This window comes from Argiope bruennichi, chromosome 5 (genome assembly GCF_947563725.1).
Source record: "Argiope bruennichi chromosome 5, qqArgBrue1.1, whole genome shotgun sequence".
Taxonomy (NCBI): domain Eukaryota; kingdom Metazoa; phylum Arthropoda; class Arachnida; order Araneae; family Araneidae; genus Argiope; species Argiope bruennichi.
In genome coordinates, this window is record NC_079155.1 from 37062022 (window position 1) to 37134110 (window position 72089).

General features: G+C 26.8%; 1 protein-coding gene across 2 annotated transcripts; it reads right to left on the bottom strand.

Moving 5' to 3' along the window:
- Positions 1 to 286: 286 nt before the first annotated feature.
- Positions 287 to 33593, bottom strand: LOC129969460 (general transcription factor 3C polypeptide 3-like). Of its 2 annotated transcripts, XM_056084037.1 has the most exons (28): positions 33481 to 33593; positions 33166 to 33287; positions 32994 to 33083; positions 32184 to 32325; positions 27845 to 27940; positions 26926 to 26990; positions 25748 to 25874; positions 24648 to 24724; positions 24440 to 24554; positions 23120 to 23289; positions 22211 to 22298; positions 22055 to 22113; positions 18733 to 18839; positions 17421 to 17508; positions 15833 to 15979; positions 13825 to 14005; positions 12812 to 12843; positions 11815 to 11944; positions 11112 to 11174; positions 8906 to 8976; positions 8693 to 8797; positions 6677 to 6763; positions 6477 to 6575; positions 4953 to 5028; positions 4194 to 4318; positions 1422 to 1509; positions 779 to 852; positions 287 to 454 (listed from the first exon to the last, which is right to left on the bottom strand). In XM_056084037.1, exons 2-28 carry the CDS (start codon positions 33280 to 33282, stop codon positions 344 to 346), a joined length of 2730 nt encoding a protein of 909 aa, XP_055940012.1. In that variant the 5' UTR covers positions 33283 to 33287; positions 33481 to 33593; the 3' UTR covers positions 287 to 343. The 2 variants fall into 2 exon arrangements, with proteins under 2 accessions (XP_055940012.1, XP_055940011.1); XM_056084036.1 differs by having other exon boundaries at positions 33166 to 33586.
- Positions 33594 to 72089: the final 38496 nt, after the last annotated feature.

Below are 72089 nucleotides of genomic sequence, written 5' to 3' on the forward strand. Positions count from 1 at the left end.
TAGTATATTTATTTATTAAAAAACAACAAAAAATATAATGCTTTACAGCATTTTTCCAGATGGAAATAGATATCTATTCCAAATCATTTACAAGATGGATTATTGCTAAAAGTTTTTTTTTAAATTCTGGAATAAACTGTTCCAAAACTATTTTAGATAAGCTTGGAAAATAAATGAAACCTAAAGGTGTAGAAAAGATATACTTTTTTAGAGATAGACAAGAATAAACTATAATGTAAATGTAGCAAGATATGTATTTATATTTGAAATATTTTATTGGAGGAAATACGTAAAAAAATGGATTTATTTACAAAAATGAATACATATGATGAAGGTTTTTCTTTTATACAACAATGTATTTTCGAGAGTACATAGATACCAGATCCATTGCACCTGAAGCTTGGTAAATTACACAGAGATTGTATGCTATCTCACGCCGTAAATCAAAAATATCCTGAAAAGATAATATATTTGTTATTAAAAATAAATAAAGTTGTATATTTTCAAAAAAATCATATCATAGTTAGATTTAAATTAAGATTGTGCTTGATTAAGGGATATCTAATATGACAAACATAATGTAAAAAATATTTCACATTGGGGCAGATTACTGCATAAATTTTCAGTAATATTTCACTACATATAAATAATCACCGACTAATATAAAAAATTCAACTGATATTTAGACTCAACATTAAAATACAAGTTTCCCTTTTTTTTATTTATAAAAAAGTAGCTATGAAAATAAATTGACTAAATGATGAAATTCATTTCTTACTTGTTCTGGTCCAGTAATAAGTGGAGGACAATTCAGAGCTTTTTTGTAATAATGAATGGCAGCATCTTTTATTCCTATTAAAATTATAAAAAGTAAAATTTGTTTAAATAATGTTTTGCATTTACATTATTTATATTCTTAATTTAGTGTATGTAGTACAGCATACAATACAGAAATTAACAAATTGAATTTTTAAATGGTATAAAGCAGACAACTCGCATTTTAAAATCTTTTTTAGAGATAATTCAAATACATTACTTAATTTTTAAAAAATGCAATCAAAATAAAAGTAAATTTCTTTTTCACAGTAGTTTGTCATTTTATTTATTTTTCTTTAGCAAATAATAAGAAAAATTTTGTTTATTTAAATATATTCATATAAAGACATATTTTGACTTAAATAAAGGAATGTTAGCATGCATTATTTTATTGAAATTAAAAAGTATATATTCACTAGAAAAAAAAAAAAAGATTTCGATAAAATTTGAATATACAGAAATCAAAATGTGAATTCAAAGAATGATTTTTAAAGCATGCAAAAATTTGCATTAATATTTAAGTCTGATTTTTATAATACAGCAAATTTCTAAGCTTAAAATATCACAATAAACACAAATGGACTGCAATATGTTTTTTTAATTACCACATTGATGCAAAGCTCTTCCAATGTTATAAAATGTTTCTTGGTTTTCTCCTTTCATTTTTGCATATCTAACCAGAAATTCAAAACCCTAAGATAAAAATAAATGAAAATTTTTATAGTTAAATTAAATTCAGCAAAGAAAGAAAAAAAAAAAAAATTCACATGCATAATTTCATAATAGAAAATATTACAGTACATACTTACAACAAAATAGTAGTGTCTCATAAACCATGTAAACAGTTTTTAATTTCTAATTGTATAGAAATATATTGTTCTCACAGTTTAAAGATTAAAATTTCATGTGTTTGGATTGCACTAGTTGGTAACTTTTCTTTTCATCAATGGATGACAATAACCAATGTAAAAAAGCAAGATGAATGCTAAGATAAATCATATTTAATAATACTTAAAGATTAACCACTTAATTTTGTACAGATTTTATGAAATTTATTTTAACCACAGAATTCAGATTTTTTTTTGTTTCATTTTTAAAACTTCATAATAGAAGTACAGTATTTGCTGAATTTTTATCACTATCTAAATCTTAGCAAATTTCTTGCTTCTTGTTATAGGCTACTTGACATCCAATGGTGATACGAAGAGGACCAATAAGTAGATTTCAACCAAATAGAATTTTAATATAAGAATTTTTGCATTGTGATCAATGATACATTACAAATTTATGATTTGGAATACAAAAGTATGCCCAAAAAAGCCCCCCCCCCTTCAATTTATACTATTTATTTATTAAATCAAAATGAAAGAAACATGCACACAATTTTTCTTATGCCAATTAAATGTTTACTTACAGTTATATATAAGAAGTCTTATGCTAAAATTAATTAATAGTGCATACTTTAATACTGAATTATTAAATATTTTATTAGTGAAATTCTTTAATAGTTATGTATATATTGTTTGAAGTGTAAAATATATTTGTCTCTTTTTGGCTATATATTAAATGTTAAAAAATAACTAAGTTATTACAATGGAATCTAACTTAACAAGCATAATTATCCACCTAATTTTACTTGTAATATGAAACAATTGTTAAAAAGAACAATTGTTTCCCATAAGATTAATGCAAAATGGGATAATATATTTCATTATAAAAAAATATAATAATGTAATTAATTCATTATTTTCAATACATTTTTTTTTTTTTGCAAAAAGTTGTTCCAAAACATTTGTATTTGCTAATGCTTCAAAATTTGAATAAAATAGAACACTACATTATCTTTCAATAAATTTGTTTCACACATAATTCCTGCCTTATCGGAGCAATTCTCAACAGATGAATGCAGCAATTTCATACACTTTCAGAATCTTCCTTTCTTCACCCTCCTGATGAAATCTCCTTCACAATTTTTAGTTGTATCAGAAATGCAGAACACAATGGTTATTCTTGTATTTGTGCTATGTTATTAAATATTTCATCACTAAGGCACCATGATATTTAAAACAAGTGTTTCACTTTTTTTTTTCACAATTCACTTAACTATCTATTTTATGTAATTTCTTCTAATTAAAATAGAAATAAACAATTACCAAACAGATTGATAATTAAGAGATACAGGCAGGATTCTACATGACAAATAATTATGTCTCCTTAAGACTCATTTAGCAAAACATTGTTCATTAAGTCATTCACTTGCTCATTATGCAAAGCACTCATTAAATAAAGCTTGACTGTATTCATTCTAATCTTATAAATGTCGAATTTTTATTTTGATTTGCTATTACTTATTTATCAATCACCCTTTTAGAATCTTTAAAAACCAATACTAATTATAATAATATAATTCTATTCTCTCAGTAAATTAATAATAGAATAGAAATTAATCTAGTTATTTTTAATTAATGCAGCAATTAACTTTACATTCTTCAAATTAATAAAATAATAATAATTGCATTAAGTAATATTATTGCTGTAAAAATTTTGCATTACATTATTAGAGAGATGAAATTTCTATACTTATTACAAATATATATCAAAATGAGAAAAGGATTTAAAATTGCATTTATGTAATCAAGACTTTCACATGCTTATTTTTGTCCTAATCACGATTTTATATTGAATTTTGCTTAAAAATTATTTATGGCAAAAAGAAATGATAACTATTACATGAATTAATGTCCTTTAACACTTAAAAAGTAACACTAGTCATCTCAATGAAGAAAGAGAAGGAATTATATATATATATATTGGAGCCGATAATGAATATGATAATATGTGTGTGTTTTTCACATCTAGTATTAGAAAAAAATTACAGGTGAGTTTCAGTTGGAAGAGGAAAAAAAAAAAAAAAAATGTTATTTGTTATTTATTGCAAAATATTCAATGACTTTTTTCCTCTTTTAAAATTTGAAAAATTGAGGATAGGAAGTGTTGCTCTCTAAGCAATGATTTATTAATTATATCTTTTCGACTTACCTTTTATCAAATCCACCAACATTTTAAAAATACTAATTTTAAAATGTCTTACTGATGAAGTAATCAAATTTTACTGCATAAGCCAGTAATATTCCACAGGCCATTTTTAATCTTAGTAAAATTATTTTTAAAGGATGCAGAGAATTTTAAAAATATTAATATTTAATTTTATTCTAAATTATTTTAACTAACAAATCCTACCAAGCAATAAATAAAATGCATTTTGTTTGCATTATCAATAACCAAACTGTTAACATAATGGTTGATGCTATTCAATAGCAACAAAGAAAAATTAATTTAAGATAATTTATTTACACACAATTCATATATAAATTTACCTGTATTGTTAGGAAATGTCGTTTAGTTGCAAATTTTTGACATGCCATATGAATAAAAGTAATACCAACACAAAATACAGCAAATGGATCATTAGGATGTTCTTTCAGAATGCACATATATTCACCTGAAAGAATGAGACAGTCTTACATATTTACATAAAACTGTAAGAAATAATACAAGTATTTTTCCCTCTGTTTTAGTCATCAGCTATTTCAAAACTTTCTAAAATTCACTACAACAATTTTTTTTAAAAACATCTTTGAAAGTTTTAATTATAATCATAAATTTATGCAAAATTCTTGCCAGATTTAATTCTAAAGAAGCAAAGCCAGTCTTTCAAAAATATCCAATGTAATTAATTTTTATTCCCCTACTCATCTACATGTTTTTTAAAGCTGAATTCAGATAATTATATAGCCTTTTTATTATTATTATAATTCATTTTTCAAATCTTAACAAATTTTCCTCTTAGAAGAAAATTATTTTAAATGAAGCTGCACAGATGAAGCAATGAAAATATCATCTGAGATAAAAATTTTAGAAGCTTAAAAAGACAAAAAGAGAAATGCAAAGGTGAGAAATTAGAACATAACTAAGTAAAAGTAATAACATACCGAACAAAGTGATTTTTTTTAAAGATTTGTATTATTAGCTTTTTTTTTCTTTCAATACAAACAGAAACCCACAGAACACCTTCTTATATATAATACAATTATACACAACAAACATGCAGTAATAGCTATAATAATAAAACTCACCTAGTGCATGTTTATATGTACCAGATATCATAGCATTGTGCCCATTTAAATATCCTAATGCCAAATGATCTTGATGCTAAAATATCATAATGAATAGGGAATTATGATTAAAATATATGCAATGATTAATAAATCAGTGTGCATCCATGAATTCAAGTACATATCTATTAAGTGCTTGCATGTGTTTTAATCAGAAACACCTATTGGTAAACATGCGAAGTATCTATGTAAACTACAATGTTTTTCAATTTTACCAATTTATTGTTACTTTATTGTTATCATTTTGAAAGTTTTACATTTATAATTATTGAATTATTCAGTATATAAAGACCCTAATCATGGAATGGTCCAAATTGCATTTATGACATTCATTGCTTTTTTGTTTGATTTGAAGAAATCTGCTGTCAGAGCCCAAAAGACACTTTTAGAAACTTATGATCATGCTGCTCTGCCGTACCTCAATAGTCGGTTTTGGTTTCAATGATTTAAGAGTGGTGATTTTGATATCAGTGGCAAAGAATGGCTGACAGGACCAAAAAAAATTCGAAAACAATCAGTTGCAAGACTTATTAGACAGGAAAAAGTTGTAGAAAATAATGGGAAATATTTTGATTGATATAGATAGTACAAATTTTTCTCAATAAATGCCCTTTTAAAGTGATCAAAATCATGCAAGCACCTAATATAAACAAATATACAGTGGGAAAAGAAAACAAACAAACATTGAAGTTGTATAAAACTATAATTAGGAAATAGTCTTAAAATGCAACTATGAAATAAGTTTTGCAGAATATTTCATTCATGTACAACATTTTTTCAGAAAAAATATTTGATATCTTCATTTAATTATTAATAATGTTGAGAAATATTATTTTTCAATTTTTGAAAGATAAACAGATCAGAAGCTAATCAATGCTTAAGTAATTTTTTATTTATTTAATAACTACAATTCAAAAGCTGTATTTTAGTAAAATATAGCACATTATTTGTCATGTAATTGAAAATTAATTTCATGGGTATGAAATGAAATATCTTCTTCATTTCTACACCATAAAAATAAAAAAAATAAATTAAAAAATGATGTTTTAAGATTTTGACTGCAATCAAAGTATTCTTATCTATTTATGTATACCATTAGCAAAAAGACTGATATGCAAATAAATTTTGTAAAAAAATTGGCAAGTTTAAGTATCTTAAAAACATATACAAAAATATATAAAATTATTTATTCATAATTATGTTTTTAATAACACATCAATGTTTCCAAATTAACTATAAAGAGCTTCAATGGTAAATTAAATTTAAAAAAAATTCTACCTTTACATTTTTATAATTTTAAAAATAAATAAATGTAGGTTCTACAACTTAGGAAATTAAATTTCAAAAAGCACTGAACTTACACTATTTAGAATAGCAAAAATATTACTTCTCAATTGGTAAATAGAATAAGAATTTTTTTAAATAATTAGCATTATAACAGATATTAGTGCAAATAACACATAATATTTCAGTATTGCTGCTTACCTTCATCATTAACCGAATACAGAAACGATTATGTCGATTTTCCTGACTACATGTTACAATGAGGCAAAACAAATTCCATGCTTTATTACTGTGTAAATACTAAAAAAAGAAAAAGAAAAAAAAATTAAATCATATGACTTACTGTCTTTTTAAAATTCATAGGAAATTTTATTCATTCATTGACATGAAATTGATATTACCTTTAAAACAAGATCTCTGACTAGCAGATATGTATACTGATGACTTCCATTATAATAACAACTGAGTAAAGCTTGGAATTCCAAATCCTGAAAAATGGGGAAAAAAAAGAAAATGAAAAGCATTTTAAACAGTATATTTGTATGAAGTTTTACCTAATTTGCATACAAATCAAATAGCCTACTATTAATAAAAGATAAAATGGTAATATAAATGAAAGTAAATACATTAAATTCAATATTACAAAGTAGAAAATTATGTTAAAAGAAATAAATAAACTTCCCATTTTGAGAAAAATTAATTCATAGCTTTATTTATGTTTCCAATGACTGTATATACAATCAACAGATCATAAATATCATTTCTCATTCTGTTTTGGAATGGATAACTACAATATTTTTTTTTTTATTTCACTGCATTTTGCATTATACTAGATTGAAAATTAAGAATTGACTTTTAGTTAACAAAATATTGTTGCCTTTATAGTGACTTCATATTTTATTATAAGATATTTCCTATAAGATTCAAACTAGAAATGCCAATAAGTCACAGTTGAAATAAGAAAACAGAGAATGGGTAACAGTAATAAATACACTCATGTGTAATTTTCTACAAATGAATATAAAAGAATAATTTCAGATAGAACATTTTTTTCCCCTATACAACTTGCTAAAAATTTAGATATATTTCTAAACCTGACACTTTTAAAATAAAATGAAAAAAAAAAAAAAAAAAAAAGCCCTTTATTTAAGCTATTTATTCTACATTGGAGAATTTTCCTGTCCTTTTAAAGTATTCATATTAGGATTATTCACATTTTTCTAAATATTCAAAAAAAATTACTAATTTATTTATTTTTTGCCACATTACACTCTTTTTTAAAACAATCCATCTTGAATAACTTCAATGTTATCAATCTTGACAAATATAAAATATTAATGTTTCTAATTGATTATGGAAAGAAAATGTCTGAAACATTTAAGTCCTATCAAATACATTCCTAATGTTTACTGACTTAACAACATTTTCACATTTTATTTATTATTTTACAATGTAAGCATTTCAATTATATTATCTACTATTGTAGCTATGAAGTGCAAATTAAAATACAATAGAAACCAGTAGAAAACCAGAAATCATTCTGAAAATATATTTCTGACAATTTAAAAAGTAATGTAACAAGCAAGAAATAAAAAAAAATTACAAATTTTCTTCAATAATTTACAAATTTCATGTAAACTTAATTGAAAATTATCATTTTTTATTCTTCAAAACTTTTGTGTTAAAAACGATCAATCGGCAGAAAAAGAAACATCATTAAATCTGATATATTCATATTAAATCAATAAATTATTTTTTAGATAAAATTCAAATTGTTGGAAATTGATGCTGTTCATAAATTTTTTTTGAGAAAATATAAATAAAAACACACAAAATACATTAACATTCTCTTAACTCATATAAACAAAAAAAAAAAAAAAAAAATGCTTTCCTATAAAGATCTAACAGTTTTTTTTTTTTTTTGTTTTAATCTTTCTGAACTTTGTTTCATATGCTGGCAAAAATTCATAAATATTAAAGAGACATTTATTTTATTCCTAAAACGAAATAAGACAATTTCCACATTCTGAAATATACTGTAAAAAAAAATTTATAATTTAAAAGCAAAAATCCTTCTGAAAATTCTAGGCGGTAAATCTTTTCTCATTTTTCATTTATTTGATTGAGAAACCAAATTTTAGCAAAACAGTTACATAATTAACAAATATTTTCTTAATGCGAGTTTTTCCAATTCTTAAGAATTATTTATTACTATGTATTCTTAAAATTACATGGCCAAAACAATTGATTACAAAAATTTGATAGCACGTCAAAAAGTAACATTCATGTTAAGAAGCCATTTACAAGAGCTGAAAATTAATACATCAAAATAATTAATTACTTGGAAAGTTAATAATAGATATTGAAATTTGAAAACAATATTTAACAACACAAAAGTAAAATTTAAAAAGTCTTACTTTAGCAAAAGCTGGATTTTTCATAAATGATGCCGAAGATAAACATGCAAGTGATAAATTTTGCAATTCTTCATAGCGCCTTCGCTGCATAAGTAGCATACACACCTAAAGATATATCCCTGTATTAAGTTAGGCAATCAAAGACCTGATTTCAAAAAATTTATACTTTTAATCATACCTACAACTTCTGGCTATACATTTTTAGAAACATACCTTTTTAAAAATATTCCACATTTCAGTGACAGGAATAGCTTGTCCAATAAACTGAGGAGTAGATTTTTTATCTAAAAAAATAATAAAAATTGAAAAAAAAGTAATTATATTGCACACTGCAACAACAGAAGTAAATGGCAAACAAACTATTTAAACTGCAGGAGTGGTCTCCCGAAACTTTCTTGCATACTGTCTAATAAACTTGTTACGTCAAAAGATGCCTTGCATGACATTGGCCTGCAATAGATACAAAATATTAACTTTTGGCCTGAATTTAGCATTTTTATTGAATCTATCATTAAATCCTGGTAAGTTTTTAGGGCATTTATGTCTGACTTGCATTAACTAGTACCCAAAAATAGAATTTGAGTTTTAAACATGTTTTTCTCAACCGACTGAAAAAAAATTTGGCACAAAAATGCACTTGTAGTCACGAAATGCTATACTAAATTTGACACCTTAAAGTCACTGCATTTTTTAATTACCGCATTTACGTGTTTCTGAAAGTACAGGCCAACAGATTATTGCATTTGGCTCAAAACTTGACAGGTATCTAAAACATAGATGCTAAATCTGTGTACCAAATTTTATCTATCTAGCTTTCTAAGTTTTGTAGTTATTATGTTAAATTATATCTGACAGACGTACTTTCTCTGAACAGATTTCAATCGAAATTTGACAGAAATCTGCAAATTTGGTGTTAAGGCCATATACCAAATTTCAGCCATCTAGCTGAAAGAGTTTTTGAGTTATCTTTGTCACAGACAGACAGACGAACATTTTCCAAAAATATGTTTTTTAAACTCAGGGATATCTAAACCATGTAGATTCACCAAAATCTCAACTTCGAATTTTTTCATGATTATTATACTATGTATACAAGAAAATAATTAGAGAACATGATTTAACCTTTTCTAGGGCCATGGGAAGTATGCTTCCCACTAAATTTATCAATCTTTGTATGAAATTATGTAGGTTAGCATAAGTTCTGACACATTTTTTTAGTAAGTCAGAAACTTAGATGCTTCAATTCTTTATCTCAGACAAAATGATGTGTCTTGATTTGTTACTTAATTATTAATTAACCAAATTAATAAATTAATCAAATTAAATTTATCTAATAAGCTAAATGAATCCCTTTTCTTATTCTAATTTCAAGCCTAAGAATATTTTAACATAATATGACTAGAAAAAAATGGCCCTTTAAAGGGTTAAAATAACTGCTGGTACAATAATCAGGTTACAATCATTTAGTTCAAATTAATTTGTTAAAAATATAATTCAAATGAATAGTTTGTTTGATATATATTTTGAGAATGGATTTCTTAAAAATTTTTATTTGCAGGTAAAGTTAAAATTTTAATCATTTTTTAAAATAAAAGTTATCGGAAAAAAAGAGTCTAAACAGGATGAAAACATAGTTAAGAAATTACTGATATTTGATTACAGCAAAGATAAAATACAATTTATATCTGAAATAATTTCAATAAATTTGATTTCTTCAAAATCTAAGAAAATGCATTCTTATTAATTACAATTATATGTAATCAGGCAACCAGGAAATAATTTACATTTTATGGATTCTGATTTCATTATTATAAATTTCTTTCGCTGTGTACAGTTTGCTACTTAAACAGAACTGAGAATGCAACTATAGATTTTTTTTTCTGTAATATTTTGCAAAATCAGGCATATTCCGAAATGCATGCTTTTGAATAATGGTTTTTTAGTTGCATAATTGCATTTAATTAATCATTGGTTTAACAAGATTGAGAAAATATGGATGTAAAAATACAGAATGAAATTTTTTCTTTGAAAAAATAACTAAAAAAATGTAACAGTCAATTAAAAATCACAGATTTTAAGTTTTTAAATTTATGCCATTATTTATCTATTTAATTTTGCACTTTACGTGTCAATTAAAGCAGATAAATTTATTAAAATCATATTTAAACATTAAAAAAGATTAATTCTCTGTTTACAGCAACAAAAGCTGACTAATTAAGAATCATCCTCTGCCACTGAATTTGCAGAAAAATAATTAGAAAAAAGAATTTTATTTTTTATAACAGAACCAGATTTTAGCTTTGACATCCTTGCATAAAAGATAATTTATAAAAGAAGACACATTATTATGAATTGAAACAAATAAAGACGAAAAGAAAAAGGATAAGAAATATATATATATATAAATTTAAAAACTTACTTTGATTTTTTAAATCTCTTAAGGCCTCTACTCTTCTTTTACAGGTTTGATTAGTAATAACAGCTATAAGGGTAGAAAATTTTAAACAAAATTAGCATTTGATTTTTAAATTTGTTATTCATTGCTATTGTAAAATTGAAACAGATCAGAGTGCACATTCAATGCATAAAATTAGGCATTGAATAATACATGTGGAACCATTTCATTTACACTAATCTTTAATAAAAATGCTGCTTTCTGCTCTCTCATTGCTCTCTGCTCTAAAAAATCCAGAAGTTTTTCAAAAGAAAACTAAACTAATAGGAGTTCTATCTGTCTGTAAGTAACGTCAGCCAGACATCACAATAGCTAATTATTCTATTCACTTCTAAAATTGACCGATTATTTGTTATATATTATTCCTGAAATCTTATGATTGTTAAATATATAATTTAAATTTAATAACTTTGACTGTATCCATGAATACAAATTAAAGAAAATAAATGCATAAAAAATTAACTAATTTAAAATATATTTTTTTATCATGTAAATTAATAGAAATAAAAAGCAAAAATAAGTAAATATTTAGTAACTATATTCTTTCATTTAAACTTCATAGAATTTAATTTTGATTTTCTGCAACTGCAAGCTATTACAATGCAAATTAATGTTTTATAATTTATAAAACAATCATTACTGCAAATAAAACTTTATTATAACTAACCACTGAATTCTTCTTCTGTTTCTAGGTGATAGCAGTGGCTGTACTGAAGTAAAGTAGCAGCAGCTATATATTGATCCCAACATCCCTCAGCTTCCAACAACTTACATCGTTGATATAAAGCATCAATACCCTAAAGAAAGAAATAAAACAATCATGATAAAGTAATTTTTATAGATAGTTATATCTTTAGTTCAAATACCAAAAAAAAAAAAAAAAAAAAAAAAAAGACCCCCCCCCCCCTTCAGTTTTAGAAGAAAATAATCACTAAGAGGAATAAAACATTTTTACCAATAGTGAAAAAATGGTATCAATTTACAGAAACATTGTTTTTCCATATATGATTAAAAATTTTACAACAATTTAAAAAGTTTTAAATAAAATGTTTCTCCAAATTATTAAAAAAAAAAAAAAGCATCTATAATGAGAGAACTTTTTTCAAAAACATTTACGTCCAAACAATATAAAAAAAAAGGATATTTAAAATAAAAAATTTTTAAAGTCATAAAACTATCATCAGAAGTGAAACATTTAAATGATATGAACAAAATTCACAAGAAAACTTTAAAGACGAGGTCATTTCCTAATATTTTTTTTTATGAAACTATGGTTTTCAATGTACTTGTATCTTCAACATTTATTTTTAAATTATAAAGACAAATGTAAATATTAAAGCAACAATTCCTCCTCCTAAAGTAAAGTACATTATGTTTTAATGATTTTAATCAATAATAAATGTTAAATATTTAAACATTAGAAAATTCATTAATTTTAAAATTCGCATCACATTAACAGATAAATTTAAAATAAAAATATTTACACACAAATTTATAATTATAATAGCTTTTATATGCATGCAATATTTATATTTTATTTATTATAACCATGAAAAAAAAAAATACTACATAAAAACTGTTTTGCTATTATTCCTCAAAAATTACAAATAATATATTATAAAAATTAGAAATGCATTTAAAAATGAATTTAAATGATTACACACCACAACAACTCCTTCTTCACCATCTTCATAATCTGAAGTGAAGATAAAAACAATGATCAATGAAAAATTATTTTTTTAAAAAAGACAGAAAAATATTTTTATAAGATTTGTAACACAGGTAAACCATGAAATAATTCAACATAATATGTATAAAATTTTAATTTTAGATCAATTTTTTTGCATATTAATTTCCGTTAAAATATTTTCATTTAGGTTTTAAAGAATATTTAACTTTTTTTAATTTCACAAGAATAATTCAGCATGAGATATCAGTAATAAGCATATATATATATATATATATATATATATATATATATATATATATATATATATATATATATATATATATACAAAGCTTGATGAAATGAAAAAAAAACTTATTAAATAAAAATTTTGAAAAAAAACTAGATGTTAAGATAGAAAAAAAAAAAAAAAAATAAAGCTATTAAAAAAGAATTTTCAATATTTCATAAATTATATGAAAAACTTTTAGGTTATCTAATCATGAAGGACATTACAAAAAATTAATTTAATTTCTGCATAATTTTCACCTTTTCTTACATAATTCACACAAAAAAAATCATTACTGTTATGTTGTGCAGAATTGTTGGATAATATTTTAATATTTTGCTTTGGTTTTTAATAAAATATTAATAACTTAATACCAATGATACTAAATATGTCTTATCATCATATATTCTAATCATAATAATTAGAACAGAGTAAAGTACAAACTAACAACACCCTTAGACATTTCAATGCAAATAATTTGAAATAATGATTAAGAATTTCAAAATAATTTTACCAGTAAAAAATTCAATATAATATTTTATCACAAAATCTAAAAAGAATTAAAGTAGCATAATTGATGCATAGGCATAGTCCAAAAGTTGAGGGGATAAAAAAAAATTATGAAACTGATATTCATAAGAATATTTAAACAGACAAGAAAAATTATGTATAAGCTTTAAAATAAAATGACAAACTAAGAACCTAATACAATTTATGCATACCCTGTCTCAGGATATTTGTAGCATCTTCAACTTTCCCCATTTTCAGGTATATTTTAGATAATGCCAAACGAGCATCTTGATATGCTGGAGCCATCTCAATAACTTTCAGATATGCTTGAATAGCTTCTGGAATATTAGACAGTCCATACCAACAATCAGCATATTTCATCCAGACAGCAGGCTAAATAATAAATCACAGCTGTCATGATTTTATTTTACTGAATATTTAAAAAAAAAAAACTATCAATTGTTACCATTACACACACAATGCTTTTATATAATACCATGAAGGAAAAAATATTAAAGAACGAAATTATAGTAATGAATACAAGGAGAAAAAATAAAAAAAGATAACTGACAGGAATTCTGAAATTTTGCCAGTTAGGATTAAGAGTTCTGAATTGTGAAATGACAATTTTTCCCCTAGTAGGTTAGCTAATTATTTTTACTTTTTTTAATGCAAGAACAAGATGGAATAGAAGAATTATTTGGTTGGTAATAAAATTTTTTGTTGTTTTATCTAATTAGAGGCAATATTTTGAAAGTTGTCTTTTATAAAATTATGCAAAATTGTTTGTAAACATTGTGCAACTATTTGTGCAGTATGTGCTTAGATATTTATGTCATTTATTAAAAATATACTATTTTATCCACACAAAGCATCTGTACTGAAGTGTCAATTCTTTGGAATTAAAATATATGAATATTTTAAGACAATAATATAATGATCACAATAATAATATATGGATTTCAAAATCATATACATTTAAAACTTCTCTGCTTACTCTGAGGTCATAGGACACTCTTTAAAATTTGAAACAAAAAACTTACTTTGAATAATAAACAATGCTTTCAATTTAAAAAAGTCTATTTTAATTAGAAGTATTCAGAGCATCCCTATATGTACAATGATAGCATTATATATTTCATCTAAATATTTCTGTTCTTTCTACTTGATCTATATTGAATCATTACATTCATTCAATGTGTTGTTTTTCTTTTGAATGAAAAAAAGAAACTGTTTTAAATTTAAATAAATATTAAAAAAAAATGTCTAAAAAAAGAAGTTATTGTTTTTTTTTAAAGAATAACTGATTAATTATGATCAAAGTATAAATACTAATTAAAGAATATATACTAAATGTGTATATTTTCTTTTCCATATATTTAATTACTTCTGTTTATATAAGTTTTTGTTGCAAATCACTGAACTAATAACTTATTTCATGGAACTGTGTCAAAAATAAAATCAGAAATATTATTAATAATAATAATAAATAAATAAATGCATTTTTAATGCATAAAAATTAAAATAAGTTAAATAACAAAATTAAAATACCAAAATAATTTATGGACAAAGTAAAAATTCAAGTATGTACCTCAATAGAATTTACAACATACTTAAAAAATAAAGAATAATAATGTCATGCCATTTACTGTTAGTAAAATGCAATTTCACATTACAAAATTTTTCCCATTTACAACCAGTGATTCATTTGAAATTACTCATATTTTCTTGAAAGCTAATGAAAAATTATTATACTTAATAAATGTTTTAAGTTTGAAAAACAACACAATAAAAAAAAACTATTCTAGAACCATATAACATATAATTTCTACACATTACACACTATCAATAACACAGCATGAAATGTTTTATAATTTACTATCAATTTTTTGCAGTTGCTTATTTTACAACTTAGAACTAATAATACTATCTTTACTTGCATTGAATCTAAGTGCAATCTAAATAGTATTTCTTTTCTTTAACCCTGTAAGTGATTGAACTACAATTTTCATTTCTTAAAGCTTATTGCCAAAGTTAATAAATCCCATTTAGCTGTTTATTTCTTAAAAGTACTGATGTGGATTATTCAATAAATTATAATATTCCAATTACATATAAAAAAAACATTACTGCATGGTAATTGCTTCAATATATGAAACGTAATTTAATCACTCAGAAAATACTTTTTATACCAGGACAAATAATAAACTCTCATAGTACCAAATCATAAGTAGGTGTTGAAATCAATGCAAACAACAAAGGCTTCGCTGATTTATACTGTTGAACTTCCATTAAGGCTTCTGCAACATCAAGGAACAGATCTCCCATTTCTTCTGGATTTTCTTGCATGAGATAATCTATTAATGGCTAGGAAAAGAAATGTATATTAATAAAATGATGATTTTTAATGATACCAACAAACTGGAATTGGAAGTAATTGTCACCTAATACTTACTAACAAACATTCTTTTCAATGTTACAATGTTCAAAAAATTAATATTTAAGAAACAGTAAACAAAGGAAAAAAAATCATTCGGTAGCCAGCAGATTTCAATTCTAATGAATATGTGTTTTTTTTTTAAATTTAAAATAAGAAATAATATATTATATTCATTATTGTGCACATACACATAACTGAATACTTGAAAAGAAATGATGATTTATTTTATTAATAACAATTTTTTTAAAAATAACAAGAATGAATCTAAATAATATAGATATAATTTCATAGAACTGATAATTTTCTAACATCTAGAATAAAAGATAGTATGAAAGAATGAATAGCAAGAGATCAGATATTTAATTCTTAATAAATACCTGCACATAAATAAAAGTTCCTCAAATGCAAATCAAATTTAATTTAGAACAATACATTATTTTATGAAAATAATACATACAAAATATGTATTGAGTTTTTTTACACAGTACTTGTTGCAAAGATAACATTGTTTATACAACATTGTGTTATAGTAACTACCATCAATCATATTTTATTATTTTATCTATTACATAGTGTAATGTTTCACAGTAAACAAAATATTATGAATTCAAACAATCACAAAGGCAGTTCTAATATCTTATTGCTTATTTAAAAACATATTTTTCTTAATAATGCTCTAAATTTATAAGGCTTATAATATGATGACTTGCAAAATTTTTTATTAAATCTTTTAATGAAACTGCATTTTATTAAAAATTTATAATTAGGTCTAGGGAACATTAAATTTACAAATATTAAATAAGTAAATATTTTAATTAATACAAATATATAATAAAATTATATATTTTATTGGTAATAATCATTAATTTTTAAAATTAGAGAACTATTTTTCAAAATGATGAAATATAAATTTTAAAAATTATACATTTCTCTGTATGTATCTTAAATCTAAAGGAACACAAAAATACCTAAGATGCTTTTATTGAATTTAGCAAACACTAATAATTTTATTTAGTTAAAAATCTGAGAATAAAAAAGACAGCTATATTAAGATATACAAAATTTGAATGAATTCTATTCATGAATTCCTACAATTTTTATATATTAACATTTTTTCATCTTCCTTTTTAATAGAAAGTAATTTTTTTGTGTTCGAATGAATTAGAATTCCAATGCAACAAAGCAGACACACAATATTTGCTTAGAGAAAGAAATTTTATAAAATAAATCTTCCACAAAACTTATTACATTTACAGTCCATTTTAAGCTACATTTGAAATATTTTGCCGTTTTAACATAAACCATTTTCAAGAATTAAAAAAAAAATATTTAAACACTAGGATGAATAACTTAAAGAACTTTATTTACCTGTGCAGCTTTAAAGGCTTGTAGATGGATAAGGCAAAGTAAAAATTTTACAGTTAAATCAATGGGCAAGACTTCAGGAACAACACAACTGAAATGAAAAGAAATTATCTAAATATACTGCATATGAAAATCAATAATTGAGTATTAAAAGTAGTGAAAATTGTCAAAGCCAAAAACAAAAATATTGGGAAATCACATGCAATTGTTCATACTAGCAGCATATCAGCACATGTTTTCAAACAATTAAAAGAACTGCTAGGTGCTTTTTACATTTACATTACAAAGTGTTGTTCATTTGGCATTGCTTTATAAAAATTGTTTTTTAAAAAAAAAAAATGTACCAACATTGTATACACAATTAATTTTCAACAAAAGGTACTTTGAAGCAATGAATTGTAACTGAATTCAGTAAAAAATTAAAGTAAAAATAGAAATGGATGCAAATGAATTCAAATAATGTTTATAAAAAATTAATAATAGTCTTAGTCAGAGTTAATATTTCTATGCAATAAAAAATTTATGAATTCATACATTTTTCATTTTATATCCAATGGAAATAATTTTAATAAAGAGGAAAAATAATTTGATTAAATAATTAATCTACTAAAAGGCAATATACTCTAGCCATCTGCATAAAAAGAAATTAAAGAATAGAATATAAAGATAAAAATTCTCAAATTCATTCCTTATATTAATAAAGATAAAACTCAAAAATTATTAGGTTATTTTTTAAATGCTTCTCCCACATTTTAAAAATATATTTAATACATTTCTTAAGCTGAAGAAACAAAATGGAACAATGATGCTTTAGATAAGTCAGTTTCAATTAAAATTTGATAAATATATATTGCAGCGATCATTCTAATTCTCTCGGAGAGAGCACACCAGTGTGATGTGTGTTTCATCACCATTAATCTTAAAATGGCCTTGAGGTGCAACATGACCCATTATTCCCACCTCTCCTAAACTACGGAGAAATACATCGAGAGTAGCTCCCAAGGACAAGGTAGGCGATGTTGTTAGTTATGGAATGAAGATATATTTTTCATATAAAATGGAGAGTGATTGCTTTCAAACCCTTACATGGAGTCAGATCATGACAAATAATATTATAGATTAATCAATCCACCTCAATATCACATTTTGTCCATCCTGAATTTTCAAAATAAAATAATGCATTACAAAAATTAAACTAAAAATAAATTCACATATGGATATTATTTTTTTTATTCTTTAAAAAAATAATGATATGAAATTTCATATTTATTCTATTCTCACAGAATGACTAATCAAGAAAATATTTTACAATTACCTGACTAGAAACTTGTAGTTTTTATCATCAAAATCTTTTAAATCTTCTACTGAAGTTATATCTCCCAAAGGAAATCTTAATCTCACACCACAATGTTGAACAAAAGTCTATAAATAATATTTCATTAATATGAATCATTACTTTTTAAAAACTTGTTAGAAAAAAAATTCAACATGATGTAAAACCAATGAATTATAAAATTCTACTAGAATAATAATAATAACAATGTTTTGTTGATCATTTTGGCATTAGCAAAACACGTATTACTTATACATAGGTTTATAATTAGTGTCTTACTTGCTAAAACATTATTCATAGATAAATTAGAGCTACAATTTAAAACAGTAAACAAGAGAGATATAATCACTATAAAAAATCAAAGCATATTTATAGCTTTTGTTAGATAAACGAGAAAACACTACATCAATAAAAACAAATGTTTGGCGAAAGCAATAATCAATTAATAAGATGAATAGTCTGCAATATTAATAAAGATGAAAGTATGTGTTAATGCTTTACAAGGCAGCTATTTGATTTAGAATTAACAAACTTGGTGCTTATACATTATGAAGGGTAGTACCTTAAAATTATTCTATAAAAATTTTAAATTAGATATTTAAATTAATTAAAACTTTCTAAAATTTTAATTAAAACTTAAACTAATTAAAAAGTATGAAAAAAATTCTAAAGTTTTTTTTTTTTTTTTACAAACATCACATTGTTCTAAATTACAATGTATCATGAGTAAGTGGTGCTGTGTGTGTATTCACTAGAAGCTACATGCTTTTTCTTATACAATGCTTACTACAGAAAATTTTTTAAGCAAAAAACATGTGTGCTTGAGAGTTCTGAAATTCTCTCTTGACAGAGAGCAAAATGATATGTAGGCCAGTTGCTGGGAGAGAGTGCCCAACACATATTATCTTAAAATTCAAAAAATTATCTTTACAATTTTCCAAAACCTTTTGCCATATAACTTTTTTTCTTTTTATTTTCAATTAATTAAAAAAATATTTTGTGCATTGTAAATATTTTGTGTAAATGTTATGAAGTGAAACTCGAATCATTTCCACTATTGCTACAAATATTTTATTCTTTAAACCATTTGCATTGTTGATGATTATCTTATGAAGATTTCATTCATTTTTTTCATATTGAGTGGATTTGATATAAAGCATACTTTTAATAGACTTAATGAAATTCTGTTGCACTTACAATTAAAGTTTAACTTTAGAAATAAGCAATGGTGAAAAATTTTTAATGCATCCATTTTTAAATGCTGCTACTATTTCCTGTGATATAATTAAATATATAAAGATATAAATAGAAAATTTCAAAAATGTATAACAAAATGAAATAAATAGTATAGGTTTCTAAAATAAAATGAGTTATATGTTTATTAAAATTTGCAATTTAAGAATATTTGCTGAGGAAGCCATTAAAACATAGTTACACAAAATATTTAATTAAAATGTAACCTGTTATATTTTAAAATAAGAATTAATTTTAGGATAAATGAATTTACTTTAAAATAATGTTCCATAGCACTGAACATCTATAAAAATGATGCATAGAACAGTGCATGATTGTTCAAAATATGAAGAGCTCTTATTTTTGGTTTTGCTTATTAAATATTAAGATGGTATAAAAGTTAAATTTCAAAGAGCACTAAAAAATATCCATTGATATCTATAAATTAACCAGTTGAAGAGAGAATGATTAAAGCAAAATAGCTCAATTTAACAATGAAATCATTATGTATGGTATCATATATAACTGAAAACAATTCAAATTCTACTATTGTATACTTAATTGAACAAAAAAATAGTTAATCCTAGTGATGTCATATATATATATATATATATATATATATATATATATATATATATATATATATATATATATATATATATATATTGCATATGGCTATCAGAAATATGATTTTCTGTGATCATTTGATATTTTAGTCTCCAAGTACTAAAATTCTTGACAGTTAATAATTATTTAAGAGGTTCACATATCAAATTCACAGTCATTATTAGAAAGAAAATCCTGATAATTATTTGAATATAATGACTTAGCATACCACCATTATTATCACATATGTGTGTCGAAATAAGTAGCAAAAAGCGTAAATAAGATTTTATTACATGCATATGTTTTTAAATATATGCAGTTCAATATGTATGGTTCAATAAAGAAAAGTAAGTTTAAGCACAATAAATTAAAATTGCTGCTTTATTTATTAAATTGAGATGTGGTGAAGTAGCAGTTTCTAATCCTTTTTTCCCCTTCCTACATCCCTTAATAAATCTTTTAAATTTCTTGTGCTTCTAATTGTGCTATCCTTTCTCCAGCCATTCCTTCCCTCTGAAATATTTTTTTATTAAAAATATTAAGAGCTTAAGTTAGTTTAAGAGTCACATGAATAAAATTAATAGCATTTGAAGAATTCATTTTTGATATTATATCTTATTTCTCTTTTTATAATAGAAACAGACCAAAACAAATACCAAAATAAGATCATAGTAACTTATAATTAATTTCATAGTATTAATAATGTTCATAGCATGAATAAACTGATGAAACGGAAGACAATTTCAATTTGATTTTTGAATTCCCTCCCCCTCCATAGAACTGACTGAATTTTATAACATTATATTTGTCTTAATTCAAACCAAATGGCCGGAGTTATGTCAAGCTTAAAGCAATACGTTATCAATATACGAATAAGAAGGCTATGTTTTCACCATAAATTCCATGCCTGTGAAATTTGCTAAACTACTTTAAAACAGTTTTTCATTCTCTGATTGCTCTCTCACTGGCTTATGGGTATGAATAATTTTTACTTTTGGGGTGAATGTGAGGAAACAAAACTCATTTCTCCTCCATATTTATATTTTTCACCTTTACTTTTGGCCACCTCCAATAATTGTTTCATATCCTGATAAACAAATGGAACAAATTAGGGAACATCTAAGACAAAGAGTTGAAAATACAATATGTCTTTTGTGTAGTTTGAATACACAAAATGCAGAATGGCACTTCTATAAACTGAAATATAAGATAACAATTTTCTCCTTTGCAAAAGGGGGTTGGGGGATTTCTTTTTTAAAATGGGAACTTCTGTTTAGATTTTATTATTCAAATACTATTTTAGATAGAATTTTATTAGAAATTGCAATATTTATAACACAATAAATCATCACAAGAATAAATTATTAAACTAAAAAAAGTACTAAAATTGTGAAGATTTTAATTTAGTTCATAATGCAGAATCTCATAATTTTTATAAATAGAATCAATAAATTAAAAAAGTTACCTTTACAGCAGCTTTGTACATTTTCTGTCCCAATTGCAGCTCAAGAAGAAAATTCACATCTAAAACATAAACAAAGGAAAGTTTAAAACACATATTTAACTATATATTTAAAAACTGCCTTTTGTTTTAGTTAAAACGGATCAAACCCTAAGTTACCTTCAGAAGTTATGAGAGATGGAAATTTGTTAAAAGAAGTTTCTAAAACTCTGACAGCATTGGCATCATCCGTATTTTCATGATGAATCTAAAAGAGAGATTTACAAGTATTTTTTTATAAAGAAATTTAATTAGCATGATTACTTAAAAGTAAAATATATATTTACTAATTGCACCATTAGCATTAATTACAAATAATGAAACAAACTAAAAGAAAAAATTGAGAGCTACCATGAAAAGAACATGCTGATTCTGCCTTTACTAATGTTGTCATGAAGAATATGGGAAACTATGCAAAGTTAAAGAATAATAATATTTAAATCATATTACACAATTAAAAAAATGAGTATTGATTTTAACATATGCTGCTAATTTACAGAAGGAAAAAAAAAAAAAAACTATTCATATTTTAAAGGGAAAAAATTAATATAGTATATAATTCTTTAACAAAATTTTTGCTGGTAATTTTTAAATTTCTTTTCTTGTAAAACTTCAAATATTACAGAATTGTATTTCCTTTTTAAGAGTTCACCAAGGTAATATTTTCCACATCCCACTCACTGTTTGATGTTTTATGTGAAATGATAGGTGCTTACTATTTTACATAAAGAATTAAAAATTCTAAGAAACTGATTATTTTCTGTAGCAAGCTTATAAAATTCTGAATCAATATATTTTATAGAAAGTATTAAAAAAATTGTTAAATTTTTTATGTGATTACATTGATTGTTGACATTAATTAAAAGCCAAGTTTCTTTTCCTTTTAAAATAATTTGTTTAAATTTATTTTGCAAAAAATATCTCCCATGGTAATAATTTAATTTTTATTTATGAATACATTGAAAAGAAAAGGAATATATATTCATTTTTAAAGTAAAATTGGTAAAAGAATCAATAGATGCACTATACCTTTGCAATCTCTCTAGCCATATCTACACACTTCTCACCACTTTTAGGATCACTTAAATGTTTCAATATCATTTCATATCCGTATAAAGCCCTTTTTCTTTCGCCAACTTGCTCATATAAGTTGCAACGTTCCCACCATAAATTAACATTAGTAGGCACATTACGAATAGCTGAAAAAAAATAATTTAGGTTGAAAGAAATCCAAGCAAATATAATTATTATTTAAGTATATTTTTACTTATTTATTATTATATCAAGCAAATGTAATTATTATTTAAGCATATTTTTATTTACTTATTATTAAATCAAGCAAATATTTATTATTATCATTATTATTTAAAATATTTTAGTTCAAATAATTTCTGGCATGTGTTTCTGTGTGTGTGCATGCAGATAAAATACATACACAGAAAAAGAAATATCTAATTTAAAAGAGATCAATATAATAAGTTATCAATAAACAGGTTATCAATATAATAAGTTATCAATAAATTTATCAGATTAAAAACTTTTTATTGAAGTTCTTTTTAGATAAAAAAGAAGAAAATCTACAGAATTTTGGCTCATAAGAACATTTTACATTATATATTAAACTGATGAATATTATATAGCTTATTTATATATGTGAATGTAAAATATACTTTGAGGAAGCAGACAAGTTCTTGAACTATTTTGATTCTTCATGATTTAAAAAAAGGAATATTTTTTTTATTTCTTATCAAGATTTCCTTTTTAAAAGCCATGACAAGCATAGTGTAGCATATGAAATAAAAAGACAGAAAGTAGCAAAGTGAGTGCTATGTGAAAGTATTTTGAACTTATATAGCTTCAGAAAGGAATTTGCTGACACAGCACTTTGGTTCTATTTGAAAATAATTGACCACCAACCTACCCATAAACAGAATGTGCATGAACCCGCAGTTACAGTGAAATCAGAGTTCAAGTAATTAAGAGATATTCTTAGGTAGGAAAATTAGTTAGAAATTATAATATTATATATATATATATATATATATATATATATATATATATATATATATATATATATATAGGTTTGTAAAAAAGCTCATAGACCAAGTAAATCACATCTTTAAAAATAAGTAAACTAGAGGTTAAAAAAGATGCAGGTTGCAACATGTTAGTATGAACTTGCTATCTTTGTTGCACAGGCTGCTTCTGCTCTTTGTATCCAATATAAACTGCTGAAAATCACATTGTGATTCAAAGTGAATGTTATTGTGTCAAAGTCCATTTTAATTGTAATATATTACATAATTTAATCATAATAAAATAATAATTGGAAAAAAATGTGACAAATACCTCTTGTGTAACAACCAATAGCTTGCTGAATTTCATTTTGTTCAAGAGAGAGTTCAGCTAATCTAATCCATTCATCTGTATCTGATGGATTTAAAAATGCCGCTACTAAATACCACTGAAATATGAAATAATAACAAATATCAGTAAAAGTTATATTTTCAATAAAAAGAGAAAAATACAGTTAACAAAAACATGTTACAAATATTACTTGGAAAGCTTTTTTAGATTCTCCCATTTCATCATATATAATACCTAAGAGCTGGAAAGGTTCATATGCTTGTGGCGCTAAAAATAATGAAAATGAAATAAAAGATTACTTATGGCATCTTTTCTACACATTTTTACACAAAATACTAGAATGAATAAGTTCAAAATCCCCTAATGTATATTATATTATGAATGATTATTATGCTAAGAAATATGTTTTTAAACAAGATGTTTTTGAATTTCTAATCTATAGATAACAACCAATCTCACTTATAATAATGTGGTCATCTTTTGATTTGTTATAATTAGATGATTCATTCTATCAATACTTTGTTTTTAATCTGATACATTGGCACATATAGATTTTAGTTATTAAAATACGTTTTGGTTAAATAATTAGCATAAATGTTGATTTCATCATAATAGAAAGGAAGCTATTGTTATTAATTTAACTGCTTTCTTTTTTAAATAGATTTTTTTCTTTTTTAGTTAAATAAAATTTGATAAAATGACAAAGGCAACAAATCTAGGCAGGGCAGTAATAGTTTCCAGTGGTTAGATCATTATAAGCAGATAGGAGAATTAGGGAAGATGTATACAGATATTTTTCTGTCATAACAAAATGTCCAACAACATTGCTACAATATCTGTACAATGTTGGCCATCCATCAGAATATCAGACAACATCGTGGGGATATAGAATATTGTATACTAATAGGGCTCCTAGTTAGATACTTAGATATCAGATTAAGAAAAAAACCCAAATGTATGTAATAAACATATCAAAAATTCATTCATAATGCAATAAAAATTATTATCAAAAGAGTAAATAACTGTAATGAAATTTACTGCTCCAGAAGCACAGAAATAAGCCCCCCCCCCCAGTGGCTTGCTCACTTACATTTCATTTATAAATCAATCAATTACTGGAATTAAATTGAATTTTTTAAAACATTAGTATTTCTTTACCAAGAAAAGTCATATAATATATTTCAGTTATAAAATATATTAAATCTAGCGTACTTACTAAGATATCTTAAAATAGAAAACAAATACTGAAAAACTGATGCATATAAAACTGCTCCAAATGTATCAATTTACCTGATTTTATTAACTCCATACAGACTGTAATAGCACACCTAGTTTCCCCTTTAGCATACAGAAGATTTGCTTGTCCCATTAGACCTTCAAGGCTTTTTGGCAACAAATTCTTCTTTCTTCGAATTTTCTATGACAAGAAAGTAAATAATTCTATAACTTGATAAACAGGACAACATCCACACAAATGAAAAATTAGCAATGAATGGTTTTATAAACTCTAATTCATAAATTTGAGAGTATTTTTTCTCTCGTATATATTGATAAAAAAAAAAAAGAATGATTTTTTTCTCTTTATCATTGACATTTCTATAATTATCAAAATATATCAGCTAGAAATAACCATAAATCAGGAGTGCCAACTGCCAAAGATTAACTCAAAACTGAAAACAACTCTAGAACTTAAAGATATACTTTATTTTCTTTCCTTAGATATTCTATGAACATCCATAATGATATAACATATCAAAGTATGTTTTAAAATTTAATATAATCTTTTAATTCACAACATGTTCAGGATTATTTAGTGGAATCCATTCATTAGAAGATTTTATTGCAACTAAATTATTGGTGAAACAAAAACCTTTCTCCCAGGAATGACAGAAAAGGTATGCCTGTTTTGAAATTATAGCTTTTGAAAAATATATCAACTAAATATAATGAAATATGAATATTAATTTTTAACATATATCAATTCCTATTCCTTCCTTTTTATGGCTTTAAATTAAAGTGTAGATAAGCAATCTGAGGATATATGTAAAATTTCATACTAAAATCATTCATTTTTTAAAAGTGTTTTACAAATCTAAAATCGAAGATACACTAAATGTCTTTATTATCATTCTTTTGTATCTATATAGGTAATCTGCCTAGTCTCTCACCTAATAATTCCAAATTGGAATCTATTCACATATACTAAAATAAAATAGCCAGACAAACAAACTTTAAACAGATCAAGCAATAAATTTTTGAACTGTGGAGTGACATCTTATTTGAATTTTTATTTATAAAATTTCTGTAGGTTCAATTATATAAGTTCAGATCAATTATTCAACTCAACTCAAGTAGGTTCTATTGTACATTCAAAACTTCGTTGCTCAGATTATATAATTTAAGAAACCCTAAAGCTATGACACATTTAAAACATCTTTTGAATTTGACAGAAAAATGAAAAAAATTACCCTTTTTGCTTTCTGTGTTGTGTTTTCAACAACTTCATTCTCCTTCTCCAATTCTGGGTTGGGTTCTAATGAATAAAGCATAATCACAAATTATAATATATATATATATATATAAGGAAGAAAAGGCTTTTATTTTTGTTAATATACAGGGCATATATTCTAATCATGGCTTAACAGCTAATTTCAACATCATCAGAGATAAGCATATACTTTGAATATGTATAAATGAAAAAAAAAATCTTATCTTACATTTTTAAATTAATAGATGTATAGTTGAAATAGATTACCAAATCTAAATTTTAAATAATTTCTATTAGTTATACTTGTTAATATGTTCTTAATGCCTTGCAAATTTTTATAAAAGAAGAAAAAAATTCCACTCGTCAGAGACCAAAGTGAACCAAGTCATTAAGTATTATTTCATAACTTTCAAACAATTAAAAGCAGCTTAAAAAAAAGTGTCTTGTATTGATCCGAATACCTTCATAGGGAAACACTCTGAATAATACTCTAAAATAAAAGTATTAGAAGCCAAGTATTACAGCCAATTTTTACCTGAAGAATAATGAAACTTTTTTCATTTATTATGTTGGCACTGTAAGAATTGTTATTACATATGACTTATAAAACTGAGGAACAGTAAACAAATTTAGACTAATTTTTTCAGTAGTAAATTCATTGATTCAATTAAAATAAAAATTTTAAAACTAAAAGTATATATATTTAGTTTTTTGTTTTTGTTTTTTTGTAATGTTTAGACTATGATTACAGTAATTATAAAAATTATTGCAGTAACAAAGTGATTCAATAAATAAATGAGCCATAAAATAGGTACGATAGGTTGTAAATAAAAATCGTTATCAGTTATATTCATGTATTCATAAAAATGAGAATGAAAATGATATGAAAGATAAATTACCATTTATTTCTTCATCTAAACGTCTCCTCTTGCTTGGTTGAGTATTAAGCTTAATGTTTTTCATTATATCAGTTAATTGAAAGATTGATATTTTGCCTAAAAAGATAAACAATATTTATTGTCAGTAATATTCAAATTTGGTTAAAATTATTAAGAGCATAATATAAGAAAGAATGAAAGCATGCAATAAAAACAAGTTGTAAAAAAGAATAAAAAATATTAGATATATAAAAATGCTTCCTCTGTTTCATAAAAAAAAAAAAAATCAATAATTATTTCATTAATACCAAGAATAGTTAAATTCTAAAAAAGAGAACTAAATAAAATTAAATATTTTATATACAAATCAATGTTTTATAATCACAACATTTAAATGGAAAAGCAATTAACTGTCCATTTCACTGAGCGCGGATCAAGATATACAGAATAAATCGTTTTCAGAAAAGATATTTCTTAAAATCAGGAGTGAAAGATGAAGTTCCCTTTTTAACCATTCTTGTAAAACCACTCATGGATCACTTTGATGTATTCCAAATATGGTCTTTCTGAAATATCATTATCCACAAAATCAGGAGGTTGCTTCATATACATGCATTCTTTAAATTTAGCATATAAATATGTACATATTATATGCAACTGAAAATTATTTCATTTTAATATACAACCAAATACAACAAAAAACATTTTAATAAGTAAAAAATTTACAACTGAGTTAAAAGTTTCTTCATACATTTCCTCTTTCTGTTGATTATGTCTCTGAGCAACTAATTTAGCTTTATTTCTATAAACGTCTCATTCTTTTTAAGAATGTAAATCCATGAACAAAGTACTTAGTAAAATGAAAAAGAGTAATGAAATACTAGTTCCTAAATATTTCTATCTTTCATTATCTCAATTCCTTCTGTGTTTTATCAGATTGGAGTGATTTCAGGTTTTAATGAAAATGTCAGGAAAGCGAAATTTCAGTAGCAAAGACCCTCAGGGAGATTTAGTAGATTGCCTTTTCCGGTGTTAAAATCAAAGAAATTTCATTCTTACCCTATGACATTATTTCTATAATATTATTCTGCCTCATTAATATCTAACAATAGATCTCTTAAATGCCGCATACAGTACCATTTTTAAGCAAAACAACTTTGAAATAACAACTTTTGAAATTTAGTTACACAATTATAAATTAAATTTACTATAAACTAAAGGAGTGGCCTTTAAATTGTCATTACCAGAAGTTTTATTTGTTTTGAATGATTTTTAATCCTCAGCATAATCAAATGAGTTAAAAGGTTCATTAAACTTGAATTTAATCCACTCTGTAATTACAATATTTGAATTGAGGATTGATATGAGGATTGATCAAAATACAGTTTGAAAGTCTTTTAATAGCATTAAAATACCCATTTCAAATCTCATTCAAACTTTGCTCTTTCAAAAACTAAATTCAGTATTCTCTAGTCAATCGAGTGTAACCCAGCAATACTACATACTTAGCATTACATAAATTTATTTCTAAGTTGTTCAAATTTGTTTACATAATCATGGCAGCCAAATGCTCAAAAAATTCTCAACCTGTCCTCAATTCTGTCTCAACCCTGAAGAAATATCTTACAGGTTTGAAATGCAATATACATTTCATCTAAAGAATGTTCAGCATCTTCTAATCATTTGGCTGTCTTCTTTATTCTTACAATGAAAATTGTAAGAATTGTATTATCTATTTCAGGATTAAACTAGACAAGGAAAATCCATCTAGCAGTTATATGCTCTTGATTTTAGCTCAAACTGGTCTTTTAACCCTTACAGAATGGGATGACTCTATCCTAGAAGCACGTTCGGACAGAGTAAATGTGAAGGGAATCATCACACAGGAAGGGGGTCTTAAGTCACTAAACCTAACTTAAAAAAAAAAAAAAACATTGCCTGAAAAAAATGCCTAACATTGGCATTTTTGCTACCTTTTTAGATTATTAGTTCATTCATAATATGAAAACACTCTTCTGCTGTCAAATATTGTTTTCTTGCCTTAATAGACTGAAATCAAGGCTTTCCATAATAAAAAGAGGAGTGCACAAAATGTATCTGAAAGCTACATAAAATACAATAGAACTGATGGCAAAACCCCAAAAGACTAGTAAAAGTTACACAGTAATAACAAAAAAAAAGAAAAAAGAATTTGGAGGGAGACAAGAAATGCGAATGATTCCATCAAGTGGAAAGTTATGCAACCCAGCTCTATTTATTTACATTACTCTTACAACAGCTGATGAGTAAAATACCAAAGTCAAGTTGGATATGAGCAAACTGAAGGTCAGGATACTAAAATTATAGTTATTTCATAAGTAATGAGCACAGGGAGCCATCTAGTGGCATTTAAAAATTGTTCCAGTTTAAAATGCACATATTCATCACTGTCCCATGAGTTCAATTTCCAGATATGCACGGGTGGTACATCCGGCTGTTAGAGATGTTTGTAGGTGATGCATATACATCACTCCTGGTGTGAAAGGGTTAACAAAGCCCAAGCCTTAGATTCATTTTGTAAACTATATATTAATGCCCTGTACTGTTTGTTAACCCTTTAATAAATCATTGCACATTCTAACTGTTTAAATTCAATTTCTGTCATCTTGCTATGAATTCATTTAAATGTGGCTCAGTTCCATTAACTTTTGGCCAATATCAACAGTCCATCAGAAGAAACCACATGTTTTCTTTCCATCTATCCCAGTTGGTTCACTTTAGCAATGGAAACAGCAAGTTCCTAGAAAATCACTTCATTCAAGCAATTTTTCTAAGTTTTAAATCCAAACATTGGTTCTCAGAATAAAACTTGAAAAATTCATGGCTAAGCGAAAAGCTAAATGTCAGCTTCTTCTTTAAATTTGAATCCAAAACATTCTGGACTCATAACTATTAAGGAAGAAATTTTAGCAAAGTTCAATGGATGTAGGCCCCCCAAGAAAAAAAATTCAATAATCTAATCAATTTTTAATTAAATAGGTCCATTTTAATTAAAAATAATATTTATTATTAATTAAAATTAACTTAGTAAGAGTTATTACCTTGGCTTCAACTAAAGACATAAGCAAGTCATAAAGAATGACTGAACAAAATTATCAAACTAACCACAGTAATATAAGACATACTATCACAACTAATCAAAAACTCAATGTACATATCATGATACTGTGCAGAGATAGCAAGCACACAAGAAGAAAAATCAATACAAGAATCTTGATTCCCAATAGCAGAGTCCCCCAGGCTCATTTACTGCACTAATTTCACTAATTTTTATTTCATTTGAAAGTTCACGGCATTTACATATATCATAAATGGCTAACTGCCCTCTCCCTTTCTTCTTTTAAAACCTGAAAATATTGCAAAATAAAATTTTGTGTCCCTGAAATCTTGAAACATTGTTAGCCTAAAAAAAGAATGATTTTATTCACCAATTAATTTTGCCATTTTATATGCATAGCTAGCTAATCACTACATTCATTTCCCAAATAAAATTTAAAATAGTATTTTTATTTTGAGTCATAAGATATAGTTCATAAAAATTGGCCGACTAAAACTAATTACTAAATTAATGTTAATAGAGAGTTGAAAGTAAATTGTAAAAAAAAAAAAAAAAAAATCATATAATTAAAATTTTGATATTTTATGATGTAGAAGAAAAATAAAAGGTTATACAAGTATATTTAAAAGAAAAAAGTATTATTCTAGATAAATGGAAAATAAAGGGATGGAAATTTGTAATCCTAAACTTGAAGAAATAATTTGTGTATAAAATAGTCATGGATTTTGAAACATTAAATATAAGACAGATTATTAGTGTGTGATTTTTGATAATTTGTTTTATGATTAATCATTTGCATACAGTTAATGTGTGAATACTACTATAACTATCTGTCTCCACCCATAATAATTTAGGTTAAATAATTGATGTAGATCAATTCATTTTAAGATTAAGTTCATGCAAACTGCATATCAACATTAAGATTCTTATATGAATGAGAACACACATAAAAAGAACAAGTACACATACAAAGGACTAGTACAAATAAGTTTAATTTTGTAAAATTAAACACAGAATGAAACTATTTGTAATAGGTATTGAAAATAAAGGCCAAATTAACAGTGTGCAACATGATTTTAACATTTTGATATAGCTCACAATGACATCTAAACTGGCAATTACACAAATAAAAAATAATAAAGAGAAGAAATGTTAAAAGGATATAATTTTATGCAACACAACAAAAATATTTATGAGTTAAGTACCTATATATATATTGCTAATTAAAAAAACAGAGAAAAATATTTCAATCTTATAAATTACCTTGGGCATATTTATCTGCAGCATCATATCCCCATAAAATCTGGTCATCATCTTCTTCAGATTCAACCACTTTTTCTTCCCCTTCTTCTTCTTCTTCTTTTACTTCAGGTTGTTCCTCATCTTCTTCCACTATTTCAATGTTCTATTTTATAATAATAATAAGATATTATGTAATTTAATCACAAGAATATTTAAATTTTATTTTAAAATATATTTAACTACTTGACTATTTTCAAATTATATTTTAATACATTGTAAAAGGTTTTTAATTATTACGTATTTTAGAGAAACATACTCTGAAGCCTAGATTCCATTCACCTTATTCAAAATTAAAAATATGACACAAAACATTATTTTAAATCTCTTTTAATATATTTAAAAAAAGTTTTAATCGCTTTATTAAATATTTCTCTAATTTTTAGAAAACTTAAATAATAAATTATGCTTTACCAAAGTTGTAACAATTCTTTCAAAGCCTTTGCCTATACATCAGAATGTATATGCAAATGAATGTTTAAGCATTGCAAAACATCTCTAACTTTTCCAATTATTGAATGTATTGTAGAACCTAAGAAATATGACTAATTAATATCAGGAACAAATTATTAACCCCATTTTGTTCAAACCAATTGTTGAATAACAATAAATTACTTTCTGAAATGTTTTTCAAAGGATTTTCATAAAAAGCATTAAAGTTCTACTTAAAATTTAGAAAATACTGCTGAAGGACAAAAATTTGTTAAGCAAGGCTTTAGATTTAAAAAATAATTTGTGGATATATCTAAAAAAAAATCATCACACATAATTTACCGTAATTATTTCTTCATCAGGACCTGGTGATATTGATCTGTCAGTAAAATAACTGCCATCATCACTATCATTAACTATGTAGTTTCCCAACTGAAAAATAAATAATTGAGAAATATGAATATATTTGAATGTCATACCAAGAAAGCAACAAAAAAACATTAATGAACTTAACCTTAATTTCTTCTTTATACTGTTCCCATTGTTCTTGTGGTACATCTCTTGTCAATGCTGCAAATAATTCCGATGTACCTTCCATCGGATCATAATCCATATTGACAGCTGCACTCATGAGTACTTTAGATGAAATAAAATATTTTCTACATATATTTATAAGGTTTACTAAATTTTACATAAAGATATGTAGCTTTTTATAATTGAGTACTTTGATGGTTTGTATTCATACGAAAAATATAAAAATGAATGAAGTTAAAAACATAAATTTTACAAGATAGGCATTATTTAGTGATCAAAAGGAATACATCCTTACATGAAAGAAAAATAAACAACAATTATAAAAACCAAGGAAGTGAAGATTATTTATACTGTCACGTTACAAATTATAAACACATTTCTCAGCAGCACCTGTGTGTTTGTTTGTTTGCAAAAGCTGAAATCATTTCACTTCATCTTACACAGATGTCGTCTGATGCTAATCAATAATCATAGTTACATTAATGCTCGAATTTTATTCTTCAAAATAACTTCAAATACAAAAAATAAGTCAGATAGCAAGCATTGTCTCATTTATATTTTCTAAATTATTTAGGCAAAATAATTGATAAAATTTTCAGAACCGGTAAAAGAAGCAAGCGGCTATAGTAATTTCATTCGGTTGTGGTGAAAAGCATATAAGCCAGTTAACAGCTACGCTAAACGATCGTATTCATGTTACTGAGCTGCGAACCACAAGATCCTAGGTTCTATCCTCGCGCATCACAATCCGCCACACATTCAATGTCAATAAATAATTTGTTTTCATATAAACAAGACTCTGTTTCATTTCTCTTGCAAACATCCAAAAAAATTTTCTTCCCCAGCCATAAATTTTTATTTTCCTTCTTGTAAAGGAAACTCTGTTTTCATTTCTCTTGCAAACTTCCAAATTTACAAGTTTTACCCAACATAAAGAATTATCGTGAAAAGAATTAAACATTTTACTTGACAAACATCCAAGTATGTCCTTAAAACATAAGCAATTTGTTTCGGGACACATTTCTCCTGAAGCGGTAGGAGATGTTTTAGGATAGAACCTGGGACCTTTGGGCCAGCAGTCCAGTAACTTAACAACTATACCAAATCAGTTGTTAGGGTAGAAGCGCTGTTACTGGCTTATATGCTATTCACCACACTCCCACAAACGGTTATAATTTACCCCCGAAACAAGTAAATATTTAGGGTTCCTGTAAAATGAACTTGAAGCTTTTCCTTTACAAACATCCAAGAATGGAAATTTACACAAACAACGATTATCCTAAACCCTTACAATCATAAAATAGTCGTTTTCCCCTTTTGACAAATTTTTCTTAGGGTTACGGTGCTCATATATTTTTCGAGCAACTGTATTGTTTTTGTTGCTTTCTCTAATGTCAAGCTTGAAGTAAATGAAAAGAGAAGATGCACCGACTTTGGTTTTGTTTTATATTGCTTTATTAAGGAAAGGAAGCTTTATATTGCTTTATTAAGGAAAGATTTAGTAAAATCAAATTTGCTAGAGAATCAATATAAGTATCAAGTCAAATTTCTATGCACAAATTACATTTATAATGTAAAGAAAACATACATAAAATAACGGATGTCATAAATTACAGAAGATTTTCATGGACATCCAACATGTGAGTGCAAGTAAACAGAAAATCATTTAAACAAATGTGAAAAATTTTATTACTAATATGTCTCAACTGATAATGAATTTTTGTGTATGTCTTGGTGCTCAACTGGCCAGGTTGCTTGATATAGAGCTACCTAAGATGACAAAGATTTTCTTTGAAAAGTGGAAATGTGTACCTCGGAACTATGTTTTAATTAGAATATTAATTTTAAAATTAGTCGAAATTTTGAAATTTTTCTTCTTAATTTCTGAAAATATAACAGCATAAAAATATTTTAAAAATTATCTTAAAACTCAAAAAATTATCTTTTTAATGATATCAATTTCTTTATTGCATAATTTTTCTTTTTAAAAATAATTAATATATATATATATATATATATATATATATTATGTATATATCAATAATATATTGCATTCTTGAAGTTAAATTGAAATTTTGCATTCATTCTTGATTTTAATATTTCCCTCTGGTATTCTCTCCCCTCTTTCCTTAGGCTTGTTTTTGATTTTCCAGCTCAGAAGCCATTTCTTGACTATACTGTTCCAATCTAGAAGTTAAATTTTTAAAAGCAACTGTGCCAATGGTTAGAAGTAGATAAAAGATGATAAAATGACCAATTATTAAAAGTTCAGTTAGTTATATAAAAGCATGATAAATATTCAAATCTATGATTGAATTATAGAATAAAAATTCAAAAGATTTTAAAAAGGAAGAAAAGCGATCATGTGAGTTTGCGGAACCAGTGTCAAGAAATTAACAGAAATTATCGGAAAATGTTGTAATCTTTGAGGGTTTAGAAAAACAGACATTCTAAGAAAACAGAAAGCAGATAGGAAGCATTATAGTGCAGCAACGTAGAAACCAGAACAGCGAAATTAAGCCCCAGTAATATCCTCTGTAAAAAATATAATAGGAATGATGAAGTATATGGTAGAAATTCAATATTTATCGCAGAAAGCAATTCTAAACGATGCATCAATTAAAGTTTTTGAATCACCAATGAAGAGCAAAATTAAGGTAATATGATATGTGTACAAAAACTAATTTCTGGTCATTTGTATCTATCATGTGGGATTTAGAAAATTTTCAAAATAAATTTAGATAAAAAAAAAAGGTATTAACTTTCTAAAAAAATAGAATTTAGACCAGAAAAGGCATATTTTAAAATGCTTAATTTTCGATAAGACAATCCACATTCCAGTAAAAATAATTGGGAATCGGTGATTTTCTATTTATCAAAATATAAAAATCCGGTTTATTTTTCCAGGTGAGGATAGGAATTGTTTTAAAGGAAATATTTCAAATTTTGATGTCCTTACAATTAAAATTTTACTCCAGAATTAATTATATATATATATATATATATATATATATATATATATATATATATATATATATATATATATATATATATATATATATATATATATATATATATATATATATATATATATATATATATATATATATATAAATTAAGAAGTTAACACAATGGATAGAATGGTGTAAGGTTTCTAAAATAGTTTGAGTTTTATGACATCCATAATTTGAAGAAAAAATTATTTTCTGAAGATATTAAAACTAAGTTACACATAATATTTATCTAAAATTTGGAGCAACCACTAATCCCAGTGAACCATTTTGTCACTAACTGCAATAGTTATTAACATGTATAAAATTATTAGCGGATTCACCCAAAGTTTCTAAGGATGAAAATATCTTCAAGTCTTAGTTCTTATAACCTTAAAAAAAAAATAGTTTTTCTTTTCAGCGTGTTTCATTATTTTTGTCTGCTTTCTATCAAGTCATCTGTATCTTGACCAGGATTTAAACGCCAATATTCTTTCAGTTCCCTTACTTTGAATCCCAATATCGTTGCTTTAAGAGCAAGTTTGTAGCAAATTGTAATATTCCAATGTTCCCTGCATGTTATTGTTATGACAACTGCAAAATTTTCTTCAGATCATAACTTTTATTACCTTGACCTTAAAATAATCATCCATTTTTTGGTGTAAGATTATATTTAGAACTAAATTTAGATATAATTTGAAGAACTGATAATTTTTTTTCCGTATACGAAGTATAGAGTATGAATTCGAATCATTAAGAACTTCGAACTCAAGAATTTCCTTATAAGCATTAAATTTTGTACGATATCTCTGCGATGTTGTGCAACAACGCCGACCAACATCATGTAGATATCCCAACAACGTTACTGGGGATTTTGTGCTAATAGGGTTAACAAACCACCAAGCTTCAAATCTCTCTGAATTCGAAAAATACATTTTTGGAATTATATTTGACTGCCCGCTAATACGACAATAATAATAATTTTAATACGACAATTCAAAAGCACTTTGAACTAGAGGATGGAATTTAGTACGTGAACTTACGAACAAAGTTGTAGATTTCTATGAAGTTATGAATGAAATCCATTCACAGGAAATCCGGCTGTTGAAATAAATAAATTATTTAAAAAAATACCCTTAATAATTACCATAAGCAAAAGAGCTAGGTAGATGAAATTATTATTCTTCATACTTATTTTCACAGGTTTTAGCTTCTAAAATATTGTCTTATTAAATTTTAAATCGCATCCATCAAATTGTTGATTGTCAGTACTTTCGCATCATGTAATCACAATAATTCATAAATACAATACTTAAATCAATGAGATTTTGTAGTTTATCTTGTGATTATAATTGTAGTTCCAGGTTAAATTTTAGTTTTAATTAATTAGTATAAAACATCCAAAATAATTATTTTTAAAAATATTTTCAGTAAAAATATAGATTTAAAATTAATTCTTTACCATCAATTGCTAATCTCATGCAAGGTATTTGAGACATTGCCCAAGGTCTACAATTTTATCTGGAGGGAGGAGGTTAAGTTTAGTTTAGTTATATTAACTTCCCGTTTTAAAGCAGCACTAGGGTTATTTTGGGACACACCTCGTAATTTTGAACCGAGGTCAGATGATGAGGACGACACCTGAGTGGCAACGCCCCCTCTCCAAACTTCCACAACTTACCAGTTTGAAGACGTTTGGCCCTGACGGATTTAACGTTCACCAGACCCGCTTACACGACGCTTCTTCGGTAGAATCGGGTCTTGAACGTGATGTCCTCTGGTTTCAAAGCCATAACCTTACCTCTATTGAAGAACACACGAAAACGTTCCGGATTCTCGCTGATTTCTATGGATATGAAACTCTATTAAAATATACAAAAGTAATTAATTAATTATTAAAAGTACTATTTAAAATCTGAATTATAATTTATTGGCAGAAATTGTTTAAAATAGTGAAGCTTAGACATGCATGCAGATGCAGCAAATAAATAGAATTCTTTATTCATTCATTTGAAGAACTCTATGTCCACTCTTTGTTCCGATAAAAGAAAAGTGACAGATAAGAGAGATTAGGAATGTCTTGGCATTTATTGAGAGTACGTTTGACATATTTATGACTTCTAAAAATATAGAGAACATTATTCTAAACTGTGGTTCTGAGAATCGGTGACAAAATGATCATATCATTAATTCATGGCAAGCTCAGAAATATGACTCTACTTTTGAAAGCATATCATTTATACAGCTAATTCTGAGAATGGGTTGAAGTTATGTTAGCATAAAGGATCAAAACATCAGTTTGTGATTGATTCATAGCTGCTGTCCACTACTAGAAAAATATTATCTACAATTCTAAATCAGATAACCAGATTAATTTATGCTGATAGAAAGGATTAAAACAATAATGCAAAATAACATTAGAATTAAGAATATTTCTATAATGGTAGCTCAAAAAATAAATTATAATTTCTAGTTCATTATACCTATCTATATATGCAATGCAATCTAAAAGTCACTTTTCCCAAATTGTGAATGAACTTCACATTATTCTGAGATAATGAACACTTTTTTCTTTTTTTTGGGGGGGGGGGAGAGGCACTTTAGAAATGAATACAAAATTTTATTTAAAACAATTTCCCGTTAATGCATAAACTTTTCAAATTAAGGTATATCAACTGGTGCATAATGATTTCATATGTAAGATCTTTCTTTAAAAAATAGAAATATTTATACAAATATTATAATTTAAGTTTTCCAAGTCATTGTCATGCGTCATACTTAATAAACTGCTGTATATCTATTAAATTTTTAAATCATTCATTAGAGGCTAGTGCCATTAAGTCAAACAACAATACAGGTAAATTTTAGATGATAGGTTAAAGGTACGTTTTCGATCGACCTGTTATAAGACACCCAGTGGCAGCGCATGCGTAGAAAGGCTGAAAAATGCTGTTCAGACCATGGCAAGTACTTGTCCCGATGAGACAACATCACGCAGCTGTATTGTATTTTTTTCTTACTGAGCATGTGTTTGTATAATTGGGCTGTCTTTTTGGCGTGAAAAAAATGATCACTTATCATAGATTGATTCCGACATTTTTTGCTCTTTGCTCTTTCTGATACGAGGCTGTTTTTTTTCTTCCATATTTACTTTGCCATTTTCTCCCTATTGTTTTCCAAATTTAGGTATGTTGACGTTTTTTTTTTCTTTTTACCATGATTCTTTGTATAAATATCTATCATTTTAATACGATACGCAGAGAAAAAGAAAAAAAATCAGGGACGTCAGAATGGCGCTTTATAACCAAGCATGGAATACCTAAATCTATCTTATGAAATTGTGGCAATCATAAATCAATCCCTTTCTGAGCATGCGTTGATTTATTGGCCGTCTTGTAACTGGCAGAGTGTAAACCCACCTTAATTTACTTTTGTCATGTGACGACATGACATTATTAAATATATGGGCCGATGTTACTTATTATTCTTTACTCTTTCTGTCTTTTGATAACGATTAGAATTTTGAAAAATTAAAATGAAGAAACCGATTTAACTTCTATATTTGTAGTTTAATTTCTTTTTCGTTTAAGAATTTATTCATTTTTATAGAAAGTGTTAAAATTCCGTGTGCTGTTCGAATTGAGAAATAAAATATTATAAATTTCATTGCTGCTTATTGTTTCAAATTCAGCAATTATGTTACTTTTTACTTGCAATTTATTACATTTATTAACATTTATAATTCCCACCAATTGTTATTATGCCTGTGTATAATTATTTATCACATTTGCATCATATTCCCAAATTGTATTTGCTGCAAATTTTTGGACCTATAAAAATTGTCAGAATAGAATTCATACCGACGCTATATATCGAACGATTTACAGTGGTCATACAATCTCGGGCATATATGTGATTACACTGTCTCAGGTTATTTATGATTACTATACTACCTTGCATGATAGTTAAACAATACGTGACTTCTATATATATTAGATATATAGAAACAAACATACTTGTATGCAGTAAGAAATATTATTTTACCTTGAGAAAGACTCCTTTTTCTGAATAGTAAAATCGAAAAGGAACATTGTTTTATATCTTTTCTGTTTCTTTCTAAAATTTCGTTCAATTCTGAGCACGTATTTCCCATATTTCATTTTGTTAAATATTCCTTTGAAAAGAAAATCCAAGGTCAAGAAAAAGAACGTTTGCCTATTTTCTTTGGTTAAATTTGAAAAAAAAAATCAAGCCAGGCATGAAAAATTATCTGCTAACTTCCAAGTAAATTTAAAATTGTGAATTTCAGCCTCTATTCTAGATATACTCATACCTGTTCTTTAAATATCTTCGTATCGAAATATAAATTCAGTTTGTAATTCAGAATGATGGTTAGTTTTGCTTTTGTAAAAAATTTAGGAACAAAAGTTATTTTTCATATGCTGTGCCAAGATACAAATATAACAATGATGTAATAAAACGAAATATATAACCATACAAGAACCAGCCTGTATAAGATAACAGTATAGCAAAGAGAGAGAGAGAGAGAGAGAGGAAGGAAAAAATAAAATAAAAATAAAAATAAAGTACATTTTAGAAGTCAAGAAACAGACATGGATAATTCCATTAGGAATACAAACAATTATTTATTTGCAAGAAATAAAACAAATGATAAAATCTTTTACACTTAAAAAAATGGAAGATGTTAATGTGAGAAATCTTGGAAAACAAATCGATTAAATGAAGATAAAACATTTGTGAAACATTTTGCAGGAAAGCGTGTATATTTTCCAAGAACAAAGAAAACAGATTCAAAGAAATTATACATGGTATATGAGGGGCAGATTCCTTGATAAGCAGATACTGTAAGTTGATAATTTAAAGCCCAACTCAATACAAAGCACATATTTTAACAAACTTCATTTTAAAGTTTATTAAATTATTAAAATAAAGATAATTGGGAGGGGAATAGCCCCCAAAAGTGCATCTTTCCTTACATTTTTCAGAAAAATGATCGAAAAATCAGCAAAAAGTCATTTTGGAATCTTTTTAAATGTTATATATTTAAAAAAAATCTAAGATATTGTGAAACATTAAAAATAAAGATAATTTTCGCCCTATTTAGAACTAATTTAAATACAAAATATAAAAAAAATCAAAATGACAAAACAATGACTTTAAAATCTGTGATATGTAATTGGTATATGTAAAATGAATATGGTTTAAGAATTGGGGAATACGTATTGACTTCTTGGGCAACGCAAGAAAGAAACAATTGAATGCGTTTGGATTAGATACAATAGTGAAATATATCTAACCTATAAGAGAGCTTATTTAGTGGATCAAAAATTCTACCAAGTAATCTTTTCATAACACTTGTTTCATATATTTATTTAACATAAAAAGAAGACAATTTAAGAAAGTAGATTGCCTTAGAAATGACTTAAGAAAGTAGATTAGCTTAAAAATGGCTTAAGAAAGTAAATTAACTCTTTCTAGGGCCGTGGGAAGTATGCTTTCCACCAAATTTATCAATCTTTGTATGAAATTATGTAGGTTGGCCTAAGTTCTGACAAATTTTTTTAGTAAATCAGAAACTTAGATGCTTCAGTTCTTTATCTCAGACAAAATGATGTGTCTTGATTTGTTACTTAATTATTAATTTACCAAATTAATTAATTAATCAAATTAAATTTATCTAATAAGCTAAATAAACCCCTTTTCTTATTCTAATTTCAAACCTAAAAATATTTTAACATAATATGACTAGAAAAAAATGGCCCTTTAAAGGGTTAAACCACCGCCAACCAACTTTAACTTGAAGAATGGTCAATAAACAAATATAAATTGGAATTAATCCTATTTTGAATTAAAAAATAAATAAATAAAGCATCTTTTCTGATTATGACGCTTATAAATTCATGTCATATTTTCAGATAAATATTTATTTTAAATGCTAGTTTTCATTTATAATTTTGAAACTTAGACGCTTATATATCTATCACAGGAGGTTTCCCTAAAGGTTTTCTACTTGCACGAGAAGATTATAATCTAACTATTATATCGACAGCTGATGCATACAATCCCCTCTCAAACATTTGGACATTAGGTAAATCCGTAATTTTTTTGCATGGCATTGACGAATAAAGTTACTAAATTCTGAATTTTGCTGTCAATGTAGCATTTTTATCGAATCTGTCATGCAAATATGAATTGTGGACGCCTTTTTTTCGAATTGATCGGTGTAAAAATTTGACAAAGAGTTACAGTTGTGATCATATACTGAATTTCATTGATTTAAGACTGCGTTTATGAGTTATTGTCTTTATATATGCATGGGAGTGCATAAATTGACAGATGATCAACATTTTGACAAAATTGGGTAAGAATTCAGATTTTAAACCGGACAATCATATTTTATCAATATAGCACTTTACATTTTGTAGTTATTTTCATTAGGATAGCAAGAATTTCTTTGAAAGGATTTTATTCAAAATCTGATAGAAATTTTCTAATGTAAAATGATGTTCAAGATCCAAATTTTATCCGTTTAGCTTAAAGCGGTTTTGGTTTTGGCTTTATAGAAAAATTATGGCTTTCACTGTTTCAATATTATAAAGCAATATAATACAATATTGTTTTACCAAATCAAACATTAAGAAATAATAATATAAGCAACTTGCGTTCTGGCAAGACGACCAATTACAGAATAATCAACTGACTATAATAACATAGGAATGGAAATGCCAGTTTTTTTCTCCCAGAAACTGTCGGCATTAGAGGAAGACTATGATAAATAGTGACGAATACAATTCGAAGTTTATTTTTTGTTTTCGAATATAAATAAATACTGAAGTCTAATGAATGATCGATGGGTCGCAGATTGGCTATTAGTGACTGTTGCTAACCAAACTTGATAAAAATAGGGAGATTTGCTTTTTTTTACACAGAGCAACTTGATTTGATAATTTCTTCTGAAATTTTTTTAATATGATTGAACTTAATATTATAATATATAAATAATTTATCGTAAACAAATACTTCGCTTTAATTAAAAGTTAGCTGAGTGTATTTTTGTTTTTAAATTTTCTTTTCATTACCACGCAGCATCTGTCTTTAATAGAATAATTTGATATTTTAGACGCCGTTATACTTGTATTTATTTTTAAAGGAAGAATAATATTTTATTGCGAATTTCTTACTTACTAAAAATTCTAGTAAAAACGCAATGCTCCAAGAGTATCACAATATTGCAAAATAGTTTGACAATATTGAGCAATTTCTTGAACACCGAAGAATATTGAACTTGAATAAAAAATATTGTATAATGTGGATTCAAAGAAAGCCAACTTATTTTAAAGTGTTCTTAACTTAAAATTTTAGCACAAAATTATTGGTTGCAATTTAATAATGTGTAAGCTTAATAATTTTGGTTGATATCTTCCTATTTAACGATTTAGTTAAAGAAATTCAGTGAAAATTTTTTTCATTAAAAAACTGAATATTGTACTATATTGATAACCACGCTATCTAAACGATATTTCAAATTTTACATTGAATAAAACACTGAAATATTGTGAAATTTATGTCATAAATTCTACATTTATTAAAGATGATGAAAGTTGTTATGAAAATATTGTAATTCTGTCTATTCTGTAATTTCTATATTTCAACACAACTTAGACACGTTTGTATATATAACTTGACCTTAATTCTTTTTTTTTTCAGGTTTAAAAAACATGGGATTACATTGAAAAATCTTATATTGTCTTTATTTAAATATACTATATAATTATTATTAATTAAAAACTAATTAAATATAAATTAATAAAATATTTTGATTTTGAATATTCGCTATCTGAACCTTTATTACACATAATACATCTCGAAATTATTTTTTGAAGCAAATGATCAAGAATTATGTTGAACAATCCATCTTTTAAGAGAATAGCCTATTTCTCTTATTTTTAATGTTCCTAAAATAAATCAATCGAAGAAAATGGTCAATGATTTTGGAAAAATGTCTAATATATTTAAAATCAATTTTACAATATTTATTACAATAACAAAGCTCTATTAAGAGGGAAAAATAACTCCGAATTTAACTTCAAATTAATTTCTTGACTCAAAAGTGTAAAATATTAATTTAATTAAAAGATCTAGTTAGACACAGAAGTAGATGCTACTTCGTATCGAACTAAATTTCTTAAAAGACTTTCCATTCACAAAGTGTACAGAAATCTTTCCTGACATCATCAAACCAGTGGATGTGACACCGGTTAGCGCGTTAAAAGTTCCTACCTTCGAATTTCAAAATAAAGAATTTCTAACATAAGCGGAGCACTAAGAAATATCGATTAAATGATATCGTCTGCATTTTTACTGAAATTTAAAAAAAATGTCCTTTCCTTCATACTTTATTGAGTAATCATGTTTAATATTAGGAATCACGTGATACAGTGCTTATGATGTTTTAGATTTCCTTGAAAACAATATAATATAGCGAACAATATTGTACACTGCATAAAAAAAGTAGGACAGTCGTTTTCTGTAAATTTTCTTTTATATTTTTATCCTGGCTAATATATATTTATGTAGGTTTTATTGAACAATGTTTTCTTTATTTTAATGTAAAAATGAAATAGCTACCAGGATTTATAATTAGAAAAACGAGAATATATGATTTGCAGCGTGTAAAAAAAGTGGAAGAACACCTACTACATTTTTTTTATTTTGCAGAATGTACACGCTTAGAAGAGTAAGTATATACTTTTTTTAAAACTGCCTTTTCTCTAGAAAAAGTATTTTGTTAAAAATTTCTCTTATACTTTAATTCCAGAATGCCTAGAGATATACCCTTAAATGATTTTCAAAAGGGTCAAATTATTGCATATAAAAATAAAGGTAAAGGTATTAGAGAGATCTCTCATATACTGCACGTCAGCCCCAATACAGTTTCTAACTTTATTAAAAATCCAAACAGAAACGCAATAAGAAAGAAGACTGATATGCCTAAAAAGTTAACGCCTCGTGATGAAAAAAAACTTGTTCACGAGCTTAAAAAAATAGTGGAAGTGTTGCAAAAGTTCGAAATAAAACAGGACTTATTCATGTGTCCAAGCAAACAGTATACAACTATATTCAAATGTCAAAAAGATTCGTTTTAAAAAAACGGATGCATCATTCAAAGTGGAAACAAACACATATTAATAATCTTTTGTCTTGGGCTAAGGAACACATATCATGGACCACAGAATGAACTCGATACTTTCAAATGAAAAAAAATTTAACTTAGATGGTCCAGACGGTTATCAATTATACTGAATCTGAAGAATGCAGAATATTATTCAGCTAGACAAATGGGAAGCGGAAGTTTGATGGTCTGGTTAGCAGTTGGTTATGGAGGAAGAACAAGTTCGGTCTTTCTCAATGGTAGGCAGAAGTATACAGACTGCATTAATATTCTGAATTCTGAGCTTCTTCCTTATGGGTCCAAATTAGAAGAGCAGTAGTTGTTTCAACAAGATGGAGCCTCAATACATACAGCCAATAGGGTTATAAATTGGTTCGCTACAAATAATGTGCAGGTTTTACCATGGCTAGCTAAAAGCCCCAATCTGAATATAGTAGAAAATATCTGGTCAATGCTTGTTGGTCGAATATACGCTGGTGGGAAGCAGTTTGAATCGCTCTCTGAGCTTCGAGTGGCATTAAATACCTCATGGGATAATTTTTGTCGAACAGAAATCCAATATTTTAATGATTCACTTCCAAATCGAATATTCGAAGTCATAAAAGCTAATGGGACGAGTATTCTTTACTAAAACAGCTTATATTTTGTCCTTCTACGTTTTTTACTCGGTTTCAAATGCAAGAAACCATTTTTATTGTCATTTATACTTTATTTTTGAATATCATGGTAATGATACTAATATTTTTTCGTTAAATGATCTAAAAAAATAATTTTTATAAAAATAATTGCCGTAAAAAAATCTAGAGTTCTTCTACTTTTTTTACACAGTATATATAATTAGTAGTAAATGCTGAATAATATAATAAAAGTCTAACATTTTTTATAATATTAATATTGTAAAACAATATTATATGCTTTGTTTTAAAGTTTTATATTATTAGTATCAGGGAGACTGAACTTCATTTGGCAGTTTTTTTTGTTTGTAATATAGAGTTTTTTCGGAGAATCTATTTAGATATGAATAACATACTGATTCCATATGAATATTTTTCAATCTTACCTACATATGAATAGCTCATTTAAATAAAAAAAAATCATGAATGCACTTAGTTTAACATGTTTTCGAATTGGTTAAGGCAATAATTGCATTGTTGCTATTGCATGTAAACCGAATTTATTGTAATCGGATAATATCATATAGCGCCGTCTCATAAAATTTTGAGGTACCACTAGGTTATCATCCTATAGCAACAATGCCAGTACCACAAAAATTTACGAGAGGGCTCTATATGACATTGTAAGTATAAGATAGTTAGTTATAAATAATGTTTTTTGTTTTTGTTTAAACTCTTATTTTCTGGGAAAGGCTCATATGTAGATAAACTTATAAAGCAAAACCTTATTTAAATATAAAATTTGATTTAAATCGCTAGAGCACAAGATACATGAAATAAATTTATATATATATGCAAGAATTGATCGTTTAAAGTTATAAGATACAATACAACGTTTCTACCTGGATAAAATATACAATTCTCAAAATCAGGCTAGATTAGAAACAAAATTAGATATTTACTAGTAAACTGTGATAAGAACACATAATTCTAGATATCATAATTAAAATATCCAATTTAGTACAATGCAATGATGCGAATGATTAATATCAAGGAAAAACAAGGCAAAAATTAATTAATGCTAGCACAAAAGATTCATTATGAGTGTAGTAAAGGAAAAAGTAGACAATGAAAAATTTATGTTCGGAAAACAAAATGGAACAAAACAAAACATTAAAAAAAACTTGACAGCAGCATTTCCTAGTTTCCTGAGAATAGAAGAGAAGATAAAAAATGTTCAGGACAAAAAATAAGGAAGAAAAGCGTTAGATAAAGAGAAGGAAATTAGCTAGCACAGGAAGAAATATCAAAAAATGAATTAGCTAATTCAAGCAATTTGATTAGATTCCAGCTTTAACCTTTTGTTTTTTTGTGTGCAGTTAGTCATAAAACACCATTAATCTTTAAAATTTTAAACACAACATTTTTACGTATTTCAATGTCGTAGACCTCTTTAAAGATGAGGAAATTACTAATAAAAATCATTTTTACTTTCTCGTATATGAAATATTCAAAGAGAAAGTATTGTAACCTTGAAAAAAAATTGGAATTGGAGATTTATAAGAATTTCTGAGTTTTGTACCTGCCTGAGTACGATAAACACATTTTAGGCATTGTATCTGTTTATGAACAACATAACTAAAAAGGAATTGAGCTAGATGGAAGAAAGTTTTTTAAGTGGTCTTTACACTGTGGTGAAAGCTTATAAGCCAGTTAACTGCTACGTTGCACGAGCAATTGCTTTTGTATCATGGTCATGTTACTGAGCTGCGAACCACAAGGTCCCAGGTTCTATCCTCATTCATTTCAATTCTCCACAACACCAAATTTGCAGATCTCTAACAAATTTTGAATGAAATCCAATCACAGGAAGTATACAAAGTATAAATACTATAATAGTATTCTTTTTTTGCATACTTCTATGTATAACTGGTTGTATGAGAACAAGTGAAATTATAACTATAAAGAATTAGATAGATAACATTTGGCATCTGAAGTGTAGATCCACATCAAATTTCCGAATTTCTCAAAAAGTTGACAGTCTGGCTTCCTGCACTTTTGCTTGCAAGCAAATGCCTTAATTTCAGAATGCAACGGCTTAAGTAAATGAGTGTCTGTAAGTTCTTTTTTGTTAATGAAATCATAATCCCGTGCCATAGTTTGATTTCAGTGGGCGGAAAAATATGAACAAACTGCATATTCAATTTTCTTCATTATAAAACAAATCTCATATTCTCATGTGTGGGTTTCTAAAAATAAAAATTTGAGCACTCGTGATGTGGCAAAAAGTCCATAATTTTTTTTGCGGGAACAGGAGTGTCAACACCTTTATTAAAGAATAGGTGATAAAGTTTTGGATAGACTGTTCCCGTTGGTTTAATTTAAACTGGAAATCTGTTGTATTGTGACTTACGGCACTTTACAAGCCCATTGACAGTTACCTTTCAGCGATTTAAACTGAATGAGCGTCTCTTGTTTTTTCAGTAGCACCAACTAGGGCTAAGAGTACGACTTAGCTACTTCATGCGTCACATTCGCTTGCACAACCCCCTTTTTACAAGAGGGCACATTCACACACCTCGCCGATAGAACACAGAAGACGAACAACCATGCCCAAATCGGGACTCGAACCCGGGACGCCCAGATCACGGGAACTGGCAATTTGTGGCGCTGGATAAGCAGGTACAGAATGAGCTGACTGGAAAGGTCAAGTCCGGTTCTATGCTGTAGTAGCAAAGAGGAAAAATGTGTTTTTTGAATAGAAAGTCATGTGAATTTTCAATAAGATAATAACAATTTGAATAGAAAATTATGTGATAATTCAATAAGATAATAACAATTTATTTTGCGTAATAATAAGGGAAGGATACTTCAAAAAGGGAGTCTGTCTGACCGAATACTAGTGAACAGAATAACTACAAAACGTGCTAGAGCTATATGAATAAAATTTGATTCTGTTGATTTAGAAATTAAAGTGTAAGTCCGTATGAAATTTTGAATTAAATTCATTAGGGATTGATTGAAAATTTTATACTTTCGAGCACATAAATACGATATTTGAAAAAATGCAGTGGCTTAAATAATTGAAATTCGATATGTGATTCTCTCACTAAAGTTGTATATTTATTTCATTGTCAAATTTTGGTTTCAATCTTTCAATAAAATGACACCCAAAATGCATATCCTTTTTCCTTACTGTAGCAAGATGCTCATGGCCTGGATAGCCTGGTTGGTAGGGTGTTGAATTCGCATCCTTCGGGTTGCGAGTTTGAACTCCACCGGCCGAAGATTCTCCGTGTGTGTGGTGGCTGGCTCACGTGTAAATCTGCCGTGGTCACAAAGTATTACATATCAAGAGTAATACCACTGGGGGGTTCTGGTTCAGAGGTGATCGTTCTCTGATTTAGGTCTAAATTGCGATCTGCGGATAAATGAATGAAATGCATGCATGAAGTCCACCCTGTAAAAAGGGTTGTGACATGTGAGTAACTAAGTCGTACTCTTGACCCTAGTTGGCGCTACTGAAAAAACAAGAGACGCTCATTCGACTTAAATCGCTGACAAAGAACTGTCAGCGATTTAAGCGCTGACAGTTCTTGAATCGCTGTCTTCGTGCCATGAATCACAACACAACTAAGATACGCAAAATTTTAATATGCGGAACTTTATACATAACAATCTGAGCACTCGTGGAGCATGGACCTTTGCATACTTTCGAAAGTACGGATCGACAGACGATTAATCATTGGTGAATTCGGTCCCAAATATGATGCTATCTAAACTTGATATGCCCGGTGTATTAGATTTTTATCTATTCAGTTCTTTTCGATTTATAATTATCGTACTGACTCGTAACAGTTCAGATTGGACAGACAGACTTTTTCTAAATGAAATTAGTTCAAAATTTGATGAGCATTTGCAAAACAGGTGTAAAAGCAAATTTCAAAAATTTACCAATTTCATGCATGTAGTTGAAAGCATTTTTGAGTTATCGCGTCGCAAAGAACCAGACAGAAATAATTCCAAAACATACATTTCTCAGAGTCTTGGAAGATTAAAGCATGAAAATTCGTCGAGATCTCGAGTTCTAATTGTTTGTCGATTTTAATACTTTTTCTTTGTATACTTCATATAAAAGAATGCAAAATTATAAAAATATTATATTAATTAATTCAACAAGCGAGACAATATATTTTTAAAACTTGTGTTGCCATTTAACTGGATAATAAAAAAAGCAGAACAATTAAGGACTTAAATGCAAAATCATTTTACAATTTAGTAATAAGAAACTGCAAATGAAAGACCATATTAACAAAGATTTTTCTTAACAGATATATTTTGATTTAAGTTGAATGAAAATTATTGCATTTATTTGTATAATCATTACTGTTTAGTCAAAGGAAAACGTTAATAATTACATTTATTTTTAAACGAACCATCGCTCTCAATAGTGAAAACACTTAAATGCCTATATTTTTATTCACAATATCGTGACAATATTTTTACTAATAATATCTAGTAGGAGTGCAGATTTTGGGCAAGACCGTGAACTCCAAGAGTGCTCAGATTTTTATTTTCAGGGTTTGCAAATGAATATTTTATTCTTTCTAGAACCTGGATAGCATATCTTGTTGCACAATATTGTACAAGACTGCGCGATATTATATTATTCAATATCCAAAAATATTATATAATATTGTGAATATTATTTAATATCGTATAATATTATATAATACATTTGTGTATATTATATATACATTTGTGTACATCGTATAATAGTATATAATACATATTATAATATTATATAATACTAGGGCATAGGAAAGAAGATTGAATATGCCTTTAAGGTACCTTTTAATCTGGGATTTAAAATTAAAATTTGACACAGAATAACAATTTTAGTAACAAACTTGCATATCAAATTTCATTCTTTTAATTTGTTGCGTTTCTTTGTCATCGTGTTTTCATGTATGCGAAAACACAAATCGATATTTATCAGTGATTTGATTAAACTTTGGTACAATTCTATACTTTGAATGTTAAATCTATATACCAAATTTCATTTATCTAAGTTGTTGTGATTTTGATTTATTACATTTGCATGCAGAAGAAAGAAAGTAACACACGTTTGACAGCCCGAGGGAATTATTTCAAAACTTAATATGGATAACATTTTAGATGTTATATAAGCGTAGAAAAATTTATTCATTTAGACTTTTTATTTTTGAAATTATCATTTTCACTTGTTTTGAGGCAACCAGCCAGCCAGACTGACTTCCTTTTAAAGGATTTTTGCCAAAACTTGATAGTAATTTGTTAATTTTTTTTGTTAAGTCTGCATATCATTTAGCTCAAGACGTTTTTAAATTACCGTAATTACAGACAGACAGGCAAGTAGACATAACTCCAAAAAGGCGTTTTTCTGATTCAGGGAGTCTGAAATATGAAGATTTAAATCTTGAGTTCTACACTCGAAATCTTGGTTGGTTTCGAATTTTTTAACAATTACAATAGTAAAAAAAAAAAAAAAAAAAAATGTATATGAGAAGGTAAAAGTGAATGTGTGCATGTATTTGTTTTTTTGAGATTTGCGGTTCATGAATTTTGACCTATAGCTATCCAATTTGTACACATATATTCTTGTGGAAAAGAATTTGCACTTCGGATCGCTTTTCAAAAAATTTTTATTAACTAAACATAATGCGTAATTTTAATGCTTTTCCACTATAACTTACAAAAATATTACAGCACTAAAATTTTTTTACATCTTTTTAAATAATTATCTTTTAAATAACATCAATTTTTGCAATATAATCTGTAATTGTTTTTATTTACTTTCTAAAAAAACTTTAATACATTTTACAATAATGCATTTATTTCATATTATTCTATTTTGAGTAAGTTTCAGTATAATGTATGCTTAAAAGTTCTGTAATTTCCCTGTACTTGCAATTAAAGTATTACTTCAAAATCAAGCTATGTCTAATAATGTTTAATAAACGGCCATTTTAAAGCACTGCTGTTCGATCCGGTGATATAATTGGATGTATAAAAATATAGACAGAAAATTAGTGCAATGCATACCACAACGAATAGCACAATGTAAGGCATCTAAAATAGTTTGAATTATATGCTTATTAAAATTAAAAGTTTAAAAAAAGTTTTCAGAGTAAGACATTGAGACTAACAAGTGCAAAATATTTAAATTAAAATTTTAGTAGCCAATAATTTCAGGAAATCAACTAGATTGACTTCTTAACAACAGCAACAACAACAACAACAACAAAAAAAAAAAACAATTTTGAACAAAATTCATTTCTTAAAGATAAAATTATTATGATTTTTATGGATATAATGTTATCTCTATATGTTACGTAATGCGACATGTATGATAAAAAAATCGTTCAAAATATCTTCAGAGATCCTGATTTTTGATCATAATTACTTCTTGGGTAGAAGATATTCAATCAATGTTTTTTAAAGTTTTCAAACAGAATTTTGATTAAAATTTAATTAAGATATTAATGTTTTATTTTCAAAGGATTCAAAGCATAAGTTATCGTACCTTAAACTTAAAATGGGAAATAGGTTTTTCAATAATATCAATCTTATTTCTCGAGTTTTTCTAATATTAATAAATTTAAAAAATGTAAGCGTATTTTGCAATAATACTTTTCATTATTTCAGTTATTGCATTCATATAAATGTGCGCTGCGTCGGTATTAAGAACACGTCTTGTATACAAACTACAGTTTTTTTAAAATTAAATGTGAATTTTTAAAAGCAACATTAAGACACATGAATTAAATTTAAAATATTATTATGCTATAGTGTTTTGAAGTAGAAGTTTCAATCAGCTATAAGATTTATTTATAGAAAGAGAACAAGCTCTAAAAAATACAAAAAAAAAGAAAAGAAAGAAAACTTTTATTTTAAATTTATTAAATTTTTAAAATTTTATTAAAATTAGGTATAGTATGCTAAAAAAAAAGAAAAAAACTTTTATTTTAAATTTATTAAAATTTTAAAATTTTATTAAAATTAGGTATAGTATGCTAAAAAAAAAACTTTTATTTTAAATTTATTAAATTTTTAAAATTTTATTAAAATTAGGTATAGTATGCTAAAAAAAAAGAAAAAAAACTTTTATTTTAAATTTATTAAATTTTTAAAATTTTATTAAAATTAGGTATAGTATGCTAAAAAAAAAGAAAGAAAACTTTTATTTTAAATTTATTAAATTTTTAAAATTTTATTAAAATTAGGTATAGTATGCTAAAAAAAAACTTTTATTTTAAATTTATTAAATTTTTAAAATTTTATTAAAATTAGGTATAGTATGCTAAAAAAAAAGAAAAAAACTTTTATTTTAAATTTATTAAATTTTTAAAATTTTATTAAAATTAGGTATAGTATGCTAAAAAAAAGAAAAAAACTTTTATTTTAAATTTATTAAATTTTTAAAATTTTATTAAAATTAGGTATAGTATGCTAAAAAAAAAGAAAAAAACTTTTATTTTAAATTTATTAAATTTTTAAAATTTTATTAAAATTAGGTATAGTATGCTAAAAAAAAAAGAAAAAAACTTTTATTTTAAATTTATTAAATTTTTAAAATTTTATTAAAATTAGGTATAGTATGCTAAAAGTCTAACCTGAGCTAGACATAAGAAAACTAAAAAGTGGAGGTTAAAAGTTTTACTTTATATGAAAGATTTTATACAGAAATACAAATCACACGTTTGTTTGATCATTTTATTTCCAGATATTTTAAAAATAAAATTCCAATTTTACTTCCAAAATTGTAGCTAAATACGAGATTATATTTAATAATAATAAAGGGGAAAGTGTATGAGTGGATACTTGTGTGTGCTTAGTTCTCTTCAGAACAGGCTTCTTGATCTAGATATACTAAATATGTCATAAATATTTCTTTAGATGGAATGGGCACCTTTGAATGGTTTTCATAAAATTTGCATTAGTTAAAAAAATTAATTAATTCTGGTCCCTTCGAGAACACTTGAAAATATTTTTTCTGCATAAAAGTAGCTTTTGCACTATTTTAACATTTAAAAAATTAATTGTAATTCAAAGTTTTTCTGAATTTTTGTTATATTTTATAAAATATTTTTTGCATTATTTTAAACAATATAATATGTTATTGAAATGAAATTCATTTAGTTTTCATTATTTCATATGAAATATTTACTCACACAATTTTCTTTCATTAATGAAAGTAAAAGAAGGATCTTCTTTAATATCTGTGTAGCTTATGTAAGGAATAAAAAGGCGAAGTTACAGTTTCCCGAATGTTAAAAGGCAGATGAACCATGCACTTACGTTTCTAACAGTTGATCGGTAATATGATGTCATGATACTTGATATTCATTAAGGTGGTTCATGTATACATTGAATAGAACGGGTGCTAATATATTAAAATATCATGGCTTTAATTTAAAGCATAAAGATATTTTTTGAGCATATCATGAAGAACAAGATATCGATTATGATATTGGTTATAGTTTTAGTATATTCCCGTTTGGAAGCAACGCTAGATTTACTTTGAGACAGATCTCGTAATTTTGAATTTCTCAGATGACGAGGATGGCATCCGGGTAAGGACTGTTCCTTCAAACGTCATCATCACAACAACAAGAGATCATTTAAACTCTGACGTTTTATTTAAAGTGTACAAGGCGCCGCATACACAACATATATTTAGTAGAATCGGGCTTCGAACCGGGAGCTTTCTGATTCTGAAGCCCTTTATCAGATATTCGAATGAGAGTAAACATTTCCAGCTGTAGTAAACCTATTTGATCGTCAAAGGCGACTTATATAAAACAATAAAAAATTTACATTTTATAAAATATACTTGAATATTTCCCAGGTAACTCAGAATTTTGCACAATGTTATACAATATTCCACGATACTACATTATATTGTTACAAAATTTGTCCGGTTTCGTTTGGATAGTGGGAGTTATATGGTGTGGGGAACACTCAATCAGCAGGCGGCAGTAGAAAATGAAACAACGACGTTTATTTACACGAAGACACACAGGACAGCACAAAGACGACAACTATATACAGCACAGACGACGATAATCTTCAGCCGAGACTTGCAGCATACAACAGACTCTACATCAGACAGTAGCACACAGCTTAGTTCAGCACTAGCTTCACTCCGTCTCTGCTCCGCTTATCTCTGGAAGGCCAGTTCTTTACCGTCGACTCCGACGACTCCACTGGTCCACGACTACTCTTCTCTGTCGCTTCCGACTACTCAATTCACCACCACTCCCCGGCAGCTGCAGCTCCTTTTATAGGTCTCGGGAGGCGGGGCTAGAAACCTCTCAACCAATCAGGAACGTTCGAGGCGTATCTCCGTTCCTACTGGATGGATCGGGAAAATTCTCGATGTTTCGGGTATAATCTATTTTGGCGCCAAAATCGCCAAATTCATTGCCAAGTCGCCAAATGGTCGCCAAGTTTGTCGCCAAGCTCTGGGATCTCCTATGCTGGGAAGCCGCATCGCAAGTTCGTAACAATATTATTTTGTATTCAACAATATTGTACAATATTTCGAAAATTGTAAAATGTTGTTGTGTTAATGGAGTTAATGGTACATTAATGGACTACGAGCTAGCAAAGTATACAAAAACATATTAAATAAAAGTTGTTATTAAAAAGCTAATGATTATCATCTCCAGTACTGAATTTATGAAGGAAGCAGACTGTAATGGAAAAATATTTTTCTAAAAAAATTATAATGAAGTAGAAAACTAACAACTACTTTTAAAGGTTGTCGATATATTAAATGGAAAAAATGAATCATTCCTTGCTAGGTGCTTAAAAGTTGATACAAAATAATGTGGGATTTCACATTTGATTTAACTTGTTTCATATAATTTATAGTTCTTCCTCAAGTGCATTTTATCACTGCGTCCGTAACTGCTATCTGAGATTTGACATACGGTTACGAGCTAAATCATTAGTGTTGCCCGCTTGCATTTTTATGCATCTATTGGAACAAAGTCCCATTTTTCTCGACCGACAGAAATGGATCCTTTTCTCCTGAGTGTAGTTAGCGTCATCTAACTCGATAAATAATCATTAAGTTCTTTTTTTGTAAGTGTTTCTACCATTTTGGAATCATCAAAGAGTTTTTGATCTGTTTTATGACTGTAATTCTGGCTTTTTGAGAAAGTTAAAACAAACACTTTGTTTTATGTTATTTTTTTTGTTGTTGTATGCAATTCTCTTTGAGCTTTTTTTTTTTGCAGAGATTTCAAGAAAAAAGATTTTTTTCTTCTTAACTATTAAAGCTAGTTTTGGTTTCGATGAAAGTAAAACAAAAGGTTTTTTATTTCACAAAATAGTTCTAACTAATTCCTGTAAGAATAATCATTAGTACGCCTGAGAAGCAAAAAATCACAAAATGAACATTTCTTTTTTTCAGAATCTGATTATGTGATTATAATTACGAAATTTTGAGAAATATTTCTAAGTTAGTACAATTTCTGTTACTTATGACCTTAATTTTAACTTGATTACTTTGATATTAGTATGTTTCGAGTATCCAGAGATGGAATTTTCGAAAACCAAATATTTAAGACAGCATTCATTACTAGTGAGTCAGTGAGTGAATTCAAATTCACTTGCCCGATTTCATACCACTCGAATTTTAATAGAGGATTTGTTTAAAAAGTTTGATGCATCAAGGATATGTTAATCATTGAAAGTCTAAAGAATAAAACAATTCAAAAATATATATAGAATTTTTCAAAGGCCAAATATTTCAGACAGCATTCGTTACCACAATACAAATTCTCTCGCACGATTTTACGTCCTGCGACATTTGATGGAGGATTTTTTAAAAACGTTTGATTCACCGAGAAAGTGTTAATCATTAATTAACTTTTAAAGACTAAAGAAATAAAAGAAATAAAGAATAGAAATAGAATTTTTCGAAAGCCAAATATTTCAGATAGCATTCATTACTATAATAAAAATTCGCTCGCCCGATTTCATGCCATGTGATTTTTGATGAAGAATTTGTTAAAAATGTTTGATGCACCAAGGATGTGCTAATCATTAATTAACTTTTAAAGACTATAGAATGAAAGAAATAAAGAATAGAGATAGAATTTTTCGAAGACCAAATATTTCAGACAGTATGCATTACCATAATACAAATTCAGTCTCTTTGTTTCATGCCATATGATATTTTGATGAAAGATTTGTTTAAAATGTTTGATGCATCTAGGATATGTTAATCATTAATTATCTTTGAAAGAATAAAGAATAAAAGAAGTAAAGAATAGAAATAGAAGTTTTAGAAGACCAAATTTTTAAGACATCATTCATTACCACGATACAAATTCGCTCGTCCGATGTCATGACATGAGACATTTAAAGGAGGATTTATTAAAAAAGTTTAGCGCATCAAGGACATGTTAATCATTAATTAACTTTGAAAGAATAAAGAATATAGATAGAATTTTTCGAAGACAGCATTCATTGCCGCAATACAAATTCGCTCACCCTATTTCATACCATGTAATGGAAGATTTGCTTAAACTATTTGATACACCAAAGACATATTAAGCATTTATTAACTTTGAAATACTAAATTAAATTTTGCACTTGACAGTTAGGAGGGAATTTTTTGGGTTTTCTTTTTCTGCGGCTTATTTGTTTCTACAATTTTGCATCTTTTTGTCGCCTATTAAAGAATTCGAAAGATATTCAAGAGCTTCATATCTAACATTGCAACTGAATAACAACACAGTATTGTCATTTATAATTAAGATATCATTTATCTTCTTGATTTCATGCCATATGAGAATTTTTAGATTTATTTTTACATTAGAAAGCTTATTAAAAAACTAAGTATAAGAAACATGTTGATTATTAATTAAGTTTGAAAGACAAAATTAAACTTTATATTTGAAAAATTATGTCGAGATTCGTCATTTATTTGTAGTTGAATTGTGTTGGTGTGATTCTGATCAGAGATTACATTAGTTGAAAGATATTCAAGTGCTACATATTTAACTTTATTTTTGACTAAATAATAATAATTTTTCATATGCATGAGATGCTTGCTAAGTGATTGTAATTGTAGTTGCAATAGCAGTTTTCACGTTGATGGAAATTTTTGAAATATAATTCTTAGTTAAAAAAAAAATTGAAATCGATTTTTCATGCCTTGAAATCCGATCTTAACTTCATTAGTTGTGATAGTTTTTAGCTACATAGCGTTAAACATTTCCTGTACAATTTTAATTCTCTCTAATATTCGATTAATATGTTGTCAAATTGCTTTTTTAAAAATCGAAGCTTCCCGGAAAGAGACAACAAAAGAAGGTCCCAGAAATATATATATATATATATATATATATATATAAAACTTAATGAAAAGATTAGAATATATTTTAGATACTAAAAAATTGCAAACTGTAGTTAAATATTTCTGTTTTCTCATATTCGAAGTATAATAAAGAGAAAGTGTTGTAATCATCAAAAACTTCAAACTCGAGATTTTGACAAGTCTCCATTTTTCGATTGTCCTTCGAATTCTGTCTGGAATTTTGGAATTATGTCTATTGTCGATATATCTATGAACACGGTAACTCAAATGTTTCTCGAGATTTTGACAAGTCTCCATTTTTCGATTGTCCTTCGAATTCTGTCTGGAATTTTGGAATTATGTCTATTGTCGATATATCTATGAACACGGTAACTCAAATGTTTCTCGAGATTTTGACAAGTCTCCATTTTTCGATTGTCCTTCGAATTCTGTCTGGAATTTTGGAATTATGTCTATTGTCGATATATCTATGAACACGGTAACTCAAATGTTTCTCGAGATTTTGACAAGTCTCCATTTTTCGATTGTCCTTCGAATTCTGTCTGGAATTTTGGAATTATGTCTATTGTCGATATATCTATGAACACGGTAACTCAAATGTTTTTTGAGGCAGACGGATGACTTTTATTATATATATATATATATATATATATATATATATATATATATATATATATATATATATATATATATATATATATATATATATATATATATATATATATATATATATATATATATATATATATATATATATATATATATATATATATATATATAGCGCCTCATTCGTAGATTTCCATTAAAATGTGAACGAAATCATTTTAGAAGTCTATATGTACAGCTATCCAGTACACATTAACGGGATAACCACAAAATGTAAAGATGAAGGTAATTAAAATTTTCTTCCTATTTTTAGCACCTAAATTATAGATTTATATTAAATTTTCAAACCTATGTATCAAAGATTTGACTTTCGATGGGTCTGTATTTTCGTATGCATATAAACACAATAACTCAAAAATTTCTATGACTTAAATGAATGAAATTTGGTATGTGATCTTCCTACGAAACTTTTAGTTCTGCGTCAAATATTTGTTTGATTTGCTTGGAAGAAAGGTTCCAACATATGTGGTCTGGCTTAAAGTCTAGTGTCCATTTGATAAATTAATGATGGACCAGTGTTGTCTTTTTCTAAATTTTTTTGTTAACACCACACAAGACACCACAAAATATTAATCCAGTTGACAAGAATTTTAGTTATTGTGGGTTTCGAATCATAATTTGCAATGTGATTTCCCACGTCAGTAATTGCTGAAATCCTCATGGCTTCTCCCGAGGTAAGTTTGTTTTACATTCGTGATCACATGACCGGTTGGAAGCGCGCTTGCGCTGACAATATGTATTCGATTTTCAGATACTGGTGTATTAACTACATCTAAAAGATTAATTGCCCCCAAAAATTACACGATAGATTCATTAAAAATACTAGATTCATACAAAACAATAATTGGAACTACTTTTCACCAATGCCATGCAAGAAATTGTGATCTTATCGAAGGACAATAATTTTATGACCTGGGGGAATATCACTAATATTGGAGAATATTCGAGAAAGGTTTGGGAAGACCATATTAGCTGGAGAGTTCTAAGAAACGATGATTAACACGTTAATTAAAACTTTTACAGATGAATTTAAGTTTCGATACTACACCATTTCAAAAAGACAAAAAAAAAAAAAATCTAAGATTGTGGATGCGAATTTATTGTAACAAACTGAACATCTAGAAGTCTTCTTGCTAACGCTCTAAATAAATATATTCTAAAATAATTGTAATAGCATGGTTTTTAAAGAAAACATGGCATAAATAATTCTGTTTTGAAGTTAATAATAATACAGTTATTATTGCAATTTCCACATTTTCATAAATTGTACTATCTTATTGAAATTAGATTTCCCAGTAAATTATGATGTAAAGCATTTACCATCCCACAGACAGGTTAACATGAGTAATTACAAAACGAGAGAGCGAAAAGTGTAATCGAGGTGCCCACCGCGATAATTTAATTTCACAAGACTAGAACGATTTACAAATGTAAGCTTAATTAGCAGTGTTTAACGAAAATGACTTTGGTATAGTTTCTCATGGATGAATTTCATGCATATGCTTATTAACATAATCAAGATTCAACTAAATTGCATCATGATTTGCTCTAATCTGCATATCAAACGAAGCAATTTGTATTTCTGCGTTGTCATTTAATTGCAAGAGATGTAATTCATAAGGAAAAGAGATAGAGAGCTAGAAAATCAATATCTTAAATATAAAGAGTTTGATAAAAAATTAATAAATAATTTATTGTTAATAGGGAAGAAATGTACATTAATTAATAAGCACAATTTGACGTTGATGAAGTTGTCCACAGTATGCATTCAACTCTCTTGGTTAAGGTATGTAATTACGTTTGGGTAAGTTTCTGGGAAACGCTGTCAAATAATTATATTTTTGCATTTTTATATAAAACTTATTGGAAAACATTTATAAAACCAAAAAAGCCAATTAAATGCCGAAGGTTAAAAAAAATCGTTATTTTGGAGGGCTAAAAAGAGGTATAAAAAATCTTCTAGTTTAGAAGTTTATTAAATGATTTTATCGAATTCTTACAAATAGCTTAAGCAATATATTGCTTAGTTTTTGAACTGAAAAAAATAAGCCGCATTTCTATCGAATCTTAAAATATTAGACTTCGATTAATAAATAATTTCATTTTAATTTTTTTGTATTATAAAGCATAAAAATAACTATAGAATATTTTTAATCGATTAGATTGCTTATTCTCTTAAGAAATTGCAACGCATATAAAATTATGATGCCATACTTGAACATAAAGAATGCATCGGATTTCAATTTATGAATGTTTTCACAAGAAACTTCTATCAAAATTTAGAATATGAGAAAATAGAAATTTTAGAAATTAAAGATATAAACTAGAATTAAAATGTGTTATTGAAATATAAAATGCGGGAATTTTGTCCTAGAAATATTCTTGCGTACTTTCAAATATTTTTTGTAGAGATTTTTTTAATCGAGATTATTTTATTTGGAGAATATTTAGAAAACAAGATACCAAATGTTATTAGGGAAGTCATATCACTGACTCTCCGACCCACCCGAAGGCACACGGATAAAGAAAACTGAATGACCGGACCGTCGTAAGAGCAAAACTGGCTGAAAACTGTGGTTGAGTCCTAAAGGCCATCACCGGCCACGGTACAAACCTTCCCGAAGGAAGTACGTGCCGTCATCGATTGGAGGAGTCAGATCCCTCACCTTTTTGTGTACCCTCCAGGGTGGCAAGATCCAACCACCATACCGGAAGCATCTCATCCTCTTTTCGAGGTGCCCCCCCCCCCGGGGTCATGCTATTAGGAACAGAAGCTTTTAACATGTTAAGCAACTTTGAATGTGTATATCAAAGTAATCCAAAGATTTTTAAATGTATTTATTAATTTTGTTTATCAAAGCAATTCATTAAGGCTTTTAAAGCATTTATCAGATCAATTCATTAAGGCTTTTAAAGCATTTATCAAAGCAATTCAAAAGAAATATAAGTAGTGAAAACCAGAAAAATAATGATAAAAATGTAAAAGGGAATCGAACTTGAAGACTTCATCAAATATAACTTCCAGGCAAGGACTCAAGTCAGAGAATTTTCTCTGTGAGGGACCTGACTTTCATCTTTTCCTGATTTGATAATCCTGAGAAATTAAGGGCTTCGAATGAACAAGAATTATTATTATTAATAATAATAATAATAATAATAATAATAATATATATATATATATATATATATAGATAGATCGATAGATAAACAAAATCATATTGAAAAAGGTTCTATTCGGGATACAAATTAAAATCCCGAAATAATGTATTCTGATTCTTCTACTATATATCCATTAATTCTTGCTCTTCCGGTACCTCACAATTTCATAGAATTTTTAAATCACGAGAAATCAAATTTTAGATAAAAACAGAGTCTTGCACAGAAAAAAAAATTCTGGTAAATTTCTTTGATTCTTGATAAAGTTGTCAATCCAGGTTCAATTTTATCTTCACTTTTATGTCTATTTACATTAGATCTATGGTTTGCCATAGTTCCTCTTGGATAGTTTCATCATTGCTTCGGTTGCATCAAAGATTTCTGCTCCCTAAATACATTGTTTTTCTAATAATTTCTTTCTGACATGTCATTATTTTATAAAGGTTAATTTTTTTGCCTTTAACACCATTCTAATTGTGTATTGAACCTATTTGTCAAAATAAGTATTATTAAAATAGTGTCATAGGACAGTTTATCTTTTGACTACAGATAACATTGACCAAATTTCAAATAATACATTGCAAAATATTCCAAAAACAAGATAAAAAAGTTCTGGAATTCATATTATTTACATACTATGCCCTTTTATAGCTAAAATACAGTTATTTTACAGGAAATTTATTGATATTTCTGAAGGAAAATACATAATAACGGCTATCAAAGCATTCATGTGAGCAGTAGATAAGATGGAAAAATAAAATGATGGAAATGGAAAAAGAATTGTGATTGAGGTTGACGGTGTTTGCACTGCTTACTGCAATTTTGCGAATGCTGTCTTACAGGACTGCGTGAACGGAAATGGAAAATTCCGCAAGAAAAGAATGAAAATGAAATGTGACAGAACATTTTTTTTTTGTTGGATTGCTGAGACTGATGTGGAAAAGAAATGGAATGTCAATCGCAGTGTGTTCTTCAGAATGCAAAATGCTTGTGTAGTCAGTCTACATTTTATATTTTTGAGACAGGTGAATACTTTCCAACATTTTCACTTTATCATATATAAAATGTATAAGAAAAATGCCTTATAATCATCCAAAATATCGAACTCGAGATTTTAACAAATCCTGATCTTTTAAACCTCCCTAAGTCCCAAAATTGTATATTTGAAATGGTGTCTCTCTGCCTGTCTGTCCATCTGTCTCTGAATATCATAACCCAAAAATTCTTTGAGCTAAAAAAATGAAATTCGGTATGAGGTCTTCACTTCAAACTTGTACAGTTTTATTAAATTTTGCACGAAATTTATTCACAGAATGTATGTCCGACTGGCTGTACAAGCGCAAGTGAATACAATTAATACAAAGAATTAGACAGATAAAATTTCGTATAGATTTATGTAAAATTTCCAAATCTGTCAATGGGTTGACAACCTGACTCAGGGAATTTTTGCATGCATGTAAATGGATTAACTTCAAAATGCAACAATTTAAATAAATGAAATTCCGTATATGATTTTCTTTGTAAAACTGTATGTGTCAAATTTTGATTTCAATGGGCGGAAAAGACGCTCAAACTGCCCATTCCATTTTCTTTACTATAACACTAAACTCAAAACTCTCATGTGTGGGTTTCTGAAAATAAAAATTCGAGCTATCGTGGTGTTGCACATAGTGCACAATTTTCAACAGGAACAATAGTGTTAATATCTTTAAAAGAAGAGGGGAGAAAGTTTCAAAGAGACTTTTCTCATTGATTTGTTCATTTCAGCGAAGAAAAACTGTCTTTGATTCGATTGGTGGTAAGTTCACATAGTAAACTTTTCAGACTTGTTTCTTTTTTCAATTACATTTTAAATTATCAGTAAATTTCTATGATGAAATCTGTTTTTAGAACTTAATTTGGTTTTATAAGATATATGAGGCCGTTATGATGCGAGAATTCAGTGAAAAGAATGAGTTTAAATATCAGTTTAGGGAATATATTCTTGCTCATATTACCATTCTACTCCATCAGATGAGGCAGACGTATAAGCTACTCAGCATCAACTCAATTGAGCAGCGTTGAAAGAAATATCTATCAAGAGATTTCCATTTAAAAAAAGTTATATTATCATTAAAACGCCTACGACTTTTACTTTCATTGCCAAATGTGAAATTTCTTGAAAAAAAATCAGTATACGATGTAAATTTCTTGGAATTTTGCCAATACATTTAGAAATAATTAAAAGAAAATTTAATCTCGAATTTCTTGAAATAAATGATCACAAGTTCGAAGAAAGTCAGAGAATTCAAGTATCTTGGAACATTGTTAATGAAAATAATGACGTAAATCCAGAAATCAATAGCTACATTTCAATGACAAACGGTAGTTTTTACTGAACAAAAAGAATTCTTAAATCAAAATTTGTGAACCAAACAACCAAATTAAATATTTATTTTATTATTAACATGATCCTACCAATTATTTTGGATGGGCTTGAGTATTGGAGACTAACCTAAGCAGCAGAAAGTAAACTGGTAGTATTTGAAAGGAAAATTCTAAGAAAAAAATCTATGATGCTGTAAACGAAAACAATTTGTTATGAATACTTTACAACCATGAGCTATGCAAAAACTTTCAATGAGCTCAACATCTTTAAAATTATTAAAGCTTACAGCATCAGGCAATTCGGAATCTTGCAAAGATTAGATGATTCTAACTCAACAAAACAGGTGAAATTTAGCAAGTATATAAGTATCAGGGAAAGAGGTCAGTCCTACTTCAGATGGCTTGACAACATTGAAAAAGACCTCAACCTACTGGGTGTTAGAAATTGGAACATAGACAGGCAGCAATGGCATGTACTGACTGTGACGGTCATGGTCATGGTCCTGTTCTAGACTGTAGTACCGAAGAGGAAGAAGAAGTTTTACCAATAGAAAATTACATGAATTTCAGAGATAATTCAACAAATAAGAAATCAAAGTCTTCTATCACATACTTCCATCTTCATATAATCAGCTGAATAATGCTCGTCCAAAAATGAATTTCGAATAAAATGTGCAATAACTGATCTGTTCAATATTGTTCATGTTTTTTTACATGTAACAATTAATAATAATTTATAGCTGCTTATAAAAAAGTTTCACCTGAAAAACAGTTTAGAAAACTATAGAAATATATTTTTTTTCGGATAATGACCTCTAACAAAAAAATGAATATAATATATACCTAATATATTTGTATCAAAACAGCAAAAATCTGAATCAAAACTTATAAACCGCTAATGAGAAATAGAACAAAAAGAGAGAAGGGGAAGGGAAGCGACAGAATGAATGAATATTTCGGATAGGAATGGAAAAAAAAAGAAGGAATCAGTATGCCACAATTCTTTTGTAGAATATTTCTTTGCAATCCTTCCACAGCATGCTGCTGAAATTTAAGGACAGTTGCCTCTTAACCGGAAAAGTTATTTTATGACCAAAATATATATACAGACAATTATATAATTAAAAATAATTATAATTTTTTTTTTACAATCACCCATTTTTACAAAAAGAATAAACCAAAACGAAAACCTTCTAATCCACTGCATTTTGAAATGATTAGAATCGTTTCGCATCCTGATAATCCTACCGAATAAATTTTAATTTCTCGTCTAAATCAGTTTATCAAGCAGAAAACAGGAGAAGAGAAACAAGGACCACACCTAATCTTCCCCTTTCACTGAAGTTATTCATCTGTGAAGTATGAAAATGCCTATCTTCCGTTCGGTCTGTATCCCTTTCTGCGTGCAGGGGTAATTCCGATTTCCCTAAATCCACAAGGCCTTGTGCCGCCTCTTATTTCATGATTATTGTCACACAGAATTACTGTCAGCCTCCCTCTTAATTGGACAAAGGGCCGGCGAATGGAATGCCATAATAAATCATTCCAAATCCCTTCTCAATACTGTCTAGTACTGTTAAACTGAAGCTTTAATCCAGTGAGATCTTGGAGAGCTCCGATTTCAAGCCGTTTTAATATGTTTCAAGTTATTTGGATTCGAAGTGATTATGAAAAGTGTGGGATTGATTTGATAATTCGTGCCAGTATTTATAGAGATAGTAATTAATTCTAGAATGCGGGTGTGTTGGCAATGTTTGTTCAACATTGTACAGATGGTGTTTTGTTGTTAAGAGCTGACGCAATTTGTTTTAAATGAAGTTAATTCAGTTTTTCTTTTATAAACAATTGAAAGTTTTTACTTTCTTTTCTACGTATTATAGTGACCGAGGAAGGTTTTTTTTTGCTTTTGGTAAAAAAGTGTTTTTTTGAAGAAAATATTTAGATACGAATTACATACTGATTACATATCCATATTTTTCCAATCTTACGTACATATGAACTGGTAATTTAACTCTTTAAAGGGCCATTTTATTCTAGTCATATTATGTTAAAATATTTTCAGGCTTGAAATTGGAATAACAAAAGGGATTCATTTAGCTAATTAGATAAATTTAATTTGATTCATTAATTAATTTGGTTAATTAATAATTAAGTGACAAAACCAGACACATCATTTTGTGTGAGATAAAGAAATGAAGCATCTAAGTTTCTGTCTTTCTAAAAAAATTTGTCAGAACTTATGCCGATACAAAGATCGATAAATTTGGTGGGAAGCATATTTCCCACGGCCTTAGAAAGGGTTAAATAAAAAAACATCATGAATGCTTTAGTTTAGCATATTATTTGAATTGGTTAGAAATATAATTGCATTGTTTCTATCGGATGTGAGTGGAACGTATTCACATTCAGACAATATCATATAGCACCCAAAAAATTTTGAGTTACCAGTAGATTATCATCCTATGGCAACAAAGCAAGTACCACAAAAATTTACCAGATGACGCTATATGATATTGTCAGCATAATAGCGGATAGAAAAAGGCTCTAATAGTTAGCTATAAAAATATTTGTTTTTGTGTAAAATCACATTTTTAAGAAGGACACTTATACATTTAAAAGCAAAATCTTATGCAAATATAAAATTTGACCCAAATTTTTAGAGTCGTTTTCGGGATACTTGAAATAAATTTATATATATATATATATATATATATATACCATTCCAATCTTAACTCTAAAATTTTCAAAAATCTAATTTTCTCACAAGTTAACAGCATCAAAAGGGTTTGCAATAATAAAAATTCTTATATTGAAGCATCAAACAACCTCCTTACAAATTTAATTAAAAATGAATTCCCTAGAAATTACTGTAATGTCAATTTTTTAATGAAGCAAGGTATGGTTTGGGATTAATCCTTTGGCTTAAATAAAAATAGAACTTTCCTTGCATATTGGATCACTCAATAGATGGCGCTGGGAGCCTACATCTGTTTACATAATTTACCGTTAGTTTTTTAAAAACAGGGAATCACAATCGATAGTTTAAAGTTTTCTTGACTGTTGATGGTATGTACTGGCCTTTTCGTTTTTAATTTTTAATTTTAGTGCTATTTTTTGTTTTTATTGTTATTTTTGTTATTGTATTTTTACTTTGTTGTGGTTAATTTCTTCTAATTTGTTGTTTTAAGCATAATTTCAGGGGATTTTCGGGTCACGAGGAATCATTATTAGACAATGTCTGTATTTCCTCACAGAAAAAATCCCTTTCTTTGAATCCCTGCCTGAGGGTGACCCTTGAAAATGTCTTCAGGCCGGATTCTTTTTTTTATATTTTTTATAATTTTTTTGGTTTAATTTTTATTTGATTTTTTGTTTTTCCTATTAACTTGATTCTAATACTTTTGTGTGTATATATATATATATATATATATATATATATATATATATATATATATATATATATATATATATATAAATACACACACACAAGAATTGCTCGTTTAAAGTTATAAGATAGTAATCGTAAAAAAATTCGAATTCGAGATTTTGAAGAATTTCCAAATTCTTATACCTCCTGAGTTCAAAAACACATTTATGGGAAATGTCTTCTCTGTATGTCTGATAAAAGTAACTCAAAAACACTTTGAGTCAGACGATAGAAATTTGGCATACGGTATTTGCAAGACATTTGCAGATTCATATAAAATTTTGAGTAAAATCCTAATGTCTGCCTGGCCGTTCGAATATAATTTCACATGATAACTACAAAATATAGAGAGCTAGATAGATAAGATTCGGTACATATATTTGACATCTATAATGTAGACGTGTGTCAAAGTTTGAGCTAAAACCGACAACTAGTTGACTGACTGTCGGTTTGAACTTTCAGAGACATGCAAATGCGATAATTGAAAAACGCATTGACTTAAATATATCAAATAAGCAATGGGATTTTGTTACTACAAGCTCAGTTTTGTGTCAAATGTTTGTTTCAAACAAATGGCAAAAAGGCATCTAAAACACAAATTTGATTTCGGACACTTTTAGCCGTATACCGGGGATTAATCGCCAAAATACTCGCAGAGAATGACACGATAAAGTTAATAAAAATCCTAAATTCAAGCCAAAGGTTAATATTTCATAATTATTGTACGCCAATGCCAATGCGTTCATTGGTATGGCAAGTATAGTAGAGAGTACTGAGGAGATAACTTCTGCAGATTAATTCTTACCATATATCAATGACGATGGTTAAATATGAGCTATTTTGTGAAAATGTTTAGTGCTATTTTTATATCAGTTTTAAAATGATCTGAAATAGGTATAAAAATGAAACAAAATAATTTCATTAAGTTTTTAGATCGGGATATTATCTATAAAGTATGTGATTTGAAAACAGTTATAAGAAAAAAAAATGGAAATAATATTATACAAAGTTGCTAAAAGACAAGCAGACAGACAAAGGGATAAATCACTTTTTTTAAAGCTTATTTCCATTCTAAATAATCACATAAAATTTTATTGTGAAGGAAATTATATTCTATTAATATTCTACATTTCTAAGAATAAATTTTCTAATTCGTAAATAGTAAATATTCTTGTTTGTATTGATAATATTCAGATTTATATTCTTAATTTCTTATTTTAGTCATTTTTTTAAAAAAAATCAAGAATACGGATATCAAAACAAACCGCAAAAGTGTAGGATTCTGAAAGGAATGTCGCACTTTAATAATATTTATAATTAATAAAATTTATGATGTATTACAAACATTCAGTAAATAACCAATATTACTTCATGATTGTATTACATTTTAATTTCTTTATAATATTGCTTGATTTCCGACAAAAAAAATCACTATTTCTTTATGTTCTTTATGTTTTTCTTCACTACTAAAACAATGAGTAAATTTTTTTTTACATTCTTCTTATTTTTTTAAAAACTTTTAGTCTTTAATGTTTTTTAGAATTCATGACAACATGTATTACGGAATATAAAAATAAATCTCCACAAATCTCTAATTTCTAGATGGTACCATGTTTCTAAAATCATTTTTCAGTTAAATTTCGAATTTTAAAAATACTAAAATATACTGTTATCATCGGGAATCAATAATTGCAGAAAAGTTCAAAACTCTAATACACGAAGAAGAGAAAAATCGATCATAAAATTCAGTCTTTAGAAATATGGTACATGTGATATCAATTAAAGTAGTTAGGTAAAAACATAAATCCATTCGAAGAAAGAAAATTTAAGAATTAAAGTTCGAATAATACTTTTTGGAATTTCATAAGTTTTCAAACCAAATAATTAACATATCTAATGAAGAAACAGTAGCAATTTGTTTGCTACTGTTTTTCAATATCATCCACTTTTTCTCAATATCAGCTTTAAGCGTTTATTGACTTTTGTTGCAAATGTTTCCGAAATTTTGATGCAGCAAAATCAGTTTTGTAACAACTTAAAAGAAGTAAAGCCAGTTTGCTAAACGATCGTTCTCTTTTATATCTAAAAGCAGCCAACATTTTATATTGCTTTTCTTACGCAAAACTTAACCTATTACTACTCTCAAAGTCAATTTTCTTGTTATCGACATTTGTAAAGATTCCAATGGACAAACAAAGTTTCTTATTCTAAAGATTTAATTCTGTTCATCAGTCTTTTCTGTTTCTGTAGGGGAATTTGTAGTTATTGGAGAAGAGGGTTCCAATTTAAATCCTTTTTAGTGTTAGAATCGGATTTATTTTAGATTCGATCTTGCACAATGTAAACTGATACACACCATTCTGCAAGATCCTGTGAAGAAATGGCAGTTTGAAAAAGGAGGATCAGGTGATACGATGGGTTTGGGGCAGTTTAAAAGAATTGACAATTACAGTAGTTCTTTACAAGGCTATCTACTATTTTTATTTCTCATTTTGAAGAATTATTAATGGTATAATATTTAATTTCATGGAGTATTGAAAATGTATCACTGAGGTAATTATTGAGAAAAAATTATTTATGATATTTTCAAAAACAAATTTCTTGATTCATTGATTTTTTTATTGTATCAATTTTCCATTTCCTTCATTATTTTGTTGTTTTGGATGAAGAGTGTTAAAAGGCGTAAAGCTCAGAAATTCTTGATTCACTGTTTTCAAATTAAAGGACATTAAATAACGTTTTTTAGTCTTATAATAAAATAAAATTTAATATATCTAAAGTTCGAGTTTAATTATGTGAGAAATCATGAGATTAAATATCTGATAAAACAATGAACGTACTTTAAATTTCAATACAATAATGAAAACTATTGTAAAAAATTATTAAAAAATCATTAATAATATTATCAATATTGAGAATAAATCGCACAACAACTACATCGTTACCTTTCAAAAAGGTATCTTTTGTGTTATAATATTGCCGGCAGCCATTGTAAAAAAATTTATAAATCAATTTAATTTTTAATTATTTAAATTCTAAAGAAAGGAAAATTCTTGGTAAATGCAAAAGTGCGCGCGCGTATACACACACACGCACACGCGCGCACACACACATGCTCACAAATATTTTAATGTTTATATGATGATTTTTATTAATATAAGAATGAAATGATGAATGAAAGTGATATAATTATTTAAATACATATGCAGCTTTTGAAGAAAAAGCATATTTTGATGTAAATTTTAGCATTTATTTACAATAACTAGGATCGTTCTAGGATTTTTTCTTTCAGTTTTTCATTTTTTTCTAACATTACATATCTTGGAGAGTAACTAACTATTATCTAAGAATTTTATTCAAAAATATAGATTTTTTTGTATGTATTATATGAAATTATCTATGGAATTTTGGAATTTTTTCTCAATAATATTTACGTTAAACAATCATAAAGCCACTTCTAAAGCATTCAACATCAAATACACAGTTCATTAGATTCTACGTAACATGAAGAGCACTAATTATAAATTTCATTAAGATATCTTGAGTATTTTTTATGATAAACGATGTTAGTACAGTAGAATAATGGAAAAAAAACTCTTTTTTCAAAAAAAATATTAATTTTTAAATGCTTTTAAATTTTTTATACTAAATGCTAAATTTTTTAAAATTTATGAATGCTTATAAATAAGCATCAGTTACTTATCAATAGTTTAATTGACACATAGATAAGATAAAGTGCCACTGGAAACATAAACGTATTTATTTTTTAAAACTGCAATAAATAAATAAAAATTAAAAATAAATACACTCATGTCCAAAATTAAGGTCACAAATATAAAATCTGCGAAAAATGAAAAACTATTCACTGTGTTGCCACGAAGTTTGGCACACAGGTACACTACAATGGAAGAAAGAACATAGACACATAACAACATGGAAAAGATTTTAATTGGAAATTAAGAAACAGGTTATATCAAAAAGTGTTACATTATGAATCAGAGATAAAGAATTTATATCAGGGAAAGCCTGTCTAATATGGAGTATGACAACCGCGCACTGCTATACAGGCTTCACAACGAGGTTTCATACTGTTTATGAGGGTGTCAATAAATGCT

Excerpts from the sequence above, each read along its gene's own strand:
- LOC129969460 (XM_056084037.1), bottom strand. The coding sequence starts at position 33,282 with ATGAGTGCAGCTGTCAATATGGATTATGATCCGATGGAAGGTACATCG. Across the intron at positions 11,175-11,814 it reads AACAGAAGAAGAATTCAGTG|CTGTTATTACTAATCAAACC; the intron begins GTTAGTTATAAT and ends CTACCCTTATAG. Across the intron at positions 1,510-4,193 it reads GACATTTCCTAACAATACAG|GGTTTTGAATTTCTGGTTAG; the intron begins GTAAATTTATAT and ends TTTTTATCTTAG.